At 36.9% G+C, this 72,089-nt stretch overlaps 1 pseudogene; it reads left to right on the top strand.

Annotated features, from left to right (window-relative positions):
* Window positions 1-50,669: 50,669 nt before the first annotated feature.
* LOC150015147 (ubiquitin-ribosomal protein eS31 fusion protein pseudogene) lies at window positions 50,670-51,177 on the top strand (annotated as a pseudogene).
* The last annotated feature ends 20,912 nt before the right edge of the window (window positions 51,178-72,089 follow it).

Genomic DNA, 72,089 nt, shown 5'->3' with positions numbered 1-72,089 from the left:
TGTCCCAAGGCTCAATCGTGGGCCCTCTCTTTTCTTTGTTTTTCTGTGTTCACTCCTGCCCTGGGAAATTCATTCAGTCCCATGGCTTTTTTCCACCTCTATGCTGAAGACCAGACACCAACTCACATTCTCTACTGGGATGTGGACTTGTAGATACAACTACCTACTTAGTAATTCCATAGATTTCTAATAAGCAGCTTATATGCAACATTCCCCAAATAAACACTTGCCTCTCTATCCTTAGAAAAAGATTCTATTCTTTCCCTTTTTCATATCTTAGTGAATTTTAGCATCCCTCTTATAGTGGCTGAAACCAAAAAAAATGATGTGTTATCACTGTCTTTATCTTGCTTTCCATTTACAATTCATCAATAAATCCTGACGGTTGTGAATCTAAATAATACCTGAAATCTACCCACTCTTTCCAGTATCAGTGTTCCAGGTTTACAATTGCCTCCCCTCTGGGCTCCCAGCTTCTACTCCATTTGGTAACCAAAGTAACTTCAACAACAACAACAACAAATAGATAAATAAATAAATAAATAAATAAATAAATAAATAAATAAATAAATCAGATCAAGTTACTTTCAGGCTTTAAAGTGCTCCAAAAAATAAAACTTAAACACACACACGTACAATCCAAAATCTTCCCACGACCTTTAGGATAAAAAGATTTCTTTTACATTCTCACCATGACCTCACCTTCCCCAGTCTACTTCCTTATTTCTTGAGTCTCACGCTCTAAATGAGACACATCAGGCCTATTGTTGTCCTGAGCCTCTCCCCTTCCCTCCCGCCCCCACAGGCTGGATGCCACCTTCACCCCCTTGAGGCCTTCGCACTTTCTGTTTACTCTGCCAGGAACATCTTGAGTTTTGCATAATTGGATCCCACTGATGATTGATTTCTCAGCCAACTGTCACTTTCTTATAAAGACTTTCTAAAACAAGCCTATTAATGGTGATCCTAAACTATTTACTATCTGGACTTTTGCATTAATTGGTCCAGGCTGCCATAGCAAAATATTGTGGACTGGGTGGCTTAAACAACAGAAAGTTATTTTCTCACTGTTCAGGGGGCTGCCAGTCTGATGTCAGGGTGCTGGCACAGTCAGTTGCTGGTGAGAGCTCTTTTCAGCTTGCAGCTCTCTCCTCACACAGAACAAGAGAGCTCTGGTGTCTCTTCCTCTTCTTCCTATTGCACTAGTTCTATGGAATCAGAGCTCCACCTGTATAACCTCATTTAACTTTACTCATCTTTTTAAATGTCCTGTTACCAAATACAGTCACATGGGGAGTTAGGTTTCAACATGAATTTTGAAAACATGCATTTTGGTCTATAGCAACCCTTATAGAAAAAGTTCACCATTCCTGATCTATACCAAAGAATACAGTATTTCTACTTTACCATATTGCTCATCTATCTGGCACATATACTTACTAGTGTTTAATATTCATTCTCATAAAAATTATTATATATGTGGAGAAGAGTGAGATTAAAAATAGCCATGATTTTGGTTATAAAACATCACTCAGTTATTTTAATTTTGTAATGTTCATACTTTTGTTCTCTTTTCAAAATACATTGTTAGAACAGAGAAAATAAATCTAAGAGTAGAATGAACATGAACATCGCCTTGATTTTTTTTCTTATGTATGGTAAAATATAAAGATTAGTAATAATGAGAATCAAAAAGCCCTTCCAGAAGCCTTAAAAGAACACAGCAACTCTGCCTTAGAGGACTAAGAATGCTTTTTCCAATACACACAGACCTTGTTTTCTCAGTCTTATTCACTGTTTATCACATTTTAGAAGTCATTTTACAAAATGTATTTTTCTAAAGTTTAAACTTTCTCTAAGGAAAGGGAAAAAAAGTAGATAATTAGCCCCAAATAACCCTAAATCTACTTTTATCCATCACTAAAGGAATAGCCAATTGAAAATGTAATAGGTTCATACTATGGAATAATAATAGCAGTTAGAAGGAACAGCAACTTGACCATTTCTTAGAAATCTAGAGTTAAGAGAAAAACATAAATAATCAACAATATAATACTACATGAAAACTTAAAATATGCACATGCACAAAACACTACATATTTTACAAATGTCAAGGTGAGGTATCAAATACATGTGCATGAATGCCTATGGGGAAGATTAATTTGGAAGTCCAGGAAAAGAGGGAAAACAATTTTAAATAAAAGAAGTGTTTGCAACCAGTGATGATGGAAAGCAGAGTATAAGTGGTTTAGATATTTGCACCTGAGGTATTGAGAAGGGGAAGGAGAGAATGAGGGAAATAAGCATGAAGATGGAAGTAGAAATGTAATAATAGTGAATATAACTGTCTTCTAGCTCCTTCATTTTATTGAGATTGGTCCTAATTCCCTCAGGATGTGCTCATAGGACCCTTCTTGAGTGTGGGCTAACATTGCAGTAGTAGCTCAGAGTGTCAGGATCAAAGAGGCAAATAATACCAGCTTGGACAGAAGGGTTAAACATAAAACTAAGGAGGGCCAACTTGTCCTTCTTCTTTCCTTAAGCCTCTGAGTCTATCCTAACATTTATTCCATCTACTGGTCCGCTCAGTTATTCACCTTTGCAAAACTCACTTGTTCCTTGACTTGAACAACTTGACAGTTATTTGGGAGCCATTATGACAACCTTTTCACTTAAATACTCCATTTCTTCTTAACGATATTATCTCTGAAGCAACCTCTTTCCCTCATACTGGTATGTTCATTCTTAAGCTTTTTCTTTGTTGCTAAAACTCTGCAGAATTAATTCCTTTGTTTAGAAAGACTTTTTCAGGGAAAAACTAGGTGCAGTTTCTGACATAAGTAAGAAAGCCATTTCCCAAATTTGCTGTACACATCGGTTTTCATTTTCTTTTTCCAAAGCTGAAAACTAGCTTTGGAATGAGGTGTCCTTATATTCACCAAAAATGCATTTAAAATACTTTCTCATTTGAATTTTTTAAATTTGCATAAACTGATTATAATCTTGGAGATAGACTTCTAGGTTTTTTTTTTTTTACTTTTATGTAAATTTCTGGACTATAGCAATCTTACTCATAGTTAGATGTGTATTATCATATGTCTTATTATCTTATTGCTATATCCCATGTCTTTCATTTTTAATTGCCTTACTTATCAGACTATATTCTCTGGCTCAACTCATCAAGAGAGGATAAATGTCAGTATTTTTAATGCTGTTTCTGCCAGACAGCCAGTCACTTACTTTATTATTGATGGTCCCCCAGGACATATGCAGGATTCTAGTCAAGTCTTATACCTGTTCATAAATAGAAGTCATTCATTAACAAATGTAAAAATTTCAGCAACAAAAAATTCTGTCTCATTTTACATTTTCTTATTGACAGAACAGTGTGTCATATTGAATCATTTTTTATTCATGTTCAGTGTCTGCTACTCTGAAAGCCAAAAAATCAAGCAAGTTATGTCTAGAGCAAACATGGAAAATAACCACTAAACTGACAAGCCTTCTTCTCTTCCTTGATGATATGACTATTAAGCAGCTGAGTTGATTCCAGAAACAGATTGTCCTCAGAATATTTCCCTCAGATCCCATATGACCATAATTCTGTTATTACATGAAAAGAGAATTAAATCTCTGGAAGATCCCGAATATCAGGGAGGACTTGAGGTTCTAAAACAAGGATCAGAAAACTACAGCCATGGGACAAATTCACCCACCCCCTTTTTTATAGTCTGTGAGCAAAGAATACTTTTTATGTTTTTAATAATAGATGAGAAAAAATCAAAAGAATAATATTTTATAATGCATGGAAATTATAGAAAATTTAAAATTTAGTGTCCATAAATAAAATTTTATTGCAACACAGCCATTCCCATTTATGTATTTTTTGTCTCTGTCATATTACAGCATCATAGTTGAGTAGTCACAACAGAGACTACATGGCCAAAAAGTTGAGAATATTTACTAACTGGTCTCTACAGAAAATGCTTGCTGACTCCTGCCCTAAGGTCAAAACTGGTGAAAGAAGGGTGAGGTGCTACAAAGTCACTGATAGAGTCTATAGCCTGAGACATGAATGAATGGATTTCTAGGGAAAACATGAGAACCAGTGCAGCCAGCTATTTGCCTCTCAAAATCCATTGTTCTTTCTTCTTCACATATTTAATCCTTTGATCATCAAATACTGGTCTCAAGAATCTTGAGGTTCTCTTTCTGCAACAAAATCAAAAATAAATAAGTGGGACTACATCAAACGAAAAAGTTTCTGCACCACAGAGGAAACCATCAACAAAATGAGAAGGGAACCTGAATGGGAGAAAAATACCTTCAAACCATTTATGTAATTAGGCGCTAATGTGCAAAATGTATAAAGAACTCATACAATTCAATAACAAAAAAATCAAACCATCTAATTTATTTATTTTATTTTAAATTTTATTTGTTTATTTTTATAGAGAGCAGAAGGGTGGGAGAAAGAGGAGGAGAAAAACATCAATGTGTTGTTACCTCTCACATGGCCTCAACAGGGGACTTGGCTCAAAACCCAGGCATGTGCCCTGACTGGAAATTGAACCAATAACAATTTGGTTTACAGGCTGGTGCTCAATCCACTGAGCCACACCAGCCAGGGCTAACTTTTTTTTAATGGACAGAATATATGAATAGACATTGCAAAGAAAACATGAAAATGGCCAATAAGTACATGGAAAGGTACTGTATATAACTAGTTATCAGGGAAATGCAGATCAAAACCACTCACACCTGTTTAAATGGCAATTATCAAAAAGATTAAAAATAACAAGTACTGGAAATGACTTAGAGAAAAGAAAAAGTTTATGTACTATCAGTGGAAATGTGAATTGGTACAACCACTAAGGAAAGCAATATAGAGGTTCCTCAAAAATTGAAAATAGAACTACAGGCATGCCTCATTTTATTGCACTTTTCTTTATTGTACTTTTTACAAATTGAAGGTTTGTGGCAACCCTACATCAAGCAAGTCTATCAATGCCATTTTTTCAAAGGTTAGCTTTAAAAAATGTTTTAATTAATATATGTACATTTTTAAACAATACTATTGCACACTTAATAGATTATAGTACAAGTATCACTTTTATATTCATTGGGAAACCAAAAGAATTGTGTGACTTCCTTTAGTAAAATATTTGCTTCATTGAGGTGGTCTGGAATCAAATCTGCAATATTTCTGAGGTATGCCTGTACCACATGATTCAGCAATTTGACTTTTGGGTATTTTTCTGAAGAAAATGAAAAACCTAATTCAAAAAGATATGTACACCCCCATGTTTATGTTCACTGTAGCATTATTTAAAATATTCAAGGCATGGAAGCATCCTAAGTGTCCATTGATGGATGAATGAATAAAGACACTGTGATATATATATATATATATATATATATATATATATATATATATATATATATACACACATATACACATATATATACACATATATGTGTATATATGTGTATATATATATATATATATATAATTTTATTCAGCCATAAAAGACAATAAAATCTTGCCATTTGCAACAACATAGACAGACCTCAAGGGTATTTACTAAGTGAAATAAGCCAGGCAGAGAAAGACAAATACCATATGATCTCACTTATATGTGGAACCTTTAAGTGCAAGTACTTTATGTAATCTGGATAATATCTTTGCTTATTTTTCTGAATATCACTCCTTTATTGATATAGGTGTGTCAAAAAGAAAATGATTTTAGTTTTGATCTAGTCTATTCTAAAATTTTATGTGGATTTTGTGTCCTATTTAAGAAAACTTAGAGCCTTATAGTTCAGGATTTACATGATACCACATCACCACAACGAGACTGGTAGAAAGTGTGGAGGCACAAGAGAGCTGTCTGGGCTCCCAAGAGCAGCAGCTGAAGTTCTAGAATGATATCTTAGTGGTCATGGGGTGGTCCTCCTAAAAAGTGTGGGAGCTAAATTCCAAGCTGAGCTCCCCAACTTATAGCACAAGAGCCAAGAAAGGAACCCAAATAATATCCATCTGTGAAAAGCAGTAGAATTTCTGTCCACCAGGGAGAGACAGATAGAGATGCAGAGAGTCTTTCAAAGGGTCAATGCACAAAATTTCATTCACAGCCACTTACCCTGGGCCATGGAAGAAAGAGGGCAAAGTGAACTAAAGCCACATAAAGAGATTCTGGGTTTGGTGGCTCTGAGGAGAGAACTGAGGAGGCAGCCACAAAGATCAGAGTGCTGAGTCATACTACAGAAGCTATCTTTCTCAAGTAGAGCACTTCCTTCCAGGCAGCAACAGCCCAAGGATAAGCAATATAACCACCCACTGGAATTTCCCTCACCCTACCTTATAGAACTTAAGCCCAGCTGCTGAGGAGTACAGCTAAAGGCTATTTCAAAGATCAAGACTAACAAAAAGCCAATAAGTGGGAAAAGATCTATGGGAGCTCTGAGACTTTAGCTGACCCTCCCTAGGGCCTGATGCTGGTAAAAGCTAGCTTTGGTGCACAGTTTGGTTCTTTCTGCACATACCCAGGCCCAGAAGAGGGAGCCACTACCTGATTGGATAGCACCAATCAGGTTGTTCAGGGCCAGTCACAGGCAGCTTCTGACACAGGCATGTACCAGAGTCTTTGCAGATCTACCTAATACACTAAGAGGCAGCCAAAATGGGAGGGCAAAAAAACACTCCTTGAATGAAAGAACAAGAGAATTCTCAAGAAGAACTAACTGAAATGGAGATGAGCAATTTATTAGATATAGAGTTTAGAGTAATGATTATAAGGATACACAACAGCATAAAAAAGACATAGAAAATATAAAAAGAACCAGTCAGAAATAAAGAATGTAATATCTGAAATAAATAATACAGTGGATGGAATACACAGTAGGTTAGATGAAGCAGAGGATAAAATCAGCAATTTGGAACACAAAGTAGAAAAACCACTCAAGCAGAGTAGCAAAAAGAAAAAGTAATTTTTTAAAATAAGAAGAGTTTAAGAAACCATTGGAACAATATAAAGCATAACAACAACCACATCATGGGACTACCAGAAGAAAAAGAGAGCAAAAAAGGGATCGAGAACTAATTTGAAAAAATAATGACTGAAAAATTTTCTAATCTGGTGAAGGATAAAGACACACAGGTCCAGGAAGCATGGACAGTTCCAAAAAGGTGGACCCAAAGAGGCCCACACTAAGACACATCATAATTAAAATGCCAAAGTCTAAAGACAAAGAAAGAATCTTACAAGCTTGAAGAGAAAATCAGTCAGTTACCTACAAGGGAGCTCCCATTAGACTCTCATCTGATTTCTCAGTAAAAACATTTCAGGCCAGAAGGAATCCACATGCAATGTTCAAGTTGATGAAAAGCAAGGACAAAAACCAAGGCTACTTTACCCAATAGGGCTATCATTTAAAATTGAAGGAAAAATAAAGACAGTCCCATACAAGAAAAGTGTAAAAAAGTTTGTGAACACCAAACCAGTGCTGCAGAAAATGTTAAAGGACTTACTTGAAGGAGAAGGAGGAGAAGAAGAAAGAGGAGGAGGAGGAGGAGAAGAGGAAGAAAGAAGAAAATATTTATAAAATAATACTTATTTTATTTATCTATCAATAATCACTTTAAATATAAATGGCTTAAATGCTCCAATCAAAAGACATATGGTAGCTGAATGTATAAGAAAACAAGACCCATATATATGATGTCTCCAAGAGACTCACCTTAGAAAGAAATACACACACAAACTAGAAATAAAAAGATAGAAAAGATGTTTCATGCAAATAGAAAAAAATTAAAAAGCTGGATAGCATTACTTATATCTGACAAAATAGACTTTAAAGCCAAGACTATAGTAAGAGACAGAAAGACACTAGATAATGATACAGGGAATAACCCAAAAAAAGGATATAACTTTAGTAAATGTTTACACACCCAACATAGGGGCATTAAATATGTAAAGCAAATCTTGATGGACATAAAAGGAGAGATCACCAGAAACACAATCATAGTCAGAAATTTTAACACCCCATTGGCTTAAATAGATAGGTCTTCCAGACGGAAAAGCAACAAGGAGACAATGGCTTTAAATGACACACTAGATCAAAGCTCTGGCTTCTGTGGCTCAGTGGATTGAGCGTCGGCCTGTGAGCCAAGTGTCGCTGGTTCAATTCCCAGTGAGGGCACATGACTAGGTTGCATGTCAGGTCCCCAGTTGGGAGTGCAAGTGAGGGGCAACCACACAGTGATATATCTCTCCCTCTCTTTCTCCTTTCCCCTCTCTCTAAAAATAAATAAATAAACAAACAAATTAATTAATTTTTTAAAAAATGACACACTAGATCAAATGGATTTGATTGATATCTAAAGAACATTTCATCCCAAAGTATCAGAATATATACTCTTTACAAGTGCTCATGGAACATTTTCTTGGATAGACCACATGTTAGGATATAAAACAAGTCTCAATAAATTTAAGAAGATTTAAATCATATCTGGTATCTTCTCTGACCACAATTATATGAAACTAGAAATCAATCACAAGAAGAAAACTGAAAAAAATACACAAAGAAATAGAAGCTAAATAACATGTTATTAAACAATGAATAGGTCAACAACAAAATCAAGGGCAAAATCAAAAGATACCTTGAAATAAATGAATATAAGAACAAAACAATCCCAAATAAGTGGGACACAGGAAAAACAACCCTAACAAGAAAATTCATAGCATTATAGATTTATCTCAAAAAAAAAAAAGAAAGAAAAAGCTTAAATAAACAATCTAACTTTACACTTAAAGGAACTTGAAAAAAACAACAAATAAAGCCCAAAGTGAATAGGAGGAAGGAAGTAAAAAAGACCAAAGAAGAAATGAACAAAATAGAGTCTAAAGAAATTATATAAAAGGTTAATTAATCCAACAGATGATTCTTTGAAAAGATAAACAAGACTGACAAACCTTTAACCAAACTCATAAAGAAAAAAAGAGAGAAGACCTAAATAAATAAAATCAAAAGTGAAAGAGGAGAAATAACAACTGACACCAAAGAAATACTAAGGATTGTAAGAAAAATTATGAACAACTATATTCCAACAAACTGGACAACCTGGACAAAATGGAAAAATTCTTAGAAACATACAATCTTCCAAAACCAAATCAGGGAAAATCAGAGAATCTGGATAGACAGAATATACCTAGTGAAACTGAAGAAATAATCAAGAATTCCCAACAAACAAAAGCCTTGGACTGGATGGCTTCACATGTGAATTATACCAAACATTTCAGGAAGAATTAACACCTCTCCTTCTCAAACTATTTCAAATGTTCAAGGGGAGGGAAGACACCCAAGCTCATTTTACAAGGTCAGCATTATCCTAATTCCAAAACCAGATAAAGGTACTATAAGCCAATATCCCTGATGATCATGTTTCCTAAAATAGTCAACAAAATGTTAGCAAACTGAATATTGCTAATTATCAAAAAGATCATACATCATGATCAACTAGGATTTTTCTCCAGAAATGCAAGATTTGTACAACACTTCACAAATCAGTAAATGTGATACATCACATAAACAAAATGAAGGCCAAAAACTACATGATCATATCAATAGATGTTGAAAAAACATTTGATAAAATCCAGCACCCATTTATGACAAAAAAACTCTCAACTAAGTATGCATAGAGGGAACATACCTAAACATAATAAAGGCCATATATGACAAAACCACTGTCAGCATCACATTCAATGGGCAAAAGCCTCAAACATTCCCTTTAAAATCGGGAACAAGACAGGGCTATCTGCTTTCACCTCTCTTATTCAACATAGTACTGGAAGTCCTAGCCATAGCAATCAGACAAGAAGAAATAAAAGGCATCCAAATTGGAAAGGAAGAAGTAAAACTGTCTTTGTTTGTAGATGGCATGATACTGTACATAAATAACCCTAAATATTCCACCACAATACTACTACTGTACTAATAAATGAATTCAGTAACATAGCAGGATACAAAATTAATATCTAGAAATCAGTTGCATTTTTATATTCCAATAATGAACTATCAGAAAAATAAATTAAGAAGACAATCCCATTCACAATTGCTTCAAAAAAAAAAAAAAAAAAACCTAAGAATAAATCTAACCAAGGATGTAAAAGACCTGTACTCAGAAAATTATAAGACACTGAAGAAATGGAGAAAAATACAAATAAGTGCAAGCACATACCATGTTTGTGGATAGGAAAAATTAACATCATTAAAACGTCCATACTACCCAAAGGAATCTATAGATTCAATGCAATTCTTATCAAGATACCAATGACTTATTTCCCAGAACTAGAACACATATTTCAAAAATTTATGTGGAACTACAAAAGGCCCTGCATAGTAATAGCAATCCTGAAAAATAAGAACAAAGTTGGAAGAATCACACTACCTAATATCAAACTATACTACAAAGCCATGGTAATCAAATAGCATGGTACTAGCATAAAAACCAACATAGACCAATGGAGCAGGATAGAGAGTCTAGAAATAAACCCACTCCTTTATAGTTACTATTTGATGGAGGAAGCAAGCACATAAATTGAGCTAAAGATAGTTTATTCAATAAATGGTGTTGGGAAAATTGGACCAATATGTGCAGAAAAATGAAACTAAACCACCTTCTCACACCACACATAAGAATACATTCTAAGTGGATTAAGACTTAAATGTTAGATCTGAAACTATAAAAATCCTAGAAGAAAACATAGGCAGTAATATCTCGAACATTGCTTGCAGTAATATTTTATCTGATATATCTCCTCAGGCAATGGAAACAAAAGAAAATTTTAACAAGTGAGACTACATCAAGCTAAAGTTTCTGTACACGAACAAAACCATCAGCAAAATAAAAAGACAACCCAGTGAATAAGAGAATATATTCATCAATACAACTGATAAGGAATTAATATCCAAAATTTATAAAGAACTTATAAAACTGAACACCAAAAACTAAACAATCCAATTAAAAAATGACCAAAGGACTTGAATAAACACTTCTCCAAAGGAGACATACAGATGGCCAATAGACATATGAAAAGATGCTCAACGTCACTAGTCATCAGAGAGATGCAAATTAAAACCACAATGAAATACCACATCACATCAGTCAGAATGGCCATCACCAACAAATCAACAAACAATAAGTGCAGACAAGGATGTGGAGAAAGGGGAACCCTTTTGCACTATTGGTGGGAATGCAGATTGGTGCAGCCACTGTGGAAAGTTGTATGGAGATATCTCAAAAAATTAAAACCCGAACTGCCTTATGATGCAGCAATTCCACTTCTGGGAATATATCCGAAGAAATCCAAAATACTAATTCGAAAGAACATAAGCACCCCTATGTTCATTGCAGCATTATTTGCAATTGCCAAGATATGGAAGCAGTCCAAGTTCCATTAGTAGATGAGTGGCTAAAACAACTATGGGATATTTACACAATGGAATACTACTCCGCTGTAAAAAAGAAGAAAATTTTACCCTTTGCAACAGCATGGATGGACCTAGAGAATATTATGCTAAGTGAAATAAGCCAGGCAGAGAAAGATAAATGCCACATGATGTCACTCGCATGTGGAATCCAGTGAACAAACTGCTCTAACAAGCAAAACAGGGACAGACCCATAGAGAGCAGCTGAGAGCTCTGCAGGAGGTGCTTAGGTGGCGGAAGGATCAGATCGATCAAAAAAATAAAGGGCTCACGGACAGTGACAACAATGTGGTAATTGTGGGACGAGGACAAATGGTAATGGAAAAATACAACAAAAAATATGAGCTGAAAAAAAAAGAAATGTTTGTCTATTCCAATATCATATAAGATTTTGCCTTAAGTGTTCTTATGGATACTTAATAATTTCAGTGTTTACGTTTAACTTTATGATCCATTTTGGGTTAATTTTGTGTATGGTGTAAGGTAAGGGTTGGACTCCCCCACCCCCGGGCATGTATTTGTCTATTTGTTGCAGCTGTATTTTCAAAAGATGTGTTTTCCTGTTGAATGACTTTGGATCTTTGAAAATCCTTTGAACATTAATTGCCTTTTCTGATGCATTTTTATAGCTCCAGTGAGGAAACACCACATAGAACAGTGAGGCATCCATTTGAGTCTAAACTGCCCTGGATGAGTTTTTTTAGGAAGGTCTCTCAGAGATGGAAGCAGTTTTCCTTGGTGCCTTGCACAGCCAAGTGATTCTCCACCTATTTGTATAACCGGGTACATTTTGGCAAGCACCTGGGAAAAATAAAGTAAACATCATATTTTTTAAAGCTATTTTAAACTTAGTTTTTGCATGAGTGACTTTCTTTATCTTTGATTTTGGTGAGGAGATTTGATTACCCAGAAGTGTCATAGAAATTCATAAGTGATAATTTAAAAGTGTGTGGTTTACAATTAGCCCTGGTTTACAATTAGCCCTTGGAGTCATTGTCTTATAATCCTGTATATTATTCTAAATTTCTGCAATGTATTTATAATAACTGGCATTAAGGGAAAACAACAATAATAAATGTTGTGCAGGGAAAATAGCATAATTAATGTATTGTGGTTTTATGACTTATACTTAATGCAACCAAATCATTTTGTGACTATTAGCAAAAAAGAGAAACCATGAAATTAGCAGCTGAACAGAGCCACCTAGCCATCATTCTGATTAACGATCGCTATTGAAGTTTGCAGGGCTGTGTTAAGATGACTTTCTCAGTGCAGTTTTGTTCCCAGCTATCCAGTCCTCTCTCCCACTGCCCCTCTTTGTCTTACTGTCTGTTTGGTCTGTCATTCTCCTCTCCCCTGCCCAAATGTCAATGACGATTATGATCTTATCTCTTCTAGGTCACACAGACTCAACCTGGTTGAAGTAATGAAATGATAGTCTCACTTCTCTGGACATACAGTTTTGTCAATTGATCCCACAAGTGACAAACTAGGACCAATTACAGGTATTCGGTATATCATTTGATGATTTTAAATGATGTATGAAGACCAAATAAACATGGGCTGATTTTATAAGCTACTTTGATTCTACCTGACTGAAAATTGTGACAAAACTTGTTTTGAATAGCAGACCAGGGAAAAGTGAGATAAAAGTCACAGAAGGACAGTTTGTAACTTACAGGTGCCAATGTCTTTATGTAAGTACTTCTTCCACCACTTGCTCACAAAAGATACTTTTAAAATCAATTAGGTCACTTATAACCCCATGTGTATGAGGTATATATTTTTTAATGTCTTGTTTTATTGTGGTTCTATTACAGTTGTCGCAATTATTCCCTTGTTGCTCTCCACTCTCCCACCCCCACTCCCAAAGTTAATCCCCACCCTGTTGTCTTTGTCCACGGGTCATTTATACTAGTTCCTCGAGGTATATATTTTATAGAGTTTTAATTTCCTGCCCCATATATACAAAGGTTTACATTAGAATTTTTATAGTTATAATATCATAGAATCTTAGACCTAGAAAAGTGCTTAAAATTAATCTCGTGAAGTTCAAGCTCCTAATTTTACTAATAAAAACCATCTAAATGTTATAGAAGTAAAGAAATTAATTTCAAATTACAAAGCTACTTAACAATCCTATAAACTGTTGAATCTATGCTTCCAGAGTTCCATTTTAATGCTACCCCTTCAGATTCTAGAATTTGGCATAAAAGCCTGCACAGTGGAGATGCGCAAGGATAATAATCATGAAAGATAAAAGAAATTAATTATCTTGAATACAAGTAGGAATTCATCCTTATAACTTAAAATTCACGTGGTTTTCAGAATAAACATATTTTCCATGCATATTGATGTATAAAAAATGTAGCCCAGGTGAGTGCTAAATGTTTTAAACACAAAATATGCCTGGAAGAGGAACACAATTAAAACAGTGAAGGAGTGAATCTCAAAAACCCACAGTCTGAGACTCTTGAAGAAGACCCCAACTTTGTGGAGATTACAGAAAAGTTGCAAGTTTCTAGATATTGAGATCTTGTAATGACTAATGACGCTTGTATGTTGAAATGCCTGTTCTTGACATGGTTATGATGTGGTTAGATTGTGTTACTTTAATCCAAGCTGGGCCCTCAATAATCCCAATTTGCATCTCTAATAGAAACTGCCTCACCATTCCAGCAATCACTGTGACCATACTTTGTGCAGAACTGACCTTCCTGAAACACTTGAGAAGTTCATGGCACCTGACTGCTCTATACAGAATGTTGTTGAACAACTGAATTATCTTTTCCCAGGATACTGGCAAATTTATAATTTGGTACACTGGGAAATATGTAGTTTGAAGCTACAGGTCCTGCAGATAATGCCCAACTCTAATATTTGTGTTAATGAATCAGCTTCCATACCTGTTGTTAAGCACACTGGTCATGACTTTCTCACCATTGGTAGCCTTATCCTGAAAAAGAGATGGAAACTTTCTCTGTTGTGGAAGAAGAAAACTATCTTTAAAAAAAAATCAATGTACTTATTTTTTCAAATAAATTACACTCATGCCAGCGATGCTGAATTCTCCAAAAAAGAGTAAAGTCTTGACATCCATTGTAGCTCCAAGCTCCCCATGCCTCAGGAGAAAGTTATTTTCAGACATTATCTCTGTGTTGTCTGGTGTCCAGACAGAGAGAATGTATGTCTTAGGGCCTGGGCTGTGAATGCAGGCAGACCACTTTTGTAATGCCCTATGGAAGCAACTCACAGTCCACACATCTTGACACTAAAGAAAAGCACTGATTCTTTGGGCATTTTTAGTAAAGCAATATCCAAAAATGTTTTAATATTAGGAGAGAAGGACGTATACATAAATGATTATGTGATAAAGCAAAAATTACTGTTACAAGAGATGTATAAAGTATTGATGGAATTCTTTAACTTATAGTGTGAGGAGAGTTATATAATGATGTGGCATTTTAATGGAGCTTTGAAAAATTTTTTGAATTCTCATCGGCAGCTGTCCGTCTCGAGAGACGATGGTGTAGCTTCTTAAGAGTCTATCTGCACCGCCGAGAATGGCTGTGCAGTCCAACTCGGGAGTGACACGGTATCTGTCTCCTCCCGTGTTGAATCGACATCTTGCGATGACGCTGGAGTGTCCTCTCCAGTGAAGCTGAAGCTACAGAGCCTGGGCAGGGTGATATGGAGGGTCTGCTGTTGCCCATGCAGCAGACCCCCCCTCTCTTCGCAGCTGAAGGGTCCAAGGGAAAGACGGAGTCAGTACAGCTTGGCTTCAGGTGCGCCGCAGGAGTTGCCGGTGTTGACTACAACGTCAAACTGCCTTAGGGACTCCGGCTCCGGATTTTCTGTCGGGGTTTACTCCCTTAGCCTTTCCCCTGAAGAGGTATGCCGCAAGGCAGCGGAGGTTTTTTTTTGGAGTCAGTGTTTTCCTTCTCTGATGTGCCCTGACTGGAAGATCGAACCAGTGACACTTAGCTCGCAAGGCCGACGCTCAATCCACTGAGCCAAACCAGCCAGGGCATGTGGTATATTACACTTATTGATTTGTGAATATTAAACCATCCTTGAATCCCTGGGATAAGTCCCACTTGTTCGTGATATAAGACTTTGTAATGTGTTCAGGATTTTAGCATCTATGTTCATTAGCAATATTGGCCTGTAGTTTTCTTTCTTGTTGTCCCTTTACCTGGTTTCGGAATTAGGGCAATACTGGCTTCATAGAAAGAGTTTGGGAATCTTCCTTCTTCCTGGATTTTTTGGAATGTTTAAGGATAGGCATTAGTTCTTCTGTAAATTTTTTGTAAAATTTGCCTGTAAAGCCATCCGGTCCAGGGCTTTTGTGTGCCAGGGGTTTTTTGATTACTGCTTCAATTTCATTAGTTGTTATTGGTCTATTCAGGCTTTCTGCTTCTTTCTGATTCAGCTTTGGAAGATTGTATGTTTCCAGAAATTGATCCATTTCATCAAGGTTGTCAAATTTCTTGCCATACAGTTGTTTCTAGTAATTTCTTACAATGCTTTGCAGTTCTATGGTTGTGATTTCTCCTCTTTCATTTCTGGTTTTGTTTATTTGGGTCCTCTTTTTTTCTGGATGAGCCTGGCTAAACGCTTGTCAATTTTATTTTTTCAAAGAACCAACTCCTGGTTTTATTGGTCTTTTGAATTGTTTGTTTGGTCTCTATGTCATTTAATTCTGCTCTGATCTTGATTTCCTTCCTTCTACTCACTCTGAGCTTTGTTTGTTGTTTTATTCTAGTTCTTGTAGCTGTAGGGTTAGGTTTTTTATTTGAGATTCTTCTATCCTTTTTAGGTAGGTCTGTATTGCTATGAACTTTCCTCTCAGGACTGCTTTTGCTGTGTCCCATAGGTTCTGGGCTGTTGGTATTCATTATCATTTGTTTCCAGAAACTTTTTGACTCATTCCTTAAAGGCATTGTTAACCCATTTATTATTCAATAGCATGTTATTCATTCTCTATGAGTTTGAATGTGTTTGAGTTTTCTCCTTGATGTTGATTTCCATTTTCAAGTCATTGTGATCTGAGAAGATGCTTAATATAATTTCAATTTTCTTGGATTTGTTGAGGCTTTTTTTGTGTCCTGCCATGTGGTCTATCTTAAAAAATGTTCTATGTGCACTTGAACAGAATGTATATTTTGCTTCTTGGGGGAGAAAAGTTCTATATCTACCAATTAAGTCCATTTGATCTAGAGTGTTGTTCATTGCCTCAATATCCTTTGTGTCTTTGCTTTGAAGATCTGTCCATTGTTGGCAATGGTATGTTAAAGTCCCCTAATATAAGTGTGTTGCTGTTGATAGCCTTCTTGTAGCCTTTCAATATTTTCCTTATATATTTGGATGCACCTATGTTGCGTGCATATACGTTTACAAGAGTTGTATCTTCTTGATGGATTGTTCCCTTAAGTATTATGAAATGTCCTTGTTTGTCTCTTTTTATAGCTTTTGCTGTGAAATCTGTTTTGGCTGTTGTAAATATTGCTACATCACCTTTTTGTCATATACATTTGCTTGGAATAGTTTTTTCCATCCCTTCCCTTTAAGTCTGTGTAGATTTTTTGTTTTGAGGTGGGTCTCTTGTAGACAGCATATACATGGATTATGTTTTCGTATCCATTCCACTACCCTATGGTCTTTTGATTGGAGCTTTTAATCCATTTATATTTAAGGTTATTACTGACAGATATTTATTCATTTCCCTTTGTAGCTGTGTTCCTCTCCCTTTCTCTTCTTCTTCTTTTTCTTAAAGCATTCTTTTTAGCTTCTCTTGCAGTGTTGGTTTGGTGATGATATATCCTTTTAGCCTTCCTTTGTCTTGGAAACTCCCTTTTCACCTTCCATTCTGAAAAAATAGTCTTGCTGGGTAGAGTAGTCTTGGTTGTAGGACTTGGTTTATCATCGCTCAAATATTTTTTGCCATTCCTTTCTGGCTTGTAGTGTTTCTGTTGAGAAATCAGCTGATAGGCTTATCGGAGCTCCCTTGTACATCATTTGCTGTTTTTCTCTTACCGCCTTTAGGATTCTCTCTTTGTCTTTCAATGTTTCCATTTTAATTATGATGTGCCTTAAAATGGGCCTCCTTGGCTTCATCTTCACTGGGACCCTCTGTGATTCCTGTACTTGTGAGACTTTTTCTCTCCTCATGTTCGGGAAGTTTTCTGTCATTACTTTTTCAATCAGGCTTTCTATCCCTTGCTCCTCTTCTTCTCCTTCTGGTATCCCTATGATATGGATATTGTTATGTTTCATGTTGCTCTGCAGCTCTCTTAAACCCTCTTCATTCTTTTTCTGTCTTTTTTTATTTTGTTACACTATCTGGGAATTTTTTTCTACATTGTCCTCTAACTCACTGATCCCATGCTCTGCTTCATTTAGCCTGCTTTTGATTCCTTCTACTGTGTTCTTCAATTCAGAAATTATATTCTGCATTTCTTTCTGGCTCTTATGGAGAGTTTCTATGTCCTTCTTCATGCTGGTGTAGTTCTCAGTAAGTTACTTGAATCTTCCCAAGAGTTCTTTGTAGTTCTCCTGGAATTATTTACAGCTTTTCTGGAGTTCTTTGTAGCTCCCCAGGAGTTCTTTGTAAGTTTTCTCTGAGTTTGTTGAGTTCATTGAGGTTCCTTATTATCATTGTTTTGAATTCCATGTCTAATGATTTGCTTGTCTCTATTTCATCTATCCCTCCTTCTGCGAATTCCTCCTTTCCTTTGGATGGGGTGTTGTTTCTCCATTGGCCCATTTTAAGTGGCTCTTCTGTTTGTTTCTGCTTCTTAGATTGACCTGCTTTTATTTCCTGCCTTTGTGGTGTGACCTTCTTGTATACAGTTGTTGAGCTGCTGCTTCCAGCTGACACCACTTGCAGGGGAATAGTCTGCTTAAGAGATTTCTCCCATAGCACTGGGGATGATTCTGCACTGGGATATCGTCCGCTGCTCCCCCAGCTCTTTCTCCAGAGCCTGCGCACAAAACTTTTTCGAAGCACCTCTAGTTCACTTCACCCTCATTTGGCCACAGCCAGGGGCGAGTGTGCTCCATCGCACAGGCTGGGGCAGGCGGGCATGCCATGGGTGGGCCGGTTGCTTGCCAGGGAAGGCAGACCTAGGTGCTCCCAAGTGTCACCCGGGTCTGGATGAGAGTTAGGGTGGGAAGTGGGCGAGTGCTCTCCTGTGCGTGCATTTCTCAAGAATCTTGCCTCGCTCCTAGCCTTTCCTCCCCGTCTGCAAAAAGCAATCAAAAGGGAAACAAAAGCACACACACTCACCCCCACAAAAAGTAATAATAATACACTGTTCCTTGCCTCTGAGAGCCAGACACCACCTGGCCCATACTGGGTCTGCCAGTGGGCAGAGCCTTGCTGTCCAGCCCTGACTCCTCTCAAGGAAAACCTAGAGGCACTAAAAAATCTTTGCGAACTGCCAGCCACAGCACGAAGAATGAAGCCAGCCAGAACTTGTCTCACCCCTTTCTCCTCCATGATCCTCACCAGACAGGTCTCTCCGAGATGGTCTCCTCTGCTGCAAGCAGTGCCAAGGTTCAACTCCTGCCAGTATCGAGATGTTAACTGAGATGCTCTGTCCACAATTAGCCTAAACTACAAACAGGTCTTGGGAGCAAGCAAACACAGCTTCCCCTCACTCCTCCGCCATCATTTTTTCTCTAGATTCATGCTTTTAAAAAATATCTATATATTTTCTGCCATTTATTTTCAAAGATACAGCCTTTGGACAGACAGAGGATTAAATGTTTGTTTTCTGGGGCAAGACTTTGGATGAAACTCCAGCTTCACTGCTAACTGTCTATGTGATCTTGAAAAGTACAGTACTCCTCTAGTTTTCTCCATCTGTACTAAATATATAAGGACATAACATATAGCCTTGGGTGTGTGTGTGTGTTTGGTGAGGATTCAGTAAAGCTATGCAGAAGTGCTAGTTCTAAGCACATAGCAAGGAATATTAACCATTATTATTTTGTCATTATAACTGCTGTGCTACTGCTAATACTTTTTTCAAATTTTCAGAAGATTGGATATTTTCCCTATCATCTAAACTAATATTGAGGTATACTCGGCGCGGCCAGCTTTCTAGGAGCGGGGCGTGGCAGGCCAGAGCTTAGTTCCCCGGACACCTTGGGCGCCCACCGGTGCTCGAGCCAAAAAAACACCTGCAGGGCTTTCCCGGAGCTTGGCGCGGCCTGCTTTCCTGGAGCGCGGCGTGGCAGACCTGAGGTAGGCTCTTGGCTGCCTTGTATTGTGCCCTGCCGGCCACCTTGCACACACCACTGCTGCAAGGAATAGGAATCTCTGACCCATCACATTAGACCAGCTGTGGACGCAGAAAAAGAAGACGACACAAGAAGGCCGAACTGAGTAAAAACATTCCTTTTTTTTTTTTTTCTTTTTCCCTTTTTCCTTTTCCTTTTCTTCTTGAAAGAGGAGGGGAGGAGGGAGGAGGGGAAGGAAAGAGGAAAAAACAAACTATATCTCTAATCTGTTCTATATAATCTTTCCTTCTTACCCCTGTTTTTCAATTGCTGTCTATTTGTTTGTGGGCCTAGTTTAGCCTCCCTTTCACTCTAAATAAATAGACTATCACTACTATATAAATCCAATACTATATAATTCCACTTTCCTACTATATTCTGCACTCTTCCCCCTTTTTTTCTATAGTTTTTAACATACAACGTAAATATTACTTACTGTCTTGCACAGTCTCAACTATTATTAACCTATTATCCCCTCTCTCAAAAACCATATTTTTCCTTCACTAAAACAACTCCTATCTATTCTTCCTATAGTGCAAAAGCTCTAATCTCTCTACATCTATATTAATACTGGCTCGTTGGCTGATGATAGCAGGATAGAGGGTGGGGGATATTTTTGAGGGTGCGGGTCTTCTGCCGGGGCTGTGTGTTTATGTTTTTAACAGCATCTCCACAAAAGAATTCGAGATAAAGTGGATAGAGGGACTCTCAATCAACAAGCCAGAAGGAATATCCTAACAAAAAATAAAATCTGAACTATAACCAGACAGCATAAACAAACAAAATAAAAGGTACCTCAAGAACATCAGGCTCAGAAGATCAAAGAGACTGCACCACTGAATCCCCCCAGATCTACCATAAAAAATCTCATACCACAAAGGTGGGAAGGCAAAGCAGACAAATCCAAATAACAAAAACAAACAAGAAGAATCCAACATGGTAAGACGCAGAAATAACCTCTCAATGAAAAGAAAAGAGGAATCCCCAGAAAGAGAGGTAGATGGACTAGACATAGCCCAAATGTCAGACATGGAATTCAAAACTATGGTGGTGAAGAAGCTCAATATGCTCGAAAACTTCAAAAACAACTATGACAACCTCCAAGGAAGTTACCAACAGCTCCAAGAAAATTACAGGAAACTTGCAGAGAACTACACCAGCATAAAAAAAGACATAGAAACGATCAATAAGAACCAGGAAGAAATGAAGAATGCAATCTCTGAACTGAAAAACACAGTAGAATCAGTCAAAAGCAGACTAAACTAAGTAGAGGATCGGATTAGTGAGTTAGAGGATAATGTAGGTAATAATTCTCAAATGATACAGCAAGAAGAAAAAAGATTGAAAAAATATGAACAAGATTTAAGGGAATTACAGGATAGCATTAGAAAAAATAATTTAAGGATCATCGGAATAAGAGAGGGAGAAGAAAAGGAGCATGGAATTGAAAATCTGATAAGAGAAATAGTGACAGAAAATTTTCCGAACCTGATGAGAGAAAAAGTTATGCAAGTCCAAGAAGCACTGAGAGTTCCAATAAAGAGGAACCCCCCAAAACCCACTCCAAGGCACATCATAGTTCAAATGGCAACATTCCAAGACAAAGAGAGAATCCTAAAAGCAGCAAGAGAAAAACAGCAAATAACTTAACAAGGGAGCTCCAATAAGGCTATCGACCGATTTCTCAACAGAAACATTACAAGCCAGAAGGGAATGGTCAAAAATATTTCAAGCAATGAAAAACAAAGGCCTACAACCAAGAATACTCTACCCAGCAAGGCTCTCATTCAAAATAGAAGGTGAAATAAGGAGTTTCTCAGACAAAGGAAGACTAAAAGAATACATCTCCACAAAACCAGCATTGCAAGAGATGTTAAAGGGAATATTCTAAGAAAAAGGAAGAGAAAAAACAAAAAAATAGAGGAACAGAGATACAAAAGGGAAATGAATAAATACATGTCAATAATAACGTTAAATGTAAATGGATTAAATGCTCCCATTAAAAGACATAGGGTAATGGAATGGATAAGAAAACAGGACCCACATATTTGCTGTCTACAAGAAACACACCTCAAAACAAAAGATTTACATAGACTGAAAGTAAAGGGATATAAAAAAATATTCCTAGCAAATGGACCTGAAAAAAAAGCTGGGGTAGCAGTCCTCATATCAGACAAAACGGATTTCAAAGCAAGGGCAATAAAAAGAGACAAAGAAGGACATTTCATAATACTTAAAGGAACAATTCATCAAGAAGATATAACACTGATAAACATATATGCACCCAACATAGGAGCACCCAAATACCTAAAGCAAATACTAGAAGACCACAAGAAGGATATCAACAACAACACACTCATAGTAGGGGACTTCAACACTCCATTATCAACAATAGACAGATCATCCAAGCAAAGAAACACCAAGGATATACAGGCATTGAACAACACACTAAACCACATGGACTTAACTGATATATATAGAACTTTTCACCTCAAAGAAGCAAAATATACATTCTTTTCAAAGGCACAAGGGACATTTTCAAAGATAGACCACATAATAGGACACAAAAAAAGCCTCAATAAATTCAAGAAAATTGAAATCATATCAAGCATCTTTTCAGACCACAATGCCTTGAAACTAAAAATCAACCTCAGAGAAAAAAATCAAAGACACACAAACTCATGGAGAATGAATAACACGCTCTTAAATAACAAATGGGTTAACAATGACATCAAAGAGGAAATCAAGGAATTTCTAGAAACTAATGGCAATGAACACACAACAGCCCAAAACCTATGGGACACAGCAAAAGCAGTCCTAAGAGGGAAGTTCATAGCAATACAGGCATATCTGAAAAGGGTAGAAGAATCTCAAATAAAAAACTTAACCATAAAGCTACAAGAACTAGAACAGCAACAACAAACAAAGCCTAGGGCAAAAACAAGAAAGGAAATCATCAAGATCAAAGCAGAATTAAACGACATAGAAACCAAACAAACAATCCAAAAAAATCAACAAAACTAGGAGCTGGTTCTTCAAAAAAATAAACAAAATTGACAAGCCTCTAGCCAGGCTCATTAAGAAAAAAAGAGAGAAGACCCAAACAAACAAAATCAGAAATGAAAGAGGAGAAATCACAACTGATACCTCAGAAATACAAACAATTATAAGAAATTACTACAAACAACTATATGGCAAGAAATTTGACAACCTAGTAGAAATGGACAGATTTCTAGAAACATATAACCTTCCCAAACTGAATCAAGAAGAAGTAGAAAGTCTCAACAGACCAATAACAAAGAAGGAAATTGAAACAGTAATCCAAAATCTCCCTGCACACAAAAGCCCTGGCCCGGATGGCTTCACAGGTGAATTTTACAAAACATTTAGGGAAGAACTAACTCCTACCCTCCTCAAACTATTCCAGAAAATCCCAGAAGAGGGAAAAATCCCAAACTCTTTCTATGAAGCCAGTATCACCCTCATCCCAAAACCAGGTCAAGACACAGCAAAGAAAGAAAACTACAGGCCAATATCACTGATGAACATAGACGCTAAAATCCTCAATAAAATTTTGGCAAACAGGATCCAACAATACATCAAAAAGATCATACACCGTGATCAAGTGGGATTCATCCCAGGGATGCAAGGATGGTTTAATATTCGCAAATCAATAAATATAATACATCACCTAAACAAAATGAAAGACAAAAATCACATGATCATATTTATAGATGCAGAAAAAGCATTTGATAAAGTACAACACCCATTTATGTTGAAAACACTCAGCAAAATGGGAATAGAGGGAGCATACCTTAACATCATTAAGGCTATATACGAGAAACTTGAGCCCAACATCATACTCAATGGACAAAAACTGAAAGCATTCCCCCTGAAATCAGGAACTAGACAAGGCTGTCCACTCTCCCCACTTCTATTCTACATAGTGTTGGAAGTCCTAGCCACAGCAATCAGACAAGACAAAGAAATAAAAGGCATCCAAATTGGGAAAGAAGAAGTAAAATTATCTGCAGATGACATGATAGTATACCTAGAAAACCCTATAAAATCCACTAAAAGACTACTCAATATAATAAGTGAATTTGGCAAAATAGCAGGGTACAAAATAAATATACAGAAATCTAAGGCATTTCTGTACACCAACAATAAAATCTCAGAGACAGAAGCAAAAAAGAAAATACCATTTACTATAGCAACAAAAAAAATAAAGTACCTAGGAATAAACTTAACCAAAGAGATAAAAGACCTGTACATTGAAAATTAGGCAACATTTAAGAAAGAAATTAAGGAAGATACAAATAAATGGAGGCAAATACCATGTTCTTGGATGGGAAGAATCAACATCATCAAAATGGCCATACTACCCAAAGCATTTTACAGATTCAATGCAATCCGTATTCAAATATCAATGACATATTTCACTGACCTAGAACAAATCCTCCAAAAATTCATATGGAACCAAAAAAGACCCCGAATAGCAAAAGCAATCTTGAAACAGAAGAACACAGCAGGGGGAATCATGATACCAGACATCAAACAATACTACAAAGCCACTGTGATCAAAACAGTCTGGTACTGGCATAAGAACAGACATACAGATCAGTGGAACAGAATTGAAAGCCCAGAAATAAAGCCAGTCCTCTATGGTCAACTAATCTTTGATAAAGGAGGAAGTAACATAAAATGGAGTGAGAGGAGCCTCTTTAACAAATGGTGCTGGGAGAACTGGACAGGGACGTGCAAAAAAATGAAACTAGACCACCAACTTACACCACACACGAGAATAAACTCAAGATGGATTAAAGACTTAAATGTAAGCCGTGATACCATAAAAGTCCTAGAGCAAAACATAGGCAAGAAAATTTCAGATATCACACGTAACAATATCTTCACAGATACATCTCCTAAGGCAAGAGAAATAAAGGAAAAAATAAACAAATGGGACTACATCAAACTAAAAAGTTTCTGCTCAGCAAAAGAAAACATCAGCAAGATGAAAAGGAAACCAACCATATGGGAAAACATATTTGCCAATGATATCAGAGACAGGGGACTGATCTCCAAAATATATAAAGAGCTTATACAACTCAACATCAAGAAAACAAACAACCCAATTAAAAAATGGGCAAAGGACCTGAACAAACACTTCTCGGAAGAGGACATACAGAAGGTCCGTAGGCACATGAAAAAAATGCTCAACATCATTGGCCATCAGAGAGATGCAAGTAAAAACCACAATGAGATACCAACTTACGCCTGTCAGAATGGCCATCATCAACAAATCAACAAACAACAAGTGCTGGCGAGGATGTGGAGAAACGGGAACCCTACTACACTGTTGGTGGGAATGCAGACTGGTGCCGCCACTATGGAAAACAGTATAGAATTACCTCAAAAAACTAAAAATGGAACTGCCTTTTGAACCAGTGATTCCACTGCTAGGATTATACCCGAAAAATCCCAAAACCCTAATTCAAAAGAATTTATGCACCCCTATGTTCATAGCAGCCCTGTTTACAATAGCTAAGTGCTGGAAACAGCCTAAGTGCCCATCTGTAGATGAGTGGATCAGAAAACTGTGGTACATCTACACAATGGAATACTATGTAGCAGAAAGAAAGAAGGAACTCCTGCCATTTGCGACAACATGGATGGAACTAGAGAGAATTATGCTTAGTGAAATAAGCCAGGCAAAGAAAGAAAAATACCATATGATATCACCCAATACAGGAAACTAAAGAGCAACACAAACAAATGAACTAAATAGGCAAAGACTAGAATAGTTGTCAGTAGGGGGGAGGGGGGGAGGGAGAGAAGGGGGATAAGTAAGGGAAGGGACTAGTCAAGGAACGTATATGAATGACTCATGGACATGGACAACGGGGAGGGATATAATTGTGGGAGAAGGGATGGGCTGGGAGGGGGGAGCAATGGGGGAAAAATGGGACAACTGTAATTGAATAACCAAAAAAAAAAAAAAATTAAAAACAAAAAAAAAGGAGGAATACAACTACTTCAGAACTAGAAACAACCAGAAGTTCCAAAAAATCAAACTACAGGAAAGTCCAGCAAACAAAGATATAAAGAAGAATTAAACACTCACCCAGACACGCAGGAGAAGCAGAGCCCGGGTGGAGAGGACTCGCTGTGGTGGTAGCAATGGTGGCAGCAGAGGCGGGTCGGCGGAAAGGGCACACTCACGTTTTAAAATGCAAGGAGGGACACCTGCAGAGTGTTCCCAGCTCCTCACCAGACCTCACAGATCAAGGTCCCAGCACCATGGAAAATCAAGCCTCATTGTTTCTGACTGTGTAGAGCAGCGGGATTGGGGTGGAGGCAGAAACTGCCAGTCTCTCAGCAGAGTCTGCTTGTTTCAAGGGCCCGCGCGGTCCTAGAATGTCCTCAGATGCACCCGCTCTGGGAATGATGGCCAGGGCAGCAGCTAGAGGGGCGCCAGTCTGGTGCGGGTGTGGGAGAGGTGCCTGGAAAAGGGGCAAGTGCTGGGCTGGCAGCATTGTTCCCCCTCGGACCCCTCCCCCACATACAGCGCCACAACGTGGTGAAACAGGTTGACCTGGACTGAAGAACCCCTAAGGCTCCATCCATTACAACATAACAGGAGCAACAGCTCTAGCCGGGATGTAGAGGCAAACAAACACAGGAGCCTGTCAGAATGAGGAGACAGAGAAGTATGGCCCAAAAAAGGAAACGGATCAAGGTTCCAGTGGGAGAACTAATTGACGAGGACATAGCCAACCTAACAGATGAGGAGATAGACAACCTAACAGATGTAGAGTTCAAAACACTGGTGATAAAGATGCTCACAGGCTTGACAGATATGCTTGGGTACAACAAACACATAACAAGTGAAGGCTATGCTCAGTGAAACGAAGGAAAATCCACACAGAACCAATGGTGAAGGGAAGGAAACCCGGGTTCTAATCAATGATTTGGAATATAAGGCAGAAAAAAGCAGTCAACCGGTGCAGAATGAGGAAGCAAGAATTGAAAAAAATGAGGAAAACTCATTTTGCGAAGGAGATGCACATCTGGGTCCGGGAAGCACAGAGGGTCCTGGGCGAGCTGGACCCCGACGGGACCCCACCAGGACGCATCATGATTGAGATGCCAAAGGTGGAAGATAAAGACAGAGTCCTGGGGGTAGCAAGAGAGAGACAGAGAGTTGCCTACAGGGGACTGCCTGTAAGACTATCAGCTGATTTCTCACAGGACACTTTGCAGGCAGGAAGGGACTGGCATACGGTAATCGATGTGATGACAGGCAACCTGCAACCAGGATTACTCTATCGAGTAAAGCTATCATTTGAAATGCAAGGGAAGATGGAGTGAAGATGAAGTGCTTCCCAGACAAGGTGAAGCTAAAGGAGCTCGTCATCACCAAGCCATTATTATATGAAATCTCAAAGGGATTTCTTAAGGAAAAGAAGATCAAAACTATGAACACTAAAATGACAACAAACTCACAACTATCAACTGAATCTAAAAAATAAAAACAAAATCCAAATGAGCAAACCAGAATAGGAACAGAATCATAGGTATGGGGATCATTTGGAGGGATATCAGCTGGGAGCGGCTAGCTGGAGAAATGGAGAAATGATTCAGGGACTAAGAAGCATAATCAAAATCGGTCAGTACAAAATAAGACAGGGGGGATGTTGAGAATAATATAGGAAAGGGTGAAGCCAAAGAACTTCTATGCACGACCCGTGGACATGAACTAAGAGGGCTGGGACTGCTGGGGGAAGCAGGGGACTGGGCAGAGGGGAGCAAAGGGGGAAAAATTGGAACTATTGTAACAACAAAATCAATAAAATGTACTTTAAAATAATAATTAATAAATAAATTCACACACACCAGAACTATTGGGAAACAGATACTTCTCCAAGGAGGACATACAGAGGGACCATAGGCATATGAAAGGATGTTCAACATCACTAGCCATCAGATAAATGCAAATTAAAATCACAATGAGAAAGTGCCTCACACATGTCAGAATGGCCACCATTAATAAATCAACAAACAAGTGCTGGCGAGAATGTGGACAAAAGGGAACCCTAGTGCACGGTTGGCAGGAATGCAGACTGGTGCAACCACTGTCAAAAATAGCGTGGAATTTCCTCGAAAAACAAAAAATGGAACTACCTTTTGACCCAGACATTCCACTACTGGGATTATACCCGAAGAATCCTGAAACACCAATTCAAAAGAACTTATGCACCCCTATGTCCAGAGCAGCATTATTGACAATAGCCAAATGCTGGAAACAGCCTGAGGGGCCATCAGTAAATGAGTGGATCAAAAAACTGTGGTACATTTACACAGTGGAACACTATGCAGCAGAAAGAAAGAACTCCTAACTTTTGCAACAGCATGTATGTGACTGGAGAGTATACGCTACGTGAAATAAGTGATTCAATGAAAGACAAATACCATCTCACCCATCAGAGGAACCTAATTAGCAAAAACAAACGAATGAGCACAGCAGAACCAGAGACATGAAAACGTGGAACAGTCAGAGGGGAGAGGGGAGGGGGATAATGGTGGAAAGAAGGGGAGGGGACTTGTCAAAGAACACATGTGAATGACGCACGGACAGGGACAACAGGGTGGGGATTGACTGTGGAGCAGAGGTGGGCTCCGCACAGGAGGGCAAAGGGGGGAAAATTGGGACAACTGTAATAGGATAACAGAACATTTTTTGAAAGGGAAAAAAAACCCACTAAGAGGAATTCAGATAACATGTTAAAGGAGTAACAAAATAGAGAAAACGCAAAGAAAAGTACATCTTTGTTTACTCATAAACATTAAGCCAGCTCCTAAAGTTTAACTTCTAGGTAAACAACACTCCCCCGGTTTTATGATGCACTACTACTAAACAAAATCTTCATTGGAATAACAAGTTCTTCTCTATGAAATTTCCCATGTAAGTGAAACTAAATTTCTCCCTAGAGACAGTTCCTTTCCCAGAATGGCCTAAGCTCCATAACCTACTGCCTAGAACACAAAGAGACTAATCAAACCTTATCAGCTTACAATACTCAAAATTTGACTTTCATGAGAAAAGTTCATAAATTTATATTTGCAAATGTAATTAATATCACTAAAATCAGAGGTTATGGCTTATGTTCACTAAAACTTAGATTACTTAACCGTCTTATTGAAACTATTTTCTTATAGGACATTTGCCATAAAACTATATATTCCAAGAAAGATATCATCCAAAGAAGCAACACATTTTGTGGGGATATTTCCTGAATTCTGTTCAATGACGCATTAATCTCCTGGAAGTATGCTAGTAGTCATTTCTTAGAAGGGTCTATGATCAAACGAGTTTGGGAAACTTGAAATTAAATGAAAGTAAACATTTATTTCACAGCTGGTTTCGCAGAACCATTTCATGTAGTAATGTGCCTTGTGTCTCTCCAAGGTGTGATACAATGTGAAATGTTTCCTGATCTTTCACCCAAAATTGCCATTAACATGTGGCATAATACAGTCTTGGAAAACATATAATGGAAGGTTTCTGCTATTTCTTTGAAGGACATAATACTCTGCAACTGCTGTATTTTGCTCATTTTGTTTTGCATTGTTTTGGTTCACCTTTTGAAATTTATATCCTCCAACATAAAATTAGCTTCCATTGTTTTCTTTTTGTTTTCGAGGGATCGAAACAATATATCCCTTTTACAAGCAATATGTTATCTTTATTCTTTCCCAATAAGAGATGTACAGAGCATTTGTTTATTTGTTAGTTTATTTTTTTATTATAAAATTTCCAGGCATGTAAGAAGGTCTAAAGATGATATTCTGAATCCTTGTGGAAGTACTAGCTTTAAGAAATTAAATAGCACAATAAATCTGAGTGTTCCTGGTCTTCTTTTATTCCTCATGCACTGAATGTAAGAGTTAGCATCTCTTGAATTTCAAAATTTCTAATGCCAATCTTTGACTTTGTGAGTCTTTTGTGTGAATGGTATGGTACTGCATATGTCCCTCTGAACTCTTTTTTCTCCCACCTTCATCTTGTGTTTGCGAGTTATGTTAATGCTTTCAAGGAAACCATGATTGAAAAACAAACTTGGGGTGACTGGCAAACTCATACTTGCTGATTTGGGAGTCTTTCCATTATTAAGGCTTAATTATGGCCTAATATGTGGTCAGTTATCATAAATGTCCCCTTTGTTCCTGAAACGTGTCTATTCTCCAATTTTTCAATGCTGTTCTCCAATTTTCAATGCTTTTATCTATTATAAGCTCACATACTTGTTTTGCCTACTTATTTCTCAGTTCCTAAAAAAGTTGTTTTAATATATTCTGCATCCAAGTACATTCAATTGCCTTGACTCACTTTGTCAATTTCTTTTGTAATTATTTCCCTTTTTGCTTTATGTCCATTTTGGCTTGTTTTTAGGCAAAAATAATATTAGAGTGACTTATTTGGGAATGATTGAAATATTTTTACTTTGTGTTTTCTCTACTGACTTGGAAGTTATAGCTAATTCTATTGTTTTCTTTCTTTAAAGATTTTATTTATTTCCTTTTAGAGAGAGGGAAAAGGAGGGAGAAAAAGATGGAGAGAAACATCAGTGTGTAAGAGATACCTTGACCGATTTTACCTCTCGCATGCCCCCAAACGGGGACCTGTCCTGTAACGCAGGCATGTGTCCGGACTGGGAATTGAACCGGTGACCTTTTGCTTCACAGGGTGGCGCCCATTCCACTGAAACACACCAGCCAGGCTTCTGTTTTCATCTTAATAGTCGTTTTTAAACATTTCACATGTTTAACAAATTCTAAAGTTAATATGTATGTATGTTCCTTCTGAGCAATTCGGTATGCTTTGATTTCCATTAGTTCCTTCCCTTTTTATTCATTAGTAATTCAGCACATTGGGTTTACACCCCTGCTAGCTGCCAGCTCTTTTCTGGGATGTCTCCAGGTGCAGCAGCCTGTTGGTTAGGGCTTTGTGTCCACTCCACCTCACAGTGTTTCACAGCTGACTGGTGAGGCTGGTGGCCAGGGCAGACATGGAGAAAGTGCACCTGCCTCGGGCTTCCAAGAGAAGCTGAAAAGGTCCCCTGAGGAGGTGGGCCATGTCCAGGAAGGAGCCGGGTGGCTCCCGTACTGACTTTGAGCAGGACCTGGCCCCTGGGACAACAGTGGGGCAGGCGCCAAAGCTCCCACAGAGCCAGTGGCCAGACACGGTGATGTCAGGCAGGTGGGGCCTCAGTGGTATGGGACAAAGGCCTCATGGAGGGCAAGGCAGGTGCCAAACACTTGCTACACAGAGATGCAGGTCCCAGGTGCTAGAAGGTCATGATGGGATTGGCCATTCAGGGAGGCCCCGCCCCTTCCTCTGTGACCTCTCAAGGTCCATTGATGTTTCCATGGAGACATCAGAAGGTCCTGGCTGAAGTCAGTTCAGTGCGTGCTAGAACCCCAGAGGAGGAGGAAGCAAAGGAGAGACTCTCCCTGTTTCCACTCTTGAGTTCGTTTGGCGCACAACTGCCCCTACATGGGCAATTTCCTTTCTCGGATTTGCTTGTTCTTCTGCCGCCTCCGCCGCGGCCACCATCCCTTGCCTGGTGGCCATCACTCTTTCACCCGTGATTATGGCCCACCTGGCTGGGACCACCCTGCTGTCAGCCATTTCCACCCACTATTTCATTTCTGTCATGCTGCTGGTCCATCGGCCTTTGGCCTTGTCCCGAGAGGGCGGTGTCCTCTCGCACAGACTGTGCGCTTCCCTCTGGAAGTCCACCAGTTGGTGAAATGGAAGGACCCCCCGCAGAAGCCTGTGCTTCCTGCTTGTACATCCGGGAGGTCTGGAAGCTTGAGACCGGGCCCTATTCGTCATTCAGGTCGCAGATCTTCTGGCCTGCGCTCACCACCTGAGCAGGCAGTCAAGGCTGAGGAGCCGGGACCCTCTATAATCGTCCCACTTCCTTTCCCAAAGGAGGTGGTGGGGAAGGTCCGGGAAGAGTCCCCAAAAGGCACGGCACACAAGACCAGCCAGGTAGAGGAAAAAGGGCAGGATCATGGGGACAGCTCCCACAGCAGTGGGCATCTGCCCAGCACTCCAGATTCAGTATGTGTAGGGAAGGAGAAGCAATCCAGCAGCAATTCTCCCCCGGCCTCTGCCAGCAGGAGGCCCCGCAAAAGAAAGCAGTCTGGGCCGCTCTTGCTTCCACTGCCACCACTGCGGTGGGATCGAGGTGAGCTGCCCCCGCCTGCTAAACTTCCTTGCCTTGCCATGGACCCAAAGCTGCACACCATGGAAAGATCTGAGGGTCCAAGGAAAAAGACTGCGGGGGACAAGACCCAGGTCACTCAGCCTGCTGCTTCTCTGCCTCCACCTGCCTCGGTGCCTGCAGGAACCCTTCCCCTGACCACTCAAATGGGGCAGGCCCCTGTTACCATCACTGCCAGAGCATCTACACGTTTGACCTCTCGGCCCGCTTTACAGGATGATGACACCGAAATGGACACGACTCCTCCGTACTATGCCACCACAGTCGTATCATCTCCAGGTGGCAGTGTAAGATCCATGGCAGTTCACCAAATCCCTGCCATGGACCCCGAGGAGCCTATGGACACCACTCCTGCTCCATAGGAAAACCACTGCCCCCTGTCCTTGCCCTTCCTAATTCTGACCACATACCACCCAGTGGCAACATTCCCTTGGCTAAAGTCACCACCTCTTTTCTTAACTGGGGATCCATCTGGCCACAGCATGGCTGCTGCAGGAGGAGGAACATCCACAACCTCATTGCAGAGTATAACACCTTCCCCATGATCACAGGCACTAGTGTTCACGCTTGCCACCAGTGCACCTGCAGTCCACCTGGCGTACAAGATCTCCGACACTTGCAACAGCCACCACCATGGAGAATACAGGTATGTCATGAGACATGTCTCTTTCCACCTTCTGTCAGACCACTGGGGGCATTTCTGGCTGCGTCACAGCCATTATTGTTGCAAGTCTTAGCATCATCCCTGTGTTTAGACACACTTGTAGCTGCACTGTATTTCAAACCTGGAACCTACCTGTGCTGAATCTAGGTGATGCTATGGCAGGTTACAACTTCCCTCCCGTGATGGGAGGGCGTGTTCTTCCCACTTTGCATTAGTACAACGGGGGCCCACCTGGCCATGGTGGCTGATTTTTTTTAATGACAAAGTCAATAGAGTAATAATTTGTGGTATAATCAGTAGCTTCTAATTCTTTTGATTTGTCCAAAGTTTGTTTAGAGGAAGGTCGTGATGCTTTGGTCATGAGTTCAATCTCTGGGTCCTGCTTTCGGTTTAGAAATTATTGATGAGATAGTTTGATCTTTTATTTATTCAATTACTGAGAAGTTCTGTCACACAGAATCATCTTTGTATACCTATTTGTCTGTTCATTTTTTTAGACAAAAGCATTTCAAGTTGCTACCAACATTTTTTGAATTCTAATAGGAAAAAAAACATAGAGATTGTGTCCTATGCTACAGGAGTAGTGAAAGCATGAACATTTATCCTGTGTTTAGAAATCAAGAGGAGGCCAGAGATGGGGATGCACACTGTGGGGAACAAAAGGAGTTACAAGATGGTCAGCTGAACCTTTGCCTCCAGATCTGTTCTTCAGGCAGTCCACATCACAGAATAGCCCTTCTCTGCAGACTGCTGTGTCCAGGCTCCCAACTCAGCGGCTTTATGGCCCAGTTTGGCCAGTAGAAGATGCCATCTAGAGCCTGGAGGGCAGGAGTGTGGAGATCCTGGAATATGTCTGCTCCTCTCTCTCTCTTGAGCATGACCTCTAGCACCAACTGTGCCTTCTTCAGAGCTGCAGCTTCCATGGGACAGCCCCACCCCATGTAGTTTGGCTTCTCATTAGGAAGTCCCCACTGTGGTGAGAGTGGCATTTGGTACTGGCAACACCCTCTTGTCACATTCAATCTGCCCTGCAGGTAGTAACAGTTTCCTGTTTTAGTTAAAGGAAATCAGAATATGTCACCCAAATATGCCTCTTAGACATAAAAATTATTTTGAGCCGAAAGCAATTAAGAAGCAGAAAAAGATTTCTCTACTGTCTTCTTTTCTGCCTGAAGGCAGAATATAAATTCTCCCTTTGTGGAAGATGGATTATCAGCCCAGATACAGCCCCAGAGCAATCTGCAAACAAACCTTACTCCATTAGCTTCCTTCCATATATTTACCTTCCCACAATTTGCCATCCTTGGAAGCCTGAAGCAGCTTTCCTCTGCGCTAACATTCCTCTACAAATTTATTGTTCTTTGTTGAAGATGCTATATAAGCTGCGGTTCTAAGCCACAGCTCTCTGTTGCTTTTCACTGGAGTTTTGCCTGCATGATGTGCACTATACATTCAATAAACTGCTTTTCCCTTCTTAATCTGTCTTTTTATTCAAGAGCCCCGGGTGAAAATTTAGGGTTAGTAGAGATAAAATTTTGCCTCCCCTACATTGCTAACCTATTACTTGCTTCTCTATCTGCATTTGACTTTACAGCTTTCCCATCACTTGTGTAGCCAAATTACTATATTAAATTATTTGCTTGAAAGCCCTGGATTTGCTTCTGTTTCCTGCCTGGAGTCTGATGGAAGCAGGTGGCCATTGAAATTGACTAATAAGAAGAGTAGGAGCTTCAGCTTCACCTTTCTTTGTCTTTTCCTATTTTTTTCTCTACCTGTAAAAATGGTTGGTTTTGTTGTTGTGCTCAGGTGGGTTTTAATGAACCATGTTCACATCTTATCAGCCTTCATACGTTTTCTAAACACTTCACTTAATTTTCCAAAACATTATTGAACATTTATGAGAGATTATGTGCAAAAACTGTGCTAAGTGAATTTATGCCCACAAAAGCAATGTGCCATATACACCACCATATAGCTAAATAATTGACACACAGTATGATAATGTTGGACTGGTATCTACAGAGAGTCGGCAGAATGCAATGGACAGAGAAACCAGTTCTTGATTAGCAGGTAGTAAAAGGATGTAAGAGGAGGAATATTACAGAAAGAAGATTGGGGAAGGATGAATAATGATAATAGGCATTTATTTACTGTGGACAGTGTTTCTGACACTTTTAAAAGTGCTTTACATATACTCTCTCATTTAATCCTCAAAACAACTCTCCAAGGTAGGTACTATAATTATTAACTCCATTAACCGGACGAAAAAACAAGGTAAATAGAAATTAAGTAACTGTCCTGAAGTGTAAACAAAATCATGAAGACAGGAGGATACAGAAAATAGTCAGGAAGTAGAAATCACTGAGTGGAGTTCTTGTTTTATTGTTTGAGATTAATTATATTGCAGATTAGAAGAACCATCCTAAGAAGTTTAGACTTAACACTATGTAGCTGAAAAGAACACTTTTTTTAATTGTTTTTCAACTATAGTTGTCCCATTTTCCCCCCATTGCTCCCCTTCACCCAGCCCACCCCATCTCCCACAGTCATATCCCCCCCCGTTGTCCATGTCCATGAGTCATTTATACACGTTCTTTGACTAAACCCTTCCCTTACTTATCCCTCTTCTCTCCCTCCCCCCTCCCCCTAATAACTGTTATTCTGTTCCTTGTTCTGTTTAGTTCATTTGTTTGTGTTGTTCCTTAGTCTCCTGTATTAGGTGATATCATATGGTATTTTTCTTTTTTTGCCTGGCTTATTTCACTTAGCATAATTCTCTCTAGTTCCATCCATGTTGTCGCAAATGGCAGGATTTCCTTCTTTCTTTCTGCTGCATAGTATTCCATTGTCTAAACGCACCAAACTTTTTAAATCCATTCATCTACAGATGGACACTTAAATTTTTACAGCACTTGGCTATTGTAAACAGTGCTGCTATGAACATAGGGGTGCATAAGTTCTTTTGCATTGGGGTTTCAGGATTATTCAGGTGTAATCCTAGCAGTGGAATCACTGGTTCAAAAGGCAGTTCCATTTTTAGTGTTTTGAGGTAATTCCATACTGTTTTTCATAGTGGCTGCACCAGTCTGCATTCCCACCAAAAGTTCACTAGGGTTCCTGTTTCTCCACATTTTTGGCAGCACTTGTTGTTTGTTGATTTGTTGATAATGGTCATTCTGACAGGCGTAAAGTGGTATCTCATTGTGGTTTTTTATTTGCATCTCTCTGATGGCTAGTGATGTTGAGCATTCTTTCATGTGTCTATGGACCCTCTGTGTATCTTCCTTAGAGAAGTGTTTGTTCAGGTCTTTTGCGCATTTTTTAATTGGGCTGTCTGTATTCTTGGCGTTGCGATGTGTAAGTTCTTTACATATTTTGTAGATCAATCCCTTGTCTGAGGAATCATCGGCAAATATTTTTTCCCATGTGGTTGGTTTCCTTTTCATTTTGCTAATGTTTTCTTTTACTGAGCAGAAACTCTTTAGTTTGATGTAGTCCTGTTTGCTTATTCTTTCCTTTATTTCCCTTGCCTTAGGAGATGTATTGGTGAATATATTGCTCCATAGAATATCTGAAATTTTCCTACCTATGTTTTCCTCTAGGACTTTTATGGTGTCACAGCTTACATTTAATTCTTCGATCAATATTGAACTCATTCTGGTGTGTGATGTAAGTTGGTGATCTAGTTTCATTTTTCTGCATGTCCCTGTCCAGTTCTCCCAGCACCATTTGTTGAAGAGGATCTTCTCACTCCATTTTATACTCCATCCCCCTTTGTCAAATATTAGTTGACCAGATAGTCCTGGGTTTATTTCTGGGCTCTCTATTCTGTTCCATTGATCTATATGTCTGTTCTTATGGCAGTACCAGACTGTCTTGATCACAGTGGCTTTGTAGTATAGTTTGATGTCTGGTATTGTGATTCCTCCTGCTGTGTCCTTCTGTCTCAAGATTGCTTTGGCTATTTGGGGTTCTTTTGGTTCCATATAAATTTTTGAAGTATTTGTTCTAGGTCTGTGAAATATGTCACTGGTATTTTAATAGGGATTGTGTTGAATCTGTAAATTGGATTTGGGTAGTATGGACATTTTAATGATGTTCATTCTTCCCATCCAAGAACATGGTATTTGCTTCCATTTATTTGTATCTTCCTTAATTTCTTTCCTCAGTGTTATGTAGTTTTCCGAGTACAGGTCTTTTATCTTTTTGGTTAAATTTATTCCTAGGTACTTTATTTTTCTTGTTGCTATAGTAAATGGGAATTATTTTTTATTTTCTATCTCTGATATTTTATTGTTGGCATACAGAAATGCCTTAGATTTCTGTATATTTACTTTGTACCCTGCTATTTTGCCAAATTTGCCTATTATGTCAAGTGTTTTTTTAGTGGAGTCAATAGGGTTTTCTATGTATACTACCATGTCATCTTCAAATAATGACAGTTTTACTTCCTCTTTCCCAGTTTGGACGCTTTTTATTTCTTTTTCTTGTCTGATTGCTGTGGCTAGAACTTCCAAGACTATGTTGAATAGGAGTGGAGAGATTGGACAGCCTTGTCTTGTTCCTGACCTCAGGGGGAATGCTTTCAGTTTTTGTCCATTGAGTATGATGTTGGCTTCAGGTTTCTGATATACAGCCTTAATTATGTTGAGGTATGCTCCCTCTATTCCCATTTTGCTGAGTGTTTTCATCATAAATGGGTGTTGTATTTTATCAAATGCTTTTTCCGCATCTATTGAAATGATCATGTGATTTTTATCTTTCATTTTGTTTAGGTGGTGTATTATATTTATTGATTTGTGAATATTAAACCATCCTTGCATCCCTGGGATGAATCCTACTTGATTGTAGTGTATGATCTTTTTAATGTGTTGTCGGATCCTGTTTGCCAATATTTTGTTGAGGATTTTAGCATCTATGTTCATCAGTGATATTGGCCTGTAGTTTTCTTTCTTTGTTGTGTCTTGACATGGTTTTGAAATTTGGGTAATACTGGCTTTATAGAAAGAGTTTGGGATTTTTCCCTCTTCTGGGATTTTTTGGAATAGTTTGAGGAGGGTAGGAGTTAGTTCTTCCCTAAATGTTTTGTAAAATTCTTTTGAGAAGCCATCCAGTCCAGGCCTTTGGTGTGCCAGAAGATTTTTTATTACTGTTTCAATTTCCTTCTTTGTTATTGGTCTATCGAGACTTTCTACTTCTTCTTGATTCAGTTTTGGAAGATTATATGTTTCTAGAAATTTGTCCATTTCATCTAGGTTGTCAAATTTCTTGCCATACAGTTGTTTGTAGTAATTTCTTACAATGCTTTGTATTTCTGTGATATCAGTCGTGACTTCTCTTCTTTCATTTCTGATTTTATTTATTTGGGTCCTCTCCCTTTTTTTCTTGATGAGCCTGGCTAAAGGCTTGTCAATTTTGTTTATTTTTTCAAAGAACCAGCTCCTACTTTTGTTAATCTTTTGAATTGTTTGTTTAGTCTCTATGTCATTTAATTCTGCTCTGATCTTAATGATTTCCTTCCTTCTACTCGTCCTGGGCTTTGTTTGTTGTTGTTTTTCTAGCTCTTGTAGCTGCAGGGTTAGATTTTTTATTTGAGATTCTTCTATCCTTTTCGGATATGCCTGCATTGCTATAAACTTTCCTCTCAGGACTACTTTTGTTGTGTCCCATAGGTTTGGGGCTGTTGTGTGTTATCATTAGTTTCTAGAAACTTCTTGACTTCTTCCTTGATGTCGTTGTTAACCCATTCATTATTTAATATCATGTTTTTCATTCTCCATGAGTTTGGAGGTCTCTTATTTTTTTCCCTGAGGTTGATTTCTAGTTTCAAGGCATTGTGGTCTGAAAAGATGCTTGATAAGATTTCAATTTTCTTGAATTTGTTGAGTCTTGTTTTGTGTCATATCATGTGGTCTATCTTTGAAAATATCCCATGTGCATTTGAAAAGAATGTATATTTGGCTTCTTTGGGGTGAAAAGTTCTATATATATCAAGTAAGTCCATTTGATCTAGAGTGTTGTTCAATGCCTCAATATCCTGGTGTTTCTTTGCTTCGAAGATCTCTCTATTGTTGATAATGGAGTGTTAAAACCCTTACTATGAGTGTGTTGCTGCTGATATCCTTCTTGTGGTCTTCTAGTATTTTCCTTATATTATTTGGGCACTCCTATGTTGGGTGTATATATGTTTACCAGGGATGCATCTTCTTGATGGATTGTTCCCTTAAGTATTATGAAATGCCTTTCTTTCTCTCTTTTTATGGTCCTTGCTGTGAAATCCATTTTGTTTGATATAAGTATTGCTACCACAGCTTTTTTCTCATGTCCATTTGCTCAGAATACTTTTTTCTATCCCTTCACTTTCAGTCTGTGTAAATCTTTTGTTTTGAGGTGTGTCTCTTGTAGATAGCATATATGTGGATCACGTTTTTGTATCCATTTCACTACTCTATGTCTTTTAATTGGAGCATTTAATTCATTTACATTTAAGGCTATTATTGACAGGTATTTATTCATTTCCCTTTGTACCTGTGTTTCACTCCCTCTCTCTCTCTCTCTCTCTCTCTCTCTCTCTCTCTCTCTCTCTCTCTCTCTCACTTTTTTTTTTTTCTTAAAACATTCCCTTTAGCATCTCTTGCAATGCTGGTTTGGCAGAGCTGTATTCTTTTATTCTTCCTTTGTCTGGGAAACTCCTTATTTCACCTTCTATTTTGAATGAGAGCCTTGCTGGGTAGAGTAGTCTTGGTTGTAGGCCTTTGTTTTTCATTGCTTGAAATACTATTTGCCATTCCTTTCTGGCTTGTAATGTTTCTGTTGAGAAATCCATTGATAGCCTTATCTGAGCTCCCTTGTATGTTATTTGTTGTTTTTCTCTTGCTGCTTTTAGGATTCTCACTTTGTCTTTGAATGTTGCCATTTTAATTATGATGTGCCTTGGAGTGGGACTTTTTGGGTTCATCTTCATTGGGACCTTCTGTGCTTCGTGGACTTGCATGACTTTTTCTCTCATCAGGTTAGGAAAATTTTCTGTCATTACTTTTTCTATTAGGTTTTCTAGCCCTTGTTCCTCCTCTTCTCCTTCTTGTACCCCTATGATTCTAATGTTGTTTAGGCTTATGTTGTCCTCAGTTCTCTTAAACCCTCTTCATTTTTTTCTATATTTTTTTCATTTTGTTGTATTGTCTGGGAATTTTTTTCTACATTGTCCTCTACTTCACTGATCCAATCCTCTGTTTCATTTAGCCTGCTTTTGATTAATACTACTATGTTCTTCAGTTCCAAAATTGTATTCTTCACCTCTTCCTGGTTCTTATTAATAGTTTTTATGTCCTTTTTATGCTGTTGTAGTTCTCTGTAAGTTCCTTGTATTTTCCCTACAATTCTTTGTAATTCCCCTGAGTTTGTCATAGTTTTCTTTGCAATTGTCAAGTACATTGAGCTTCTTTATTATCATTCTTTTGAATTCCATGGCTTATGTCTATTCCATCTATCTCTCTTTCTGGGGATTCCTCTTTTCCTTTCATTGTGAGGTTGTTTCTGTGTCTTCCCATGTTGTTCTTCTGGTTTGCTTTTGTTTATTGGATTTATCTGCTTTGATTTTCTGCCTTTGGGGTATGAGATTCTTTATAGGAGACTTGGGGTATTCAGTGGTGCAGTCTCTTTGATCTCCTGAGCCTGATGCTCTTGGGATGCCCTTTATACTGTTTGTTTATGCTGTCTGGTTGTATTTCAGTTACTCTTTGGTGGATCCTTCCCTCTGGCTCGTTAACTGAGGGTCACTCTGCCCATCTTGTCTTGAGTTCTTTTGTGGAGATGCTATTAACACATAAACATACAACCCAGGCAAGAAACTCACCCCCTCAAAAATATCCCCCACCCACAATCCCACTATCGGCAGCAAATGAGCCAGTATTAATATAAATGTAGAGAAGCTGAGACTATTATACTATAGGAGAAACATATAAGAGTTGTTTTAAATAAAAGAAAGATAATTTTTGAGAGGGAAGATGATAGAATAATAATAGTAGTAAGTAAGGTCAAGGCTATGCAAGACAGTAAGTAGTATTTACATTGTATATTTTAAAAGAGAGGGAAGAATGCAGAATAAAGTGAGAAAGTGGAAGTGTATAGTATTAGGTTTATATAGCACTTTCATGCTATATTATATGAAAGAGAGGCTAAACAAAACAGACAAACAAACAAAAATTAAAGAAGGATAAGATGGAGAGAAGGTAGGAAACAGATTAAAGAAAAAGTTTTATAAAAAGAAAAAAGGGAAGAAGAAAGAAAAAGAAAGAGTTTTTACTCAGTTCAATCTTTGGGTGCAGTCTTCTTTTTCTTGATCCACCCCTGGTCAAAATTCCATGGGTTTCAAATCTTTTCTAGCTGGCTGGCTGTGAGGAGATCTGGCAGGCTTCTGTGGCTGCTTTTCTCTCACTTGTGGGCCTGCTGCAGCTTTCTGCTGTGAGCCACACTGAGTTGGGTCTCCCCACTTGCCCTGTAGCACCCTCCAGCAATCCTCAGGCGTCTCTAGCAACATTGTTCTGCTAGCAAGCCAGTGCGCATGTCCCTAGACCCTGCCCAGCCTTGGGTCCTGTCTTTGGTCCTCCTCCCAAGAAGTTTCTGTGCTCCCAGCCACAGCACCAGGCTGCACCTGTCCCTGGCTGGCAGAATCTCACTGCTTGCCTGTGCGCACTGCTTGCCTGCCTGGGGTCCCCACTGAGTCTGTGTTTCTGCCACAGCTCTCCTGTATGTCTCCTGTATGGGTCCCTCTCCCCGGCTCAGTTCTGCTTTTTTTTTTTTTTTTTTTTTTTTAGTGGTGCTGTGAAGTGCGTGCCCAGGGTGCAGGGTTGCCAGCCCAGATCTGCCAGCCCAGGGGGTCCCCATCTAGACTCAGGTCATACAGCTTTCCACAGTCCAGGCCATTCACTGTCTTCCCACACCTCCAGCTATTTCTTAAAAACCTTCCCATTGTCTCCCTCCGGGATTCCACTGGTCCCAGCACCTACGGCAAGCGGCAGTTTCCAAGCAGATCCCAGCTAATGAGCCGGTCTGCAGCTGTTCCTTTGGGGTATGGTGCAGCAGCGGCGCAGGGCTGGGCGGCCCAGTGCCTGGGTTAGGGGGGCCAAGCGACTGCTTTTGAGAGTGTGGGCCAGCTTTCTGCCCTCTTCCACTCTGCTCCTATACTCCCTTCCCTGTTCGCGCTATCTGAAATCTGCACTCACTCCTCTCCGTGTTTGTACCCCAAGCCTTTCCACAATGGGAGCAAACAGACAACACTGCTACTTAATCCACAGCCATCTTCAGAATCAGGAATCCATTTTAAATCTCTGTAAAGGAAGCACCGGCAAGGAAGCAGGGCATGTTGTCACGATTTTATACAAATTTCTATAGTAACTAATTTGCAAACTCTTGGTTCATGGAAAATAATCCTAAATCAATTATAAGTTGAAATTGAGAAAAACATGGCACTTGAAGCAAACTGTTTCTCCTGTTCCACAGGATGTAATTGGCCTGTACAAATTAACTTATGTATAAGGAGGTTCAAATTTTCATTACTCAGAAATAACGTAATTGGGGATATTGTAATTGGGGATCACATTTATAAAAGGCAAAAGTACCCATTTTATGTGTTCATTGATCACCACTAATCTTGGTTATAATACATTCAAATTCCTACTCTGCGTGGTGACAAACATGCTATGATAGCATACACTCCTGTTAGCTTGAAATGGAAATATGTATGAATAAGTCTGTTCATATAATGTCGGGAATTTTTAAAGCATACTACTATCACAAACTCAACACAAGGAATAAAATATTTTTTCATTTAAATATTGCATAATTTTTACAAAGTTATGCATTTTAACAATTTTTTGTTGTGATTGCTTTTTTAAGAGTAAAAAGCCTCAGCAGCTTTTATTCCAGCTGAGTATTAATCCCAGCATCCTCTTCATTTAGTAAAGCATTGGCCACTAGAGGGAAGACTTGGACAAGCCATTTAATATGCTTCAATTTGCTTTTACATTTTGAATTTGAGAAATATCATGCTGTTGAAGCCAACAGTGTATTTTCTTTAAAAGTAAATATCAAACAAGCAAAAACTTTCTTTGACTTCAAATTTCAACATCTCTTGTTTTTTTATGAGCTACCAAGTACCAATCTTATTTTTGTTTTCAACCACAATAAAATTAAATTTACAATAGCTATAGTAAGTTTTCAGTTTGTTGTTATATAGGATTAGCAATGTTTATCAGCACTGAGCTTATGTTTCTCATTATGTACACTAAAAATCTAATTATGTAACTAATCTCATCTAATTCTTACAACATACCTATGAATAAAGTGTTATCATCCCCATCCGTAAGATGAAGAAGTTAGATATTTCAAAAAAAATCATAAGTTATGAGGCAAATAGGAATTCAGACCCAGTTTTGTATAATTCAAAAAGTTGTGTATGATATGACTTCTCATTTTTCTGTTTTAATTATGAAATGTAAAATACATGCAGAGAAGCCGATATTATACAAATGTACAACTTAAACATAATTGGATAGCAAATATGTATTTCACCACTGCCTTGTTCAAAAAAGTAGACATTTTTAGCTCCTGCAGAAGCACCAGATGACCTGCTCACTCTTCACAATCCCTTCCCCTTGAAAGGTAATTATCATCTTCATTTTTGTAGTCATTTCTTTTATTTAGAACTTTTGTAAGATTTACATAAACCTATTTATAACATATAGACTTATATAGGGCTTTCTCCTTTTAGTCAATATTATACTAGTAATGTTTATTTATAATGTATATAGTTCTTTAATTTTTATTGCTACATGAAATGAAATGCTCTATGTAATATACCATAATTTTATTATCTATTCTAATATTTGTGGGCATGTGGATTGTTTCCAGTTTTGGATTATTATGAACAATGCCATTACAAAAAAGTTTATACATCTATTTTTATGCCATATAAAAAATGCCTTTAAGATGTATAACTGAGAGTCAAATTGCTAGGTCATAGAGTCTATATGAATATCTTCAACTTTACTGGAAGTAATTCAAATGTCTATTGCAGGGAATGAAAATAGAAATATGGTATAGCATGGGTGAATCTCAAAATTTTATGCTGAATAAAAGAAACCTAACATAAAGAGGGTACACTGTGTAACTCCATCTCTATAAATGCTAAAATTGAAAACTAACTTAGAGTAATAGAATGCAGACCAGTTGTTGTCTGAGGCCCAGAACAGGAGCTGAAATTAAGATAATGAGTTACAAGGGCACTATGAAGCTTAGCGTGGGAGGGGTGATAAAAATGTCTGTTACTTTGATTGTCAAGATGGTTTTACAGATGTATTCATATGTCAAAACTCATTCAGTATTATACCTTAAATATGTGCAGTGTGTGATGATATGTCAGTTAAATCTCAAAAAGAGATTTAAAAGAATCTATTTTAATTGGGATATTTTTTACTACTAATGATTAGAACATTTTGTCTCTGTTACTGGAATTTGAATTGACTCTGCCATTTAAATTTCCTTTTTTTATAGAGTGCCTTCTTGAATCTTTTGTCCATTTTCTTCTTCTTTGTTTTATTTTTTTATTTTAGTTCTCAGGGTTTTTTTTTGCTTGTTTGTCTTTATTGAGTTTATTGGGGTGATACTAGTTAACAAAATCATACAAGTTTCAGGTGCACAATTCCACAACACACCGTCTGTGCAGTGTATTATGTGCTTACCACCTCAATTCAAGTCCTGTCCATCACCATTTATACTCTCTTTATCCTCCTTCACCTCCCCCTTCTTGCCTTTCCCCGGCAATAACCATAATATTATCCATGTCCCTGAGTTTTTTCTCTCTCTCTTTTTCTTTCTATTTTGCTCAAACCCTACACCCACCTCTGACCTAATCCTTCCCTGCCCCTTGCCAACAGCTGTCATAACTTATTTTTTCTCTAGACCTGTAAGTGATGGGCCCACCGTACTTCTCAGCAACAGGTAAGTACTTAAAGTCAGTCCTTGTTTAGATACATGAGATGAGTTACTATCAACTCCATTGTTTTTTTACCAGTTAGTAAATCAAATTCAGAAGGGGTATGCTACTGTAGTACCAAGTTGGACACAATTGAATCTGAAAAAATAAGAGAAAATTTCTTTTGGAAGGTGAGTTGTGTGATTGCATCATCATTCTTCTCCTTATCCATACAACCACACACCAAGAAACTCCCCAGTGGTTCTCCTACTTTATATTTACCTAAGCAAGCCAGCCAGTCCTTCCTATCCTTATTGTCACCAGTTTCCATTAACAGATATCTTAATTGTCATGTTCTCAATCAAACTGTTACTAATATGAATAATATGGAATTTGTTAAGTCTATATGATGTAATGTCTCTTAGCACATTTTTGTACATAGGCAACAGTAGAATGTATACTTTGATTTGATAAAATATAAACTATGATTGCAGAGGCAAATTTAATGGTAGGCACACTGGGGTTGCACCCTGGCGGTGCACACTGGGCCATGACTTCTGAAGGGCCCCACAATACCATGTATTTTTATTTTCCCTGTCTCTTTTTTTCAAGAGGCCCAATATTTTCTTCTGTGCCCAGGGCCTCAACTGACCTTAATCTATCTCTGACTATGAGACAGTTATTCACATTGTGTTGTTCCAGATCTCTATATTGTCCTCAGCCATTGCTACATCCATAAGACAAGCAAAATCAAAGTATAATACGTGTTTATCCTGGTCAGAACCCATCTGAAGCCACTTGGGGCTTGCATTAAGGGTCCTACATAGTCTAGCTGCCATTCCTTGACCTCAGGGAATATTACTCAAAATCATCTTTTGGAAATTATTTTCCTATTAGCAACCTGGAAAGTGTATGACCACATCGGCAATTTCCATAGAGAAGTATGTCATGGTTATGGCTTCAGTAACAATATCTCTGTTTATTTCATGTACTTAAGTAGATACATCAAAGGAATGCACCAGTATCAGCCTTTGCATTCTAATCCCTTATGAGCCAGATGCCTGATTTCATCTGGTGGTCATTGACTTAGCCAATTTTAATTCTTCCACAGAATTCCCACACATTTCCATGATTTAATTCTCTTCACAGTGGTATTCTTAATTGTCCAATCATGTAGCTCCCATCTGCAATAAATGCAAGGTCATTGACCACAGCCATAAGTCTATAAACATATGAGCATTACTCTAGATAAGAATTCAAATTTTCCTGCCTTATCAGACATACTGCCTTTAAATCAGTCTCTTGTGTAAACTGAACCTTTCCTTCTTCAACCAAGATTTTACCATCATCATGATGAAAGACATCCACATGACTCTCAATTAGGGGACTATCATCAATAAAACAGGAAACTCATGTTACTTTAGTAGGATGAGAATCATAGGTGCAGGTTTTCAACACTAGAAACTAACAATTCTTCTATCGGTTCTTCCATCGGTCTCAAAGACAGGGCTGCAAACTGTTCACACATACAACGTACTGTCCCAGAGCCACCTTTAGTTACTCTTTCATTTCCAGGTTGTCCATCATTGGAATTGATCCCCAATGATTGAAATAACTCTCTGATGTTGTGCATAACATAATAGGTATTTTAGGTCTCAGATTTACTTGCTCTCCTTCAATGATGGGAGCTTACTCCACCAAAGCACAATTTCAAGACAAAATGGTCAATTGGAGTGATCACAGCTAGCTATTGCTGTCAAGAAACTTGCAAGTACAAATGCCCAGTAGTCACCATGTGGGAGCAGTTATACACTTCTTCCAGAGAATTCAGTCTGCATAGTAGATATTTCCAAAATTATTTGTTCTTCTGCATTATATGGCCTTGATTTGGCTATGTGAGCTATAGCTCTTTCTTTGTAAATCTCTCAAAGACTCTTTTGTTCCAGATCCCTCTCAAATCCAGAGTTCTTTTTGGTCATTTGGTATATAAAGGCTAATAATACCTTGGGTGCAATATATATTTATACCCACCAAAATCCAAATAGCCCTACAAACCATTGAGCCTCTTTCTAATTAGTAAAGCCTGGCAATAATACTGTATATATGTGTAAAGACATTCCATGTATTCTGTAATTCTCAGGAAGATATAATTCCAGCCCAAGTTTTTTCCTGAAAATTGAACTAAATGAGTTATCACTGTTCTCATTTCTTACTTGGCTTTATTTTTTGATACATAAGTTATCATGATAGCATCACTGCAAAAAATCAACTTACTTTTGATAATGATCAAGTAAAAATCTTGCCTTATTAGGTTACGATAGTATACTAGGACCTATAAGCACGTTTAAGGGAGAATGGGGAATGTATACTGTTGTTGTTCCCATGAGAAAGTAAACTAAGTCTGACTTTCTTTTGACATGGAAAGGAAAACAAATCAGAAGGAAGCAATTGTATAACTTGTAATGTGGTACCATATATATAATAGATAGATGTATACATACATTCTTGGTTCCAATTCTCTACTCCTTTCTGCATTTACACACTTGCCATGACCTCATTGCAGGGGGGGGGGTGGAGTTTTTAAGCCTCTTTGTTTTGGTTTTCTCATATGACTAGCTTTGGCCAGTGGTAAGTGGACAGAAGTGATGATGTGTTAGTCATAGGCTTAGGCTTTAAGGGACCTTGCATTGTTCCCCTTATCTTCCTGCAGTTCTGCCATGCAACAAGAGCTCCCCCACAACCACATTACTGTTTCTTCAGTCTGGGACTCAGAATGCACATACATATGATGGAACAGCCTCTGCCAAACAAGTCTAACAACCATAGCCTGAAGCAGAGCCACTCAGCTAAGCCCATCCTTGGATAGCCAACCAGCTGCCAACCCTTAGACACAGATGATAAATAACACAGTGGAACAATTTTTAAAATGCTTCCTGTTGAGTTTGATTTTTCAGCTGTTTTAACTTAAATAGGCATGCTGATTTCAAAACTACAGTTAGTTTTCTTCTATCATATCAAGTTGTTTTCTGTACAACTTATCTTAATGTGACCACTCTAGGCTGGATTGAGCCTGGATCGAGAGAAGCACTAGTGCTCTCCTATTGGCTGAGAGCAAACCTCCCTCAAGTGGGGAGGGGTGGGAAATGATCTTAGAGACCAGCGACAGGTTCATACCTGTCTAGGCTATTCAGTTACACATGAGACAGTGTGGTGAGAGGCTGTGTGCTGCTCTATATAGTGAATCGTATTCCAAAGTGTAGTCCAAGTTCTTGTCTGTATAGAAGAAGTTAGCAGAATTTATTTTTTTGTTTACATATGTACTTATTTCCTTTCCTTCAGATCATGTCTGCCTCTGCTATTTCTTGTTGTAAGTGCCTAAACAACCCTGATTTGTTTTGTTATATCAGTGGCAGTTTCACCATTCCCAGTCAAAGGACAAACATCAGTACATTTGTCAGGCAAGCATATTTTGCATATTTTAAAGTAAAACTTGGTGATCAAGATAAGTCTTGGGCCCCTCACAAGCTGTGCAAGCAGTATGTCAAGAGTTTATGGATGTGGACAAAGGGAAAATGTGACAAATTGCCATTTGTTATACCTATGGTTTGGCAAGAGCCCAGAGATCATTCAAGTGACTATTACTTTTGTATAGTAAAAACATCTGGATATAACAAGAAAAATAAATGTATTTTTGTATAGTAAAAACATCTGGATATAACAAGAAAAATAAATGTAAAATAGAGTATCCTAGTCTACCATCAATTATACACCCAGGGCTTCATTCAGCTGAAATCCCATTGCTAGTTTTCATAGAACTACCTTCTTTTGAAAAACAGGAGTATGGTGAAGAACTAAGTGACAGAAATGATGAAGATTTTGAAATTGAAGATGACTCTGTTCATAAGGGATTTGATCAGCATGAATTGAATGATTTGGCACAAGATTTGGGACTACCCAAAAAGGCTTCAGAACTCCTAGCATCAAGACTGCCCAAGAAAAACTTGCTTGAAAAAGGAGCAAAGGTATCCTTTTGACCAAGAGGAAGTGCATTTCTGCAGTACTTTCAAAGTGATGATGTCTTTGTGTATTGTCATAACACACATGGTTTAATGGAGGAATTGGAAATTCCAATCTGTAATGCAACTGAATGGTGACTGTTCATCAATAGCTCAAAGCAGAGCTCGAAGTGTGTTTTCCTCCACAATGGCCATTTATTTGGTGCAGTCCCAGTTGGTCATTCAGTTTGTTTTCATGAAGAATATGAAGACATAAAGAGAGTCATTGATCTGTTGCAATATCAGAAGCACAATTGGATCATTTGTGTTGACCTTAAAATGATCTGCTTCCTTCTTGGTCAGCAACACAGATATACCAAGTATCCCTGTTTTCTGTGTATGTGGGACAGCAGAGCTCGTGAGAAGCATTGGGTGGAATCAAATTGGCCTCCAAGATCTGACCTCAAACCTGGCGATCCAAACATTCTATGTGAGGCACTTGTTGACAGAAAGAGCATTATATTCCCACTTCTGGGTCTCATGAAGCAATTTGTTAAAGCTTTGCCAACTGAAGGAGACTGTTTCAAGTATCTCATTTTGTCATTTCCTAGCTGTCATTTGAAAAGATAAAATATCTTAATATGTATGTTTGGTGGCAGAACTTTACTACTTGTACACAATTTAACTAACAGTAACAATATTTAGCCTTTATATGAATAAAATAACTCTAAATAAACAGTATATTCAGATAATTTTTTTTATTTTCCTTTGTATGTACATTTTGTATGATTTCAGGGACAAAGGATGGGTATCCTGTACCTTAAAAAGTTGACATGATAGAGAAAAACTGGGGTCATTTTTGGATTCAGATGCCAAAAGTTAGTCAAAAACAAGTGTCAGATCTAACTCAATGAAAATTGTGTTCCCCACTGTGATTCTTGTTTAAGCCATGGTATTTTGGAGTAGTTGCCTAGGCAGCAAGAGTTAACCAAATATCAGGTCCTAATGGATCAAATTTCTTATATCATTTAAAATGTCGAATTGAGTAACTAATTTGAACTTGAGGGTTTAAGTTAAAATTTTACTAAAATTATGTCATATATTTTGAAACAGAATAACTTTAGGTTTACTATGATTTTGAAGTCAATATATTAAATCTGTAAGAGTCACTTAGTACTCATGAAGATTTAATAAAGCAATTAAACCAATAAAATAAAAAATTAAATTGTTTAATTTCTGGTTAGTTTTTAAAATTTGAAAAAGTTTAATTCATTACATTTTTGAATAGTATGAAATATGTTTCAAAGGCTTTTAAAATATTTTTCAACACATATTAAAGCTAAACATATATGTACTCTGTGACACAACAATTTGTCTTAGATATATACCCAACAGAAATATTTCTCTGCATTCTCCAAAGGGCGTGTACTGGAATGTTTATAGTGGCACTATTTGTAATAGCTCCAATCTGGAAACTACCTAAATGTTCATCAATGCTAGTTTAGATGAGAATAAATTATCTTTATCAATGTGCAGAAATATGAATCAAATACAGTATCACATGAAAATCAGACCCCAAAGAATAAATAGTGAATAGAAGGGGTAAAAAACAATCAAGAGTAATCTATGAAATTACAAGTCAGAATAGGGAATATTCTAGGTAGTAGCTAGACTGTGACATAAAAGGTACTTTCAGGGTGCTGATAATGTTCTGTTTCTCACTCATGTTCTAGTTTCACTCCTTTGAGAGAATGGTGAACTATGTCCACTCCAGACTTAGTCAATCTAGCAAACCAGTTTATCTGTACCAAGATAATTCAAATGAAAGAAAAAGCACTACGGTTCCTAATATTCAACTTCAACAGACAGGAGCCTAAAACAAAACCCACCAGCACCTGAAGCTTGTTCAATCAAGAGGAAGGAGGATCTTTCCCAATCCGCCATCTGTGGTGGACTCGCTGCCAAGATGCAGATTTTCATGAAAACCCTTACGGAAAAGACTATCACTCTCGAGGCTGAACTCTTGGATATAGTAGAAAATGTCAAGGCCAAGATCCAGGATAAGGAAGGAATTCCTCCTGATCAGCAAAGACTGATTTTTGCTGGCAAGCAACTGGAAGATGGGTGTACTTTGTCTGACTACAACATTCAAAAGGAGTCCACTCTTCATCTTGTATTGAGACTTCGTGGTGGTGCTAAGAAAAGGAGAAAGAAGTCTTACACCACTCCCAAGAAGAATAAGCATAAGAGAAAGAAGGTTAAGTTGGCTGTACTGAAATACTGCAAAGTGGATGAGAATGGTAAAATCAGTCACCTTGGTCGGGAGTGCCCTTCGGATGAATGTGGTGCTGGAGTTTTTATGGCCAGCCACTTTGACAGGCATTATTGTGGCAAATGTTGTCTGACCTATTGCTTCAACAAACCAGAAGACAAGTAATTGTATATGGGTTAATAAAAGACATGAACTAACAAAAAAAAAAAAAGAGGAAGAAGGAAGGTCCCCTCCCAGTTTCCCTCCATAATGACCAGCTGCCCATCCTCTTTCCCCAGCAACAGAAATCAGCCACTACTGGCCAGCAATAAGAGACCACCACAACCTCTACCCAATTCTCTCCTGAAACCCAATAAAAGCTGACCTCTCTTTTGTCTCCTCAGACTTGTCTGTGGTTTGTTATAGTTTGCATATTTTCAGCTAGTCTCAAATAAACTCAGTTGCTTGCATAATCTCTGTTGTTTAATTTTTAATTTAGAGGGGAACTAGCTTTTGAATCCATGGATTTAACCATCTCTGATGCCAGTTCAATTCAATCCCAGCCTTGTCTGTGGTTTAAGTACTGGATTCAATATTATACTTCTCTTTTTTAACTTTTTATTTATGTAGTTCAGGTTGAGTTTTGTTACTTATAACTAAAATAGTTATAATTGACAAAGTAATCAAACTATAGTTTCTTTCAGTTTTAGTCTTATGGAACTCATTAATATTAATAGCCACAACCTGCAAGAGGGGTATGGATATTAAACAAAAAATGGCTTTAGGTTAAAGAATAAAACATTAATTAAGGACCCAAAGAGAACCAAACCAGGTACTTTAGAAATAAAATAAGAAGGCAAAATTAGGGAGACAAGGATAAAGATTAAAAAATTCTGACAAGTCATATTAAACTTTTTCCAAAATTGCACACACACACACACACACACACAAAAGTGAGCCAGGTTTTATATGAAGAAACTTTAATTTTTCAGATGTATGGAACATACATCCAAAACATTATGACTGTTTTTTACAATCTTTAAATCCTGATGTTCCAAACTATTTACAATTATTATAATATTTTGTGCATCTTCATCCTAGCCATAAGTAAAATACATCCCTTCAGTTTCAGCTACTTCTCTTTTTCCCGTGTGTTCTCATTTCTCAATGTTTACTCTTCTCTGACGAGATATAAATTATTAATGGTGAGGGGTTCACATATTTACTTTTCCTTTTGCACATTTGGTAAGTGCTTTCCTCTGATATCTGAGAAAAGAAACAAATCATTCTTAATGGATAATTTAAGGAAAAACAATAACCAGAAAGAAGAGGAACATTGGGCTACTGGAGGTCTATGCCATCCTTGAATTTGCGAATGCATGCACCACGAGGAAAGAAGAAATGGAGGAACGAAAATAGCAGTCAGGACAGCAAACTTAGCAGTTGGAGAGTTTCCCAGTAGTTTGTAAATGAGAGAACTAGAGAGGCTATGACATTCTAATTTGATTTTCCAGGAACTAAAACAAGATTTGAGTATAAACTGAAACTCCTATCTGATCTTTGATCGGAACAGTACAGTGTGTATTGTGCACAGGTTGGTAACAGAGAATACACATAATGCTAAAATCTGAGGCATGTATATGAAAGGCACATACCTCTACATAGCAACAGCCTCACTGCATTGAGAGGGACTCAAAGAAGGAAGAATTTTCAAGACAATCAAGTCAGAAAGACAGAAGCATAAGGTCTCAAGGAAGGGCCAAAGAATTGAAGATCATATCTTATCAGGAACAATACTGATCCAATCAACTTCTAGGTCTCAAGCAAAGAAACACATTTTGATAGATGAGGGCAAGGTTACAGAATGGGATGTTCAAACGATGGGAGCGATAGGGGCCAGGAAATGTGATGGGGATTGGGCCGGAACACATCCCGCCAAGGGGTTATAGTGCAGGATTACTCACAGGGTAGCAACACGCGGACACAGAGAACTGTCATGTACCCAGTAGATCCAGGCAATAAGTAGCCACAAAACTGACATCAAGTTTCTATGCCACCAATGCCTCTACTTGTTTCCTCAAGAGGCACATCCTCTAAGAAGTCCTGTGAAGCCAGCAGTATCTATCTCAGCGCAGAGAGGATCAGAACGTCCTTTATGTCAGAAAGAGCAAATCCAAGTTTTCTGTGGACTCCCTCTAGCTGAAATAAAGAAATTAAAACCCAGAAATCTCAAAAGAGTGAAAAGTACTATTTAATGTCAATATAAATTAAGAAAGCAATGACAAAGGTAGGTGTTCGACAATATTTTTCCTGCTGTGGAAAATGGATACAGAGATCTGGCCCCAAAAGTACTTTTTAAAAGAACTTCACAAGACAAGCTCTAACATCACTGCTAATTTTCATTTAGAGTGCACATAACAGATCCAATATGAATTAAAAAGGAAGGTAACTATAATAGTTCCATATAAACTACTTTGATATTGGAGCATTTTTAATATCCTTATATTAAAGTCCATAATTTCCTTCAGCTTCTTTTTGAAAGTTATTCTCAGGATGAGTCAGTGTTACTAGTTTAATGCTGATGTTCAATTCTTTTTTTAAATGTTTCAGTTACAAGTGACATTCAATATTATTTTATATTAGTTGCAGGTGTAGAGTGCTGATTTTAATTTTTGTTTAGACTAGTTTATCTGTGCAACCAAACTGCCTGGGATCAATACAGGGCTCTGTCACTTCTTAGCACTGTCAATAAATATTGGCAAATGTTTTACTCTGTGTGCTTTTGTTTTCTCAACTATAAAATATAGTAATAACAATTCCCATCTCATAAGGTTGTTATAAGTTTTGAAGAAAATCGATCACATATTCAGAGCTCAACAAATATTAGCTCCCATTACATTCTCCCAGCTTGCTTCTACCTCCATGTTCTTTTTGACTCTAATCTATTCTGCACATTCATGCCAGATTAATTTTTGTGAAGCTGAATTTGATCACACCACTACTCTTTCAACAAGTTACTATGATTCCCCACAATGCACCCAAGTAAAATCACCTCATGCAAATGTTACTTTCTCCCTTAATCTTTCCCTACAAGGATCCAGCCCTCCACTAAACTAAAGAGCTCCATGCTCCTGAAATGCTGCTTTTTCTGCATTGATATATTCACTTATGCTGTCTCCATGGAGTGAGTTTTTCCCCTTTTGTGTCTCTTCACTTCCCAAAATACTCCTCTGCCTTAAAAGCCATTTCCCATGCCACCCTAGTAATGAAATCTTCCCCCATGCCCTTTAGCATGATATTTTTTTCCTGTAGACTTTCAAAGCATTTTATTTTTAATCATTTCATGATATTTACTATATTCAATTATACCATATTCTTTTCTCAATGTGTTCTCATCTAATTCCCCTATCCCCTCATCTTCACCAATAAAATTGTAAGCTTTTTAGTACAGGGAAATTATTTTAATTATCTGTGTATCTGATTACAGACTATCACACTGGCTCAATCATTAAAAGTAATCAACAAATATTTTTTAATAGAGCCTAATTGAATCAAATTGTAATAAATGGAATTATCTTTGTCAGTGTGATGATAAATAAATGTTTAATATTTAAAACTTGGGAAATAAGTATGAATCATGCAAGTGATTGTTTCAAATATTCTTAAACTCTGTAAGTTATTATCTTTATTTTTATACACAATAATATCATATGATTATAGTGACATGCTAGAAATGTGTTTATAAGGACATCATTCATTACTTTGAGCTTCACAGGCACACATATGTATATGTCTGTAAGGTCTCCTTTCATAATCAGATCCATGCTATCCACACAAGTGAGCAAAACCAGAAGTACCACACCTATGCCAAACAGATTTGTATTGTTTTTATTATTATGGGTAGCATCAGTATCTTTTTCAGTTAATCAGCTATCAGTTAGTCATTAGACTGTCTATGAAACAATTTCAGGAATTTGGGAGAGTCCCTTACCCCCACACAAAAAAAATCCCCCCTGAACTACTCATTAGTAGCTGAAATTTTTCTGCCATAGGAAGACCCCTTCTTTGCCTCCCATGGTTAAAAATCAGTCTTTGAATGAAACCATTTGTTGTAAGAGATAACTTAATATTTATGCTTCAATATTGCTGATTTTTCTTTTTTTCCCTTTTTATTGAATATATTGGGGTAACACTGGTTAACAAAATTATACAGATTTCTGGTGCAAAATCCCATTACATTGTGGTGCAAGAAAGTAAAGAGATGCTCAAAAAGTAAGGACATGTCCAAAAGACAGTTTGACCAAAAGGGAATAACTGGAGAGACAAAATAATGACAGTATTTTATTACAACCCATGAAACAAAGTAAATAACCATGAGTTAAGTCAACCAATGGTCACTGGTGCCTATTCAACGACAGGAAGAATCCTCAGTTTGCAGTATGGTGTGGTGAAGAAGGAAACTTTATTCAGTGTAAAAGAGCTCCATTGCGATAAAGCATGGCTGTGAAAATAGCATGACTATAGAACCGCTCAGGGGCCAGGCCTCTTCTCTGGCTACACGACTCTGCTCTGCTCTGAACCTGTCTACTTTACTCTGCTCTGATGATACAGCTTCTGTGCTTCAGCTCAGCCAAGGAGATGCAGTCTTCACTCTTCAGTGGAAAGGGAAAGTGCACTCTCCAGCCATAGGGGAGCTGGCTTATATGAACAGAAGTCCCTGCCCCTAATCTCTGACTGGTCAGAAAAGAGCCATTCCGGTTGGAGCTACAGAGCTCCAATTGGATGGAGAGAGCCTCAGTCCTACTGGTTGAAGTAGAATTTGAGGAACTCCTTTATAAGGGCTGGCTCAGATGGTAGAAAAAGAGCAGACAGGCAGTTCAATATAGATGTAGAAAGTTCAGTGCAGGCCTCTCTGTGAAGTGCAGTTTGTGTGACAGGTCTCTGTATAGAAATGGCTGCTAAACTGTTCCTTAAAATTTGAGCCCAGTTACCTACCAGGAAGCCTTCTTAGTAGCCCCTCCCCAGCAAGTTTCATAGTCCACAGTGATATAACCAAATAATTTAATAAATAAATAATAAAGTACAACTCTGAATTCCAATTAATAAGTGTAGAAAAAGTGAGAGAAATAAAAACTCAACATCAGGTAAAATAATCATTTTTGTAGGAAGATCCATCAATGTATGCTAAAATTAATGACTGTAAGTTTGAGGAAAAATGGGATATTTACAGAGTCTCAAAGTCATTCGTGGATATTGGGTGCTGTCCAAAACAAACGCAAAGATATCTGATACACACAAAAAGGTTCTTGATACTTGGTTCTATCCAAAACATTCACACTTCACTAAGAAAATGTCCCTGGGCTCAAAGAACCCATAATGTTTATTTTTATTTTTGCTTTACAGGATTCACACATAAAAAATGTTATCATGTTTTATTGGTCCAGAAAGTGTGTTTTGGCTGTAGGGCCAATAATAATCCTTGTCACCTGCAAAGCCTAGCTGGGAATAGCATATGGGATTAGTATGGACCAAATGTTGCCATCAATGCTATGAAAAGGACCAAGTGTCCTGCAAGGCTGGAAGCTTTTTCCCTGCAATATTTATTAAGTTTGAAAGAAAAAATAGTAATTTAAAGTAGAGGAATATTGTGGACACCACCTTAAATACATGAATGAGGTTAACTCTACCAGGATAGACATATTGATATCATGTATTCCTAGTTGTCATGCACTGAGAAAGGCACACCACTTCTGTCTTGCCAAAAATGCATAACCTTTATCTAATCATGAGGAGACATCAGAAAAATTTAAACTGAAGGGTATTTTATAAAATAACTAACCAGAATTCTTCAAAAGTGTCACGGTCATGAAAGACAAGGAAAGAATGAGAAAGGGTCACAGACTGAAGGGGATTAAGAAAACAACTAAATACAATGTGGAATCTTCAATGGATCCTGGGACATACAAAGAAATTAGCAGAAAAACTGATAAAATTTGAATAGTGTCTGTTCTTTAGTTAATGATAAAACATCAATATTAATTTCTAGTTTTGATAATTATACTATGGTTATGGAAAATGTTAATATTAAAGGAAGGTGGGTCAAGGGTATATGAAAACTCTCTGCAGTATGTTTGCAACTTTTCTGTAAGTTTAAAATTATTGCAAAATAAAAACTTAAAAGGAAACCTTTTAACAAAGAAAATCCAAAACACAACAGCTTTGCTAGTGAATTATTTTTAAATATTAAGGAAATATATAATTTTGACTCATACTCAAAAATCAATGCCAAATGGATTACAAATCTGTATATGAAAGGTAAAACAACCACACTTTTAGAAGTAAGTTATATGAGAATATTTTCAGGCCTTTGAGTAAGCAAAACATTTTTAAGTAGGATGTAGAAGTGTTAACCATAAAATCTTTAAAAAAGTAAAAAGTATTAAAATTAAGGATTTCTTATCTAAGACACATCACTGAAAATAAAAAAAAATCCCAAAAATTTTAAAAGATTTCCAATTTGTATATTCAAGAGAGAAATCATTTACAAATCATGATAAAAAAATAGAAAAATGAGCACTTTACAAACGTCCAATAGACATATGCAAAGGTACTCAGCTTTATAACTCATCAAGAAAATGAAAATCAAAACCACAGTGAGATACCACTAACTCACCTATAAAACTGATTAAATGATAAAGACCAAGTAAATGTTGGCTAGAATGTGGCACAATGCTGAGTCTGGTTGTGGAAATAGAAATTAGTATAACCATTTTAAAAACTCATGGGCAATTTCAGCAAAAGCTGAGAATATGTGTATATTATGACCCAGAAATTCTACTCCCTATGCATTCTAACATGCATATTCATTATAGGACATGCAAAAGAATGTTCATAGCAGCCCTGGCCAGGCAGTTGGTTGGAGTCTTGTCCCATACACTAAAAGGTTGTGGGCTCAATCTCTGGTTGAAGCACATATGGGAGGCAACAGATTTCTCTCCTTTCTCTCTCTCTCTCTCCCCTCTCTCTTTCTCTGTTTCCCTCGCCCTTCTCCCTTCATCTCTCTCTAAAATCCATAAATGTCCTAGGGTGAAGGATACAAAAATAAAATGTTCATAATAGTACTGTTTGTGTTAGTTCCAAACTGAAAACTACTCAACTGTTCATTAAAAATAGAATAAATAAATATAATATGGTTTATTCACCAATGAACTACTGTACAGCAGCAAGAACAAATGAGTTGCAATATACAAATGAATCCCATAAACATAAAGTGAAAGAAACCAGATGCAAAAAGAATATATATTATATGTATACTATATGATTTATCAAAGTTCAGGCATAGTCAAAACCTACCTTTGATGTTAAAAATAAGAATAGAAACAGCCCTTGTAGGGGTACTGACTAGGAGTGAGGACAAGGGGAATATTCTGGGGACAAGTAATATTCCTGTCCTTGTCTGAATGCTGGTTACATAGGGTAGGTTCAATTTCGTAGAATTCATTGAACTATACACTTGTTAATTATATACTTTTCTGTATGTTACACTTCAATAAACTGTTTTTAAACGGGAAAAAAGAAAAGCAAACAAAAACACAAACACGATAGCATCAAATTAGTGAATATGGTATAATTAACTTAGAATTCACATGCACTGGGTCTGTTATAGAGCAGGTTCCCAAAAATTCCTCAGAGCCTGCGGTTGGGGGATGGGGGAAGGGGACAACTTTCAAGATGCCCTTGCATATCTATGGCTGGTAGCTAGTGTCTTAGTTATGCAAATGGTTTGGTTCTTCCAAGGCCCCAAGGAGATGGGAGGGGTTTTGACCACAGAGCGGTGAGGAAAGAGCATACAGGGCCTGCTCATGATTCTGTGAATGGTCCAAACCGGTTACCGCGCCCACTGCATCACAGGCCACTGGTCAGGGATTTAAAAATAAGGTGGCAGCCATTTTGGAGGGAAAACCATGTTGTTTACATAGAGTGGAAGGAACTCCATGCAGTTTGCAGAGAAAAGGGAGCCATGTGGTTTACAAGGGGGCTGGGAACTCCATGCGGTTCTGCATTAAGAGTTGGAGAGCGCCGCAACAGAGGCAAAGCCTCCCCAATCAGACTTGGATGATTGGGAGCTACTGTTAAAACTGAACTGTGTCTGGGAAGTAGGAAAATGGTATCTCTGACTTTTCTAAAACTAGCCTGGTTTGTCAGGGGGAGGCAGAACTATGTGTTTGTGGGTGTTTTAAAGGAAATAAGACTTAATGGCAGAAATCCGCCAATAATCTAAATCTGTATAACCTTTAAATAAACAACTCTTTTTCTTTTCACCAAACTCTGGTATTGAGAGTTATGCTTCTGGCAGCAGGCAATTGGGCCCCTCATAACTGAACAGCCCTTGGGTTCTATTTCAATTGAGGCAGCCCATGAGTTCTGTTACAGGTCTATGATAAGGAAAATCTAACTAGTTCTAGTTACAATTCTCATTTGGAATAAATGTTCTCCTGCCACAAAGGGGTCCTCTTGTTACACCCTTTCATTTACAACTCTACATACTTTCTAGATTCTCTTGGTGTTCTGATGCACTTTACCTATTTGTCTTTGAAGGGTTCAACAAGGTACATTTTTCTGAAATCTGTAAATCTATAGAACATAATATAAAGCATGAAGCTTCTCCACAATTACTCTAAAAATGGTCATCCAAAAAGTACTAGAATATGTTTCTGCAAAAAAACTGTGCTAGAAAATATGTCCTAATCTACCCCTTGTCATTTCTAGCCTTTGTACTTGCTCTACCTCTCAGGACTGACTTTCTCTGTTTTGAAAAGTATAAACTTTTATTAAGGAACTGAGGTTTTTTGTTTTTTTTTAATCAATTACACCCTATGTCTAACTATTCTTAAGCTCATAGTTATTTAACACCCACAGATGGTTTTATTCTGGGTGTTTTCATGTCTAAACCACTTATATAATCCACATTGTAAGACTCCTTTAATCCTTATGCTAATCCCTTATTAACTTTCTTTTAAAGTTAGAAAATCATTTCAACTATCTTGATATTTTAAACCCAATTCTGTTATCAACCCAGATTTCACAAGTCTTGTGTTATTGTAAACATACTGAATACATTATGCCTCATAACATGCCCTGCATATAGTAATAACTCAATAATATTCATTTAGTTCAATTTGGTAAAATACTATATTCAAGAACAGAGCAATGGACTCCAAATAATTTTAGAGTTAACGTACATTTTGTTATGTTGCTCACATCTATTTTATAATATTTTTCTTTCTCTCTTTTTCCCCTTTTTTCCAACTGAAATATATATATCCTATAACTATAGAATTAAGTTAGTTTTTAGATTTAACAAACCTACTTCACAAAAAGAATTAGATTATTCTGAAAGGACTTAGTTTTGACTAATTTATGATGGTACCTAATAATCATTACTTTCCTTTATAAGTTTGTTCACTCATTTATTTAATCATTCATTTACTAAACATTTATGGCATGCCTACAAGGGGCTAGACACTTTCTAGAAGATGAGGGTGGGGACTTTAAGTGTGACAAAGTTTCTACCTTTAAAAAACTTTATTTTCAGTGAAAGAAAAATGGAAAATAAGTAAACAAATAAATTATCAAGCTAATGTCACATAGCAGTATGTCCTGATAAGCTACTTAAGTAGTAGAGAGTTACAGAGAGAAAAGATACTTTAGATAAAGTGGTCAGGGAAGACCTTTGGAAAGGATCATATGAGATGAAATCTGAATTATGAGAAATTGACCATGAAAAATGGAAAAACAAAAAAATAAGAGTTTTAAAAACAAAAACACAGTGACAAAGAAAGGATCTAGGGCAGCAACAAGGATGATGAGAAGTAGAAAAACCAACGTAATGTGAAGAAAGCAGAAGCAGCAAGAAAAATGTAAGATAAGGTAGGCAAAGTTGGCAAGGACCACATCAGATGTGGACTAATCTGCCATGTCATGGAATTTGTGTTTAATTCCAAGTCCCTTGAAAGTTTTCAGTGGAAGAAAAATATGATCTGGTTGATAGATTAAAATCATTACTTTGCATGGTGGGAAGAAGATGTATTGCTGGCGAAGGTGGCAAAAATGGGTGATTATCCAAGTGAGTTATGGATTGGCTTAGTGTGGTGGTGATCAGGATAAAAATTAAAGATAGAAAGAGTATTCTGGAGGTAAAGTCAGGAGAACCTGCTAATGGATTGTATATGAGACTGAAAGAAATAGACAAACAAAGAGTAACTCCTAAATTTTTGGCTTAATCAATTGTCTATATTGAGGTATCATTTTCTGAACCAAAGAGGAAGTAAGGGAAGATCAGATTTGGCACATAGACCCAAAAGTCCCTTTTTGGATGTTCAAACTTAGATGTTAAACAACTGTGAGGCATTTTTTTCAGTTGGCTGTTAGATGTAGGAGACTTGTAGAGCTCCTTAAGGTGCCTGTCACTTCATGGTTTGTTCATTCTTTGACCTTCCCCTCCTCTCTCTCTCTCTCTCTCTCTCTCTCTCTCTCTCTCTCTCTCTCTCTCTCTCTCAGCTGATTTCTGGAAACCCATATCCCAAGTTGTATTTAGATAATGTTCAGTAATTCATTCCTATATCCCCACAGGTTAACATGCCCCCAGAGAGCCATTACTTAAAACAAAGAGTGTAATTTAAATTGTGCCTTAGGTGTTGTATATTTATTATCTCATTCCTTTCCCCAGAGAGTATAAAGTTGTTTGGAATCAGGAACTGTTTCTTGTATATTTTTGTAATACCTGACCAATGCAAATATTTATATAAAACAGATTACTTAAATAGAGATTATGTAAGCAAAATGTCATCATTCAAAAAACACCTTTTAAGCCAGCTCAAAGACCAAATCTCTGACAATTTTTAAAAATAAAACATATAACCATTGTTTGCCTGACTTAAATTGTTTTCTCTGCCATCCTGATAGGTTAAGTCAATCCTAGCAGCCAAACCAGTTTTGCAAAACAGATGGAGATTTACCTATACTGGAAGTGAACACCACTTAAATATCATTCTCACCAGATGACTTCACTTTCTGATTTAAAGAAATTTTCTAGAAATCCATGTTTTAATTTTAGTTAGAATGTGAAATAATGAGAGGTCTAGGAGATAAAAGGAAGGAGAGAAACAGATGGAAAGAGAGGAAAGAAAAGAAACAGATTACAGAGAAATACATTAGTTTGTTTACAATCTAGGTCTGCTGGGCATTAAAGTTTTTATAACGTCTCTAAGATCTGAATAAAATATTTGATTTTATAGTTTCTTCAATAGAATATAAAAGCAATATTTAGTCAATAATAAAAGCATGCTTTAATAATGACATTACCACAAACAACAAATATATCTTCTTAGCACAGAAGTGATCTGCAAAATAAATGTTGAAAGAACTATAGATAAAATTCTCTTTTCTTTCTACAAAATGGTAATGAACTCATTAATGTCTGAAATGAAAGAAAAACATTTAATATTCTACTGATCAGCTAACCATTGTTCCCTACAAGTTTTAAAAAGTGGAGATAAACAATGACAATATAAAATATATGGGGGAAGGGGGTGAAATGGGAACATCTCAATAGTATCAACAATAAAATAAAGGAAAAAAGTAAAAAATATATATGTTTAGTTTCTCCCTTACTGTAATTATTATAGTCTGATTTTCAATTCAGTGATAAATAGTATGTTGTAGAAAACAACATGGTGCATTGAAAAGAATTCTTTGCAGCTAATAGGACTTCCATTGAAATCTTCAGTTTCATTTAGTTCCAATCAGATTAATCAAATATTAATCCTCTCTTATGTCTACTGCAGCAAATCATCAAAGTTCTAGCTTTTTAAATCTCCTGAAAGTTTCCAAGAAACTTTAATAAAATATTCAGAAAATTATATTGATCAAGCTTTACTTTTTACTCTTCTAGAAAGCCAAATTTTAAAACACTTCATTTGTATTATTTATATAGTCTCTATTATCTTGTGTTAGACTCCAGTAAATCTAAACTATACCATTAAGAATCAAGAAACAGAGAACCAACAGCTGATAAAGAATAGCAGGTTTGGAGAATTGAGCAGAGAAATTGTGAAACTATTTTTCATTATTATTAATTAATCAAATCTTTATTGACCATCTCTTATGTGCCTTGTTATTGAGCTAAGCACTATGGAGAGTGGTGTACAGAACAAATAAGGGCCCTGTCCTCGCAGAGCTTTCCATGTAGTGTAATACACAGATCTTGAAAATACATTCACACAAATGTATATATATTACAGTTGATAATTATAACTACTTAAATCTCCAACTTTTTTCCATCACCCAACAGAACTTCTTTCTTTACTGTTGGCAACAAGATATTCCCAGAAGTGTAAGGTTGAATTCAGTTAGATAAAAAATTTACAAAGTTGAATAGAATGAAATTAGACTATATAAAACAATGAATAGGGAGAGAGGAGAAATGATATTGTCATAATCATTGAATTGCAGTGACGTCAGACCACATACTAGCCAGGGGCTTTGAGGCACAACATAAAAATCTGTTTCCTGGTGTCCTCTCAGATCTTTGGCACTCTAAAGATACATGCAGTGAGAATACTGCATGTGAGTATCTTCTGCTTTCAGTCTCTAAATTTATCAAATCCTAGTCACTAAGATTATTTCTGACTCACCATGCAATCTTATATCTATAATTAATGAACTACAGTCTTTGAGAACTTATTCAGGAAAACTTAGTTTTGTGTACAAGTTATATGTTCAATACTGTGTGAACATTGTTTATTCTTTTTCCAACACAATAATTTATAAAAGCATAAGATCATTTATAATTCCATTGCATAGGTATATATACTCTCCAGCTTCTTAAATCTTTGCTAATATAATATAAAATGTATTTAATTGTATTGGACACTTTATTTAAAATTTTAAAGTATCTAAAAGTTAACTTTTGTATACTCTACATTTCTTACTATTTTTTAAAATATTAACATTGTCTTTTTTCCCCTTCTGTATAAAGTAATTAACCTTGGCAAGAATCAGTCAATTCACTACCTTTCAGAATAGGTTTATTTTACTACTTGTCTTAAATCTGGAAATATTGTTCTCATGATTTCATAAATGTTTTATTTAGATTTTTTGGCTATTTTTAAAAATCACTGGTTAGATATAGAAAGAATGTACAATTAGTGAATAAATTGAGTGTGCGTGTGTGTGTGTGTGTGTATGTTAGGTTCTTTTTGTTACTCAGGCTACTTTAATTAGTGAGGACCTAATTGGTAGGATGCATAGCAAAATGAGGAAAGTAGGAATCTTAGGCACATGGTTAGTTGTCAAGGGAATTCAAGAAAAGCCAATTACTCAGACCTTAAGGATGAAGAGAGACCATAGTACTATGGGCCCTTGCAGGACCAGAAAATCTCTCAGGTGCCAGGTAGCTCTAAAAATATGGTCAACTGCTCCACCCCTTTTACAGTGGGAGTCCCTGCCTCCCATTGTAGTCTTCTACCACCAAAATGGTTGTTTCTGTGTCCATTTCACTTCTTGCTACCAATTCACCCATTTTCTCCATATTTTCCTATTCAAATCTCTGATAACAAGTGAATCTAGTTGGACCTGCTCATTGCCACCAAACTATCAACCCTTTCCTGGCCACCTTAGAGGTGTTCATCCCAATAAAATCACACGTAGCTGATAATGTTACTTGGCATGAAACATGGGCACTTTGTCATACTTGGCCAAGCCTTGGGGAGAGAAGTTTCCTTTAGAAAACAGGTAAATAACCAGTAACAGGAAACCATCTTTTACTCATGAAGCAAAACCAAGAAGAAAAAATACATTCTAATAATGGCAGAGCAAAAAGCTAGAATCTTAATAGCACGGTGGAGCTGCTAAGCTTAGAATGCTTTCCTTCCACCTTCTCATTACCGAAATGGAAAAAATTTACACCTTTTGAAATCACTGTTAACTGGACTTTCTCTATGAGGCAGAATATAAGTCCTGATACTGCCAGAATGAAACATTCTCATGAAACTGTAAAGTACAACATTTCATCTGGTACCTAACTTCAATTTACTATCTCTGATAAATTATGTTCCTTCATTATTTCATTTAAAATGAATCACTTCAGTTTCTATTTTATGCTCTGCCTATCGGTAACAATGTCCCCCAGAACACATCCCTCAGCCTTTCATTTTAAGAAATATCATCATCTGTTCCCATGGCTTCACATATATATTGAAGTCTGCCATCATTTACCAGTACAGAACTTCCAACTAAACTCCAGATTTGCATTTAGCTTAGCTGAAAACTGGAAATATAAACTTTATCTATGGTACTATAAGGCATTTAAAACTCATCATTTTCTTCCTAAATCTATTCTTCCTCTGTTCTGTAATTTGGAAAATAACATAGGCTTCCACCTAGTTTATATAAATCAATGTCATTAGTATCAAACTTTATTCCTCCTCCTTCCTTGCCTTCTAAATACCATTGCCACCAAGCTGTGGTAATATGCCCCCTAAATATTAGCTCTCTAGTCTGTCATTCACTTTCTATCTTTACTGCCTCTGTCCCTGTTAGAATCATTTGTGGGTTCCTCAAGGGCTTATTAGTAAAGGACACTTTCTGCCCACAACTAAACAAGGGTGACATCCCTTCAATACATTCTGCTTACTGCTCTGGGAGGGAGCTTTCTAAAAATGCAATCCTATGTGGTTTTCTTTGTAAAATAATTTGGTGACTCTTCATGGCTTTCAGGATGATGCAAGATTCAAGATCCAGGTGTTACCAGACTCTCGAGATTCATCTTTGACTACATTGCACCCTAAGCACCAATGATATAGTATTCCTAGCACACTATACTTTTACACATTTGTGCCTCTTTGAATGTACTCTTCCCTGTGCCTGGACTAAGCTTTCCTTCTTGTTCATTCTGATCTCCTAGACTAACTGCCAAATAACTGCAAAAATCTATTTATATGTCACCAAAGGAAATGGTGGACATATTAATGATGTTAATTTATTATCTATCTTCATTACTTATTAAAATAGTAAATAATCCCAGGAGATAAGTAATGTTATTTCCACTTTCTATGTGAGGGAAAAAGTGGTTCCAAGGAGTTAAATGATGTGTCTGCTCCGAGGTAAATAAAAAAAAAAAAAAAAAAGATTTATTCATCTTATGTTAATCAATTAGCTTCAGATTTTATAAGAAACCAAGGACAAATACATTTTTGCTTAAAACTTCCAGGTGTTATTATATTATTGTAATAATACCCAATATAGGCTTCAAATTCGCATTGTGTTTTTCACCCTTATGCAGGTACCATTGACTACTCAGTTGCCAAGAGCTTAATAATGAATATGTAGTTTTAACATATGGCTTTTAAAATTAGGAGATATTGAAAGGAGTTTAACAAATATTTGTTAAAAGGGAAGGAAGGATCAGTATTTCTCATGAAGATGATATTATGTTACAATTTACACACTGTTAGTAACACAGGAAAATTAAGCACCTGTTTTGAAGAACACAAAGTACAGAGATCAGGATCCAACAGATGTTGTTTCTATTAATGTACAAAGAGCCTGCTCATTTTCTAATGCTCTGTTCCACTGTAATGCTTTTATTTTTGATTAATTCATTGGAAATACTCCGAAATTACAATTGACCTTACATTATTTATGGCCTTAGGGAAGCTGAGATCAAATGATGCATGATGGACTTCTGAGGTCCTTTATTTTAACCCAGATATCTGATTGAGACCGCAGAGAAATTATGCATTTCGGGGAGACTGTAAGACCAAATGAATTTGTATTGGTAATTTGGTGCCTTACCAGAATAAGTGTATATTTTGGAGTTTACAAAGAGATTCCAATTTATCTTTACCTTAGAAGTTAGTAAGCTGGTTCCAGCAAACTTAACAGTTTTTCAAATATTGGAGTGCTTATATGTATAACATCCTATGAAAGAAGAAATTAAAGGTAGATTATAAGTTTTTAGATAGGTAGAAAAATAGAGATATATTATCAATAGAGGAAGAGGTTAGAGACAAAACAACTGAATGACATTAAAAACAATGTTTTGATAAAAGTAAAACAGTAATAGGTGCTGGAGTCTATTTCAGCCTGTGTCATTATAAAAGACCAATTAAACTGTTCATTTTTTTAGCTTTATTGAAGTATAATTTAACACAAAAACATTGCACACATTTAATATACGTAAACTCTTGATAAATTTGAGCATATATGAAGTTTCCTTTACATAAGATGAATAAGTTTAGAGAACTGCTACATAGCATGGTTAACTTACAGTTAACAACATGGCATTGTGCCCAGTAAAATACTGTTCATTTTTTATTACAATGTATACTGGGGTAGGAGAAACTGAGATGGATAGAAGTAACCAGCTTTACTCAGTTCTTTAAAAATGTTGGCATGGAATTCTGCATAACATTTTTTTTAATTTTAAAAAGTAATTTAGATGTGCTACTATTCCCAGTTTCTCATTTTCAATTTTATTAGTTTCTGCTTATGTTTGCTAGACTTTCAAAGAACATTGGATGGTCGATTTCCCTCAGACAAGTAATCAGTTTTGATATTTATCAGTTTTCTTCTTTCATCTATTTTTTGAGTTATCAATTTCTTTTTTGCTCTATACTTATTTAAGAGTTTTATTTTCAGTATTGTGTTCCTTTTCTGAGCATCTGGAATATTATTTTTACCTTTCCTGTAGAATTTTTCCTTTAGTCAATAGTGCTTTCAATAATTTTCTTTGTTGTTTATTTTCAAATTTCATTGGTTAAATGTGTAATTCAATTATTTTTAAATGTCATGTTTGAACAACTAAATATTTAAGTTTTTGAATTTGCTCTTGAATAGCACTTAGGATGCATTTCATGTTTTGACATAAAACAGTTTTATTTTTATTTTCTCTAAATAATATAAAGTTGCATTTGGATTTTATGTCCAATAGTAATTTAAGTGATTATATTTAATAGTTTATTTTTTAAATGTATAGAAATTTTAAAATGATTGACTTTGTTTTTGAAATATCTGGCCTTTGGGTATAATTTGAGTGTTTCATAATACTTCACAATTGTTGTTTCTATCAAGTTATCTGTATCCTTTGAACATGAAATAATTCAAGTTTATATATTCTGCTAAAATGACTCATGACTATTATTGTTATTGTGAACCATGCTTATTGATATAAAATTATCATGTTTCATAATTTGTCTTGAATTACCCTTTCTTTGGAATTTAATATTTCTTCCTTTACTTTTTATTTTTACTTGCCCTATAACTTTTCATCATCCCTTCATTTTTTTAACCACCTATGTCACTACTTTAGATGTACCTTTTATAAGCAGGATATTGTTGAAATCTACTTTTTAAATAAATATGAAAATGTTGCTATGCAACAGGGGGGATTAACCTATTTGTGTTGATCTTCATAACTGATACAACTGTTCTGTTATTTCATACTTTCCCTCTTTAAAAAAATATACTCTTAAATTTTTTTGCATTCTATTATCTAAGCTAAATTGTAGCTTTTACCTACTCCAGTCATTTAAAAGATATATAGACTGCTGCAAAATATGTTGCCAATCACATTAAAATTAAAACATAAGCCCTGGCTGGTGTGGCTCAGTGGACTGAGTGCTGGCCTGCGAACCAAAGGGTCATCAGTTTGATTCCCGGTGAGGACACATGCCTGGGTTGAGGGCCAAGTTCCCCGTTAGGGGCACACAAAAGGTAACTACACACTGATTTTTCTCTTCCTCTCTTTCTCCCTCCCTTCCCCTCTATCTCTAAAAAAACTAAAATAAAGTAAATTTTTATTAAAAATTAAAAGAAAAACACTATAGTTTTCAGATTATCAAAATCAGTAATTAATTTGTCTTACCCCACTCCATGTAAAATGGGAATTTACTTAGTTTTTCTTCTACCTATCCTACATTTGTAAATACAATCTGGGAAGTACAATATATATTATTCACGTCAAATTATTATTTTCAATGTTACACATGTTTTTATTATAAATTACTTTTAATATATACAATGTTTTAAAGAAATATTTAAAATATTTGCCTACAATTTATTTTGTATTGAAATGTTTTCTATGCTCAATCCATTCTTTTAATACAACATTCTTGGGTTATATACCTTTATTTTTCTGTTGACTTATGCATATTTTAAAGTATTTTTCAAGAAGCATATTTTTGAGTTATAGTCTCTGTACTATTGTGTATCTGAATATATCACATATGAACAAAAACTTGGATATAATTTTCCTTCACCAGACTTTCCTCTTCAAGATTTTGTAAATATTGCTCCACTTTGTGTTGACAAACATTTGGGTTGTTTTCACATTTTAGTAGTACATTTGTGTACAAGTTTTCATTTGAATACCTGTTTCAATTCTCCTGACTGTATTGCTAGGCTTGGAATTGTTGGGTCATATGCTAATTCTCTGTTTAACTTTTTGAGAAAACTTCAAACTGTTTATCATAGCAGATTCATTATTTTATTTTCTCAACAGCAATGTACAAGGACTCCAATATTTTTATATTCTCACCAACACTTGTTACTTTTTGTTTTTTTACTTATATTATTATAGCCATTTTACTGGCTATGAAATAATATCTCATTGTAATTCCATAGGGTTTTAATTACTATAATTCTGTAATAAACTTAATATCTGATTTAGCAAGTATCTTTTCTTATTTTTCACTGGAAAAAATAGGTTATTTTTTATGTTTCCAAAAAAATTTTATATAAATATTTCTCCTTCCAAATGAAGTTTATATAAAATTTAAGGTTCAAAAAAATACGGTTATTAGAGGGGAGGGGGAAGGAGAGAAGGGGGATAAGTAAGGGAAGGGTTTAGTCAAAGAACGTGTATAAATGACTCATGGACGTGGACAACGGGGGTGGATATGATTGTGGGAGAAGGGGTGGGCTGGGAGGGGGGAGCAATGGGGGAAAAATGGGACAATTGTAATCGAAAAACCAAAAAATTAAATTAAAAAATATATACTTATGTAATTTTTATTAGTATTATGTTAATTTTAACAGTTAATTTAGGAAAATTGACATCGTAACAATTTTTAAATATTATCTTATGTCCTTCAATAAAACACTGTATTTTTCATTTAGACCCTGGTCAATTTTGTTACATTCATTTCTAGATGCTTGACACAAATTGTCTTGACTATCATCTAGGAAAGACAGCCACTGACATTGTAATTTTATTTTGTAGTGGTAATAAAAAAGCTAAATGTAGACTAAAGCAAGATATTGTGCTCTGAATATTTTTAATTTTAAAAACTTTAACAACATTTCATGCTTCTCTTGCAAAATTTCAGAGATCTGGCCTGTCCCCACAAAATACCTATTGGCAGGAGTTCACATGTTCTTTCTTCTTTGCCTAGGAAATACCATCTCCTATTTAATTTCATCTTCACTACTCCTTGTTTTTTCCCAAAATTCAGCCTGAGTAAGAAGCAAACATCAATGTTCATGTGCTGTTGGTTATTTAGTTTTTCTAATAACAAAGTTAGAAAAGGACAACATAACATTCCTTATTGTTTATGATGTGTCTATGTCTGGGTTCTCAGAAAGCACAGCTTGAGACAAGGACTTGAAGTTCATTTAGGAAGGGGTCACCAGAATGCACAATGGAGGAGTAGGAAGACTGACAAAGGAAAGGAAAAAAGGAGAGCAAGAATATCCTTTACTGAAGGATTACTGCAGTCAATAATGGAGGCACAATCCCCCCAGGACAGGGTGGGATTCTTTGAGAATTGTGTAGACACCCCCTCAGAACAGTTCCTTCAAATAATGGGAGGCTGGTGGATTGACTTATCGCTTTGCACCCTCTACATTAGTGGAAGGGGTTACCAAGGGCCATTTCTATCCTACCCTCCCAGTTCCCATGGCTTTGGAAGAAGCCTTGAGGCAGAAAAACTGAGAGATACAGCTGGTGCTCCAAGTGGGAAGCAGGGAAGCACCCACCACTGCCTCGGCCGTCATCAAAGGCAGGCGGAGAGAATGTGGCTGGGGACACTCACAGTGTCTACAAGGCCATTTCTCTGCCAAAGGAGAAAAAGTAAAAATAAAACCAAGTAGAGTGCATGTCTGAACAAATAAAGTTATCTCTGTCAAAAAAAGATACAACTTAAAGAATCCATATAAAATAAATCAGCAACAACTACAACTGTAGCACGAAAAAATTCATGTTATAAAAGTTAATGTACCAGAAAAAAGGGCTGAAATTTCCACTGGGCTTCTTCTTAATGCAAATAAAATATGTGATATGGCTATAAAATGAAGTGATAAATTAAGTGAAAAGTTGCCCAAGCATTAGAATCTTTTCACAGGCAGTAAATTTATAAAAGAATGATCATGAACCGCAGCAATAATTGGGTTGTCCTGAACAAAAACAAGCATTCATAGTTTTAGTCTTACTGAAAACACTGCAGATAAGATTATTGAAGGTCTGATGGCTAAATCACACAAAAAAATCTTTCATTTCACCTTTAAAAATAGTAAATCATTTGTGACTTCTAATATAGTTAATGAGTATTGAGTATAAATCAAAACACCTAGTGATTACAGCTATTGGTGGTTCAATGTATACTTTGATGTGACTAAAAACATGTATGGCATACTGCTCAAGACAGATACAGTATATGAAATAGGCTTATGTTTGTGTGTTGAGAAAATGTAGTCTACTCAAAAATAGTGCACATGATTACAAATCATGTTACTATAATGGTTGTGGTTATCAATGGACTTGTGAGAAAATAAAATTGACAACAGTTATATATAGCTAGGTACTAGGCACTATATCAAGCAATATGTGTGTACTTATATTTATATTTATTTAATTATATGTATTCAATGTATACAACTCTATAGAGTAGTTAACATTACTCCAATTTTACAGACAAGGAAAATGAGAAACAGGGACATTGGATAGCTTTCTCAAAGTTACACAGTGTATCATTTAGGGTTTCCCAGAGAAACACAACTAATAGGATTTATTTCAAGGAACAGGATCGAGCAGTTGTGGGTCAAACAAATATGAAATTCACAGGCCAGGCCTGCAGG

The sequence above is a fragment of the Furipterus horrens genome, unplaced genomic scaffold, assembly GCF_987537825.1.
Source record: "Furipterus horrens unplaced genomic scaffold, mFurHor1.1.pri manual_scaffold_3, whole genome shotgun sequence".
In the NCBI taxonomy this organism is placed as follows: Eukaryota; Metazoa; Chordata; class Mammalia; order Chiroptera; family Furipteridae; genus Furipterus; species Furipterus horrens.
Note: the sequence above shows the minus strand (reverse complement) of the source record. Positions and strands in the feature narration are given on the sequence as shown.